Below are 71,799 nucleotides of genomic sequence, written 5' to 3' on the forward strand. Positions count from 1 at the left end.
AATGGATAATTTTGTAGACTTGAAATTTGTGGTTAAGTGCCCTCAAGCTATAATCTAAATACTAAAGGTTAAAACATACAAGGGTTGCACCTATCAACATTTAAGGTTGTAATCATACAAAACTGGTCAGAAGAATGATGTTTGTATCAGGCATTACTGTGGCAAAATCCAGGGCTTGAAAGAAATGTATAGACCCAATTTAAATTACAGGAAGTTTATTATAAAAATCCACTTACAAAATACTGCATTTTTGCAACCCAATACTTTGTGATTCTACATTGTTGGGCGAGTGATTCTTAATGATAGAGATATGTGACAACACCATTCTTGTTAATTCATTTGCATTTCAGTGCCATTTTTAGGTCAACTGTTGAAGTCCATTTGCTCCTTACTCCTGTTTCATAGTTTCAGTATTTCCACTTCTCTGCTTTCAGAGTCTATGCTCTTTGGACTTTTTCTAGTATTGGTTTGTGTTCATGTATGGCTTGTGATGTTTTCACATTAGGCTACAAGAGTTTGGTGAGACAGGAATGTTACCGATGAGGTCATCCCTACAGGCTGCCTTTACTTGCCCAGGAGCTGTTTACCTACACACAACGTAACCCATGACATTAGAGGTCTTGTTCTCCGCCAGTAGACCCTTAATGCACTTAAAAAATTCCTCACCCGAGGCTATGTATGCTGATCAGAAAGGGAGAGAAAGAAACCAACTGGGAGGCAACCGGGATCAAATACAAAATCCTTTGGTGTACAGGAGGATGCTCCAACTGAGCCATCTGGCCAGAGCCTAATGCACTCTTGACACCATGGTTTACAGCTTGGCCATTTTCTAGTTTATTCCATACAGTACTAAGTCCAAGTGTGGGTTCTCTTTACCAGTTTAATAGACTACCCTGACTACAATTTTGATTGAGTCTTAACATGCTGCTGTATTTGCTAGATACCTCTGTTCCTGAATGTGGGTACTTAGGATGAAAAATATCCAAGGTTAATTTTTAAAAAATAAATTCAAATTCAAGTATAAAACATTTCCACAGAGAAAAAGTTATAATTTAAGTATTTTAAGACTTCAAATAGCTTTCGAAAAGCTCACTGTATATATACTTCAGTGCTTATGAACTAAGTGAGAATGTTAAGGCTACTTTGCATTTCAAGGCAAAAACAAATACATTTAAAAATAATTACATCCAGTGTTTGCTGATTTTGAAGTGACCATCTTGCTAAAAAATGGGTACCAAAGTCATAGGAAGTTTTCATGTCACCTTACTCTTCGTATATATTTATGAATTGTGCATATAATGCAGGAGGACTTCATGGACAGGTGTGGCTTTTCCCAAATATCCCACAACTTGATTCTGACATCCTTAAACTTGTCCATATAATCTTCAAAATACAGCATTAACTGTTTCAAGTAGCAGTACTTAAAAGATACATAACGAGGTAAAACCTTTAAGATTTGTAATCCATGTCATCTGAACATTACTACTTTATACATATTAATGGAATCCATTTTTAATTTCTTCTTTCACTTTTTCTCTTTCCCTTCTGAGTTTCCTTTTTGTGGCTTGAGGTCACCAGTTCCTTGGGTATAATCCAAACACTTCCGTCATGGCTGCACTGAAGAGCATATTCATTTGGATTGACTGGCCTACCTTCTTCATCTCTTAACCTACTAAAAATATCATGATAAAGGTCATGCAGTTTCTGTTTCATTATGTTAATAGCTTTGTTGCACTGGGCTCGCTCTCTCTTGAGGGTTTCCTTCTTTGCTTTTAAGTTACATACATCATCTTCTAGATTCAAAATTATGTCCAGCTTGCGCTTACGACAGTTCTGAGCAGCAACTTTATTTTTTCCTCTTCGTCTAATGTCACGGATGAGTGATACTTGTAAATCTGTCAGGTAGTGACTGCTTAGCATGCTGTTGAAAGAATCAACAGGCATGTGGACAATTTCATCTATAGAAAAAGGGATGTGCAGAGCTTTAGCACGGCGTTCATCGCGGCTTAAGTGTGTGTCTGTGTCATTCAGGTACCTACTCATTTTGTGTGACTTCTCTGGCCATGAAAAAGATTCAGAAGTGGATTCGGGTACACTTGGTTGTAAGTGATAAGTGTGGTTATGGAGTATGTGTTGAAACGCAAGGTCCTGATCAAAACCAGAATCACCTCTTAAATCCATGGGACAAGTCTTACTGGGCTCTGGGTAGTAGCCACCTACAGCACCTTCTAAATCACAGTGGGAAAGAGATTCAAGGTCACTACTAGAACCTATAGCACCTTCACAGGTAGAATTAGACTTGGTGACAGAGGAACTATTGTGGCTTGAATTTAAGGAAAGCCCAGAATCAGAATCTGGTTCCTTAAAAAGGTGAGAAACTTCCAGTGGATCAAAACCACCTGCAGCCAAAGACACTGAATTTATCTCATCAAACATGTTCATATCAAGGTCATTTAGAAAGTCTTGGCTTGTCAGATTTCTTATCTGATGGTCCACAGGTGGAAGAAATCCTGTCAGATTGGTTCTAGGAAGGGTCTGTTCAGGATTGGCAGTATGAGAATTTAACTGCAGAAATGGCTCTTGAGGCTGTGAAGTCCTTTCTACCAGATCTCTTCTAAATGTATTGTCAGGACACAGCAACATGGCCTCATGGAGATTTACGTCATGACTTATAGCCTGGCTAAAATTTACATTATAATGTGCTGAAGAATTCATGCCATCATTAATACTCCCTGGAAGAGGAGGTATATCGCCCAGTGAGATGTCCTGAAAATGGAAAAAAGCATTTTAATGCACATAATTCAATTTCAGAAGTTCTATTATCTAATACAGCATCTTCTTTCCTCACGTTTGTCAGTTCTCTATACAAATAGGATGTGCTGTTGGCTATGAATAGCTTTCCCCAGTTAAATAATATAGGCAACAATACATGGTATGAGCCCAATCATGGCAATTTAGAAAAGTTAGTAAAAAACTAGCCTTATTATTAAATCATTCTCAAGTTATATGCAACTCTCATCCTAGCTGTTGGCAGTCTAAACCCAGAGTGGAGCAGCATGGATAGTGAACAGCTATAGTGTAGTAGTCAGGGTTGAAGAGAAGGGGGTCTTTTTTTTTTTTTTTTTTTTTTTGGAAGTAAATCAGACCAATAAAGTGTAATGACACAAAAGCTACCAGAAAAAATAAAGCTATGTCTCAGTGTATCACGTTTACTTCCATTTTGATCCAATACGAATTACATAAATTTGGTTAGACCTTTGTGATTATTACTTGGAGGAACAGTATACATACTTGGCTAACTCTCCAAAGTTAAAGTATTTCCATTAAAAGTAATCCTAAGTCTGTGCTTCAAGAATAATGCGCTGGATATTTACTGTATTTAAACAACTACACCCTTCAGGTATAAAAGTTATATTTATGCACAGAGGTGAATGCAGGTATTTTCCTGCTAGGATAAAAGCCAAGGTTCCAGTTACCTCTAGCGAACTTTCAGGCTGTGATGAAAGTAACTGGAGTAAGTCTTCCAGAGAGAAGGATGTGTTGGTGCCATATAGATGTCTCTGTAGAAAAACACAAAAGGTGCATCATTCATTAAAAGACAGTGTGTAAGTACCATGTGCTAACCGACTGCGCCACTGGAGTGCCGTGTTACTGGGTCATTCTAATGTTACTCTTGCTTATTTTACTACTTTGTAAGATGCAACTCTCATCCTTGCTGTTGGCAGTCTAAACCCATATTGTGGAAGATCGCAGACAATAACAGCTATAGTGAAGTACAGTGTTGGTTGAGGGTAGGGTTTGCCTCTTTTTAAAGTAAATCAGACCAATAAAGCATAATGAAGACACAAATGCTACCAGAAAAAAAGCTGCCTCCGTTTGTCACGTGTTTACTGCCATTTTGATTCAGTGTGAATTATATAAATTTGGTTAGACCTTTGCAATTATTACTTAGAGGAATAATGACTAATTCTCTAAAGTTGAAGTGTTTCTATTAAAAGTAGTCCTAAGTCTGTGTGCTTCAAGAGTAATGTGTTGGATATTTATTATTATGTAAGTAAACAACTATGTTCTCCAGATATAAAAGTTATATTTATGCACAGAGGTGAATGCAGGTATTTTCCTGCAAGGATAAAAGCCAAGGTTCCAGTTACCTCCAGAGAATTTTCAGGCTGTGATGAAAGCAAGTGAAGTAAGTCTTCCAGAGAGAAAGATGTGTCATTCCCATTTAGATGTCTCTGTAGGAAAACACAAAAGGTGTACCATTCATTAAAAGACAGTGTGGAAGTACCATGTGCTAACTGACTGCCACTGGAGCTCCTTGTTACTAGGCCATTCCAATGTTGTTACAATCTTATTTTACTATGTGTTTTTTAAAAAGACTTTATTTTTAGAGAAGAAGGTAGGGAGGAAGGAAGAGAAACATCAAATGTGTGGTTGCCTCTCGCATGCCCTCTCCTGGGGACCTGGCCCACAAAGTAGATATGCCCAGACTGGGAATCAAACTGGTGATTCTTTGGTTCCCAGGCTGGCGATTAATCCAGTAAGCCACACCAGTTGGGGCTTATTTTTACTACATTATAAGATGCAACTCACCCTTGCTGTTGGCAATCTAAATCCACATTGTGGAAGATCATGGACAATTAACAGCTATAGTGAAGTGTATGCTGGTTGAGCGTACGGTTTGCTTCTTTTTAAAGTAAATCAGACCAATAAAGTATAATGAAGACACAAGCGCTACCAGAAAAACAAAGCCTCCTCAGTTTGTGATATGTTTACTGCCATTTTGATTCAGTATGAATTACATAAATTTGAATGATGATTACTTGGAGGAATAATACACATATTTGGCCTATTATCTAAAGTTGAAGTGTTTCTACTAAAAGCACTCCTAAGTTGCCCTGGCTGGTATGGCTCAGTGATTGCCAGACAGCCTGTGCTGTGAACCAAAAGGTCATCGGTTTGATTCCAGGTCAGGGTGCATGCCTCAGTCAGGCCAGGTCCCCAGTTGGGGGTGTGTAAGAGGCAACTGATTGATGTTTCTCTCCCTCTCTTCCTCCCTTCCCCTCTCTAAAAAGTAATCCTAAGCCTGTCTGCTTCAAGAATGATGCGCTGGATATTTATTATTACGTAAGTACTTAAACAACTATGTCCTCCAGGTATAAAAGTTCTATTTATTCACAGAGGTGAATGCAGGTATTTTCCTGCAAGGATATAAGCCAAGGTTCCAGTTACCTCTAGTGAACTTTCAGGCTGTGATGAAAGCCAGTGAAGTAAGTCTTCCAGAGAGAAAGATGTGTGGCTGCCATATAGATGTCTCTGTAGAAAAACACAAAAGGTGCATCATTCATTAAATTAAAAGACAGTGTGTAAGTACCATGTGCTAACCGACTGCGCCACTGGAGCTCCATGTTACTGGATCATTCTAATGTTACTCTTATCTTGCTTATTTTACTACTTTGTAAGATGCAACTCTCATCCTTGTTGTTGGCAGTCTAAACCCATATTGTGGAAGATTACAGACAATAACAGCTATAGTGAAGTACAGTGTTGGTTGAGGGCAGGGTTTGCTTCTTTTTAAAGTAAATCAGACCAATAAAGCATAACGAAGACACAAATGCTACCAGAAAAACAAAGCTACCTCCATTTGTCACGTGTTTAGTGCCATTTTGATTCAGTATGAATTATGTAAATTTGGTTAGACCTTTGCAATTATTAGAGGAATAATGACTAATTCTCTAAAGTTGAAGTGTTTCTATTAAAAGTAATCCTAAGTCTGTGTGCTTAAATAATAATGCACTGGATATTTATTATTACATAAGTATTCAAACTATGTCCTCCAGGTATAAAAGCCAAGGTTCCAGTTACCTCCAGAGAATTTTCAGGCTGTGATGAAAGCAAGCAAAGTAAGTCTTCCAGAGAGAAAGATGTGTCATTCCCATTTAGATGTCTCTGTAGGAAAACACAAAAGGTGCACTATTCATTAAATTAAAGGGCTGTAGTGGTTGCCTGGAACTTTAGGTTTTATCTTCATGCTGTATTTTTATCCCTATCTTGGGGGGTTTTTACACCCTTCTTTTAGGTACTCAATATTCTCACATCCTTCCTTAAATAAGAGCCTTCAGCTTGAAACTCCTCCCCTATTCCTGCCATATCTTCAGATAATTTTTACCTAGAATTTTTAGTTTCATCTTATTTTGCCCCTCCACAGCCAACCCTCCAAATTTGCTGCAAAATTATCTAACTTCACAGTCAAATATGTATTTAGATGTACCCAAAAACTCCTTTCTTGCTGAAATTCCTCCTTTAATAGCTCTCTTTAGAGAGGTTGCTCAAGTAGTAAACTCTTAGTTTTCATAACCTGGAATCATTTTGCTTTCATGTTTAAGTGGTAATTTATTTGGCAAGATTATCAGGTTTCATATTTTCCCTCAGTACTTTGTCCTAAGGCACTTATTACTATTGATTTGTTTGAAATCTGTCATTTTATAGGCAATCTTTCTTTTCCTCCAGTAATTTTAAAGATGTTTTTCTCATTCTTTGTTGTCCTGCCATTTCACATCGATACACTTGGAACTTTGTATTTGGTCTGCTTGGGACTCTGCATTCCTTTCATCTGAGTCATAACATTTTAGTTTTGGAAATACTTTGCCATAAACTTAGAAATTGCTTCTCCTTCATGCTTTGTAATCTCTCCTGGGACTAGTAGAGAGCTCATCTTTGTTGACAGCTATTTCTGTAGGAATCCTACATATCAAGGGTCACCACTAATTACAAGGCAGTTTTGTGTTTTTTCTCTGCAGGGGTCAGTATTTCTTTTTGTTAAGACTGTATTTATTTTTTAGAGAAGGGAAGGGAGGGGAAGGGAGAGAGTGGGAGAAGCATTGATTCATTGCCTCTCACACACCCCAAGCTGGGGACCTGGCCCACAACCCAGGTTCGCACCCTGACCGGGCATCAAACCTGCAACCTTCTGGTTCGCAGGCTGGCACTCAATCCACTGAACCATACCAGCCTAGCCTGCAAAGAACAGTTTTTATATCGCTTTCTCAACTTTGCCTTCTTGGCTCAGGATTCCTGATGGTAATGGTAGGACGGACCAGACTCTCTATCTGGCTTTGGGGTCCTGTTTTCTAAAGGGTAGACAGAGAGCATCCTCGCTCTGTCTTCTACCCAGCTGCAAGAATTATCCTAGTCCCCATTTCCTCAACCAGAGACCCCCAAACAGGGAGCTCAGGTGGCCCACATGTGGGCTTGAGATCTCATTTCCCATGCTCTCAGCCCATCTCTATCATGGCCTCCTGGGTCCAATTACTCAAGATTCTTCAGTTTGGTGCCTGACTGTTTTGCATTGTGGATTTGAGTCCCTTCTTTGTTTTTTGTATCTGTAAACTTTCCCTTTCTTGCTTTTCAGTTGAATTATGCACTAAAAATATTACCCCCATTATATTTAATTCAGGATTACTGTTTTTGATGTGTCGTGGGGATTATCATTACAGGTTAGTAAATTCACATTCCCAACTTGTGCTGTGTGTCACTCCCTAACTTTTTACTTTAAGGTTTCCTTTTTTGAAGATTCAGACCAGTAGGACTGAAGCGTATATGTATATAAATACTGGGTGTCCTTTTCCACCAACACTTTGGTTCTATGAAGCCATGTTTTCAAGGTATTTCATTGTAATACAAGGCATTATGTGTCCTTTTCTATACAGGCTGTAGGACTATTTAAGCTAAGTTGGTGGATAAGATTTCTTGCTCTTAACTGGCAAGTTATGCATTCTTAGTGGATAGCAGACTTCTTTGCCAATTGAATTGTTATTTGAAATGATTCCTGTTTCTGAAGAGATGTCAGAAGTGATCTATTACTTCTATTAATGACCCCAAACTTGATTAGTCCCGGCCAACCACTGACCCAAATTTGCTGATAGTTATAAGTGTATGAGAATGGATAACACCAGCACAATCTTGTAAAAACAGTCCATAATGGTGGGTAACATTTGAAGAAAAGAAGGCCTTAATATTTAGAATACATAAGTAAGGGTATGAGGATCATCCTGCTTAAATAGAATCAGTATGGACTGATCCCTTCAGGCTAAGTCAGACATGTTTCATTAAATCTTTTCCCTGTTCCTCTTCAGTGCCCCAGGAGATGGTGGGCTAGGGGGCTAAGCCACATTGATCTAGCCCTCTGAATGGGTCCACAGGAGACAGAGGCAAGAGATGGGAGAGCAACAGAATGCCTTAGAGACAACAGCTCCTGCGGATCAATTCCAGCTCTCATTGAGCTCTCTATCTCCCCAGGTTCCCTTCTGTCCTGATAGGGGTAATGGCTTCACGTTGTTGCTAGCCTCTGGGAGCCTCCCTGTTCCTTAGTATTTCCCTTAAACCTGCCCTCACCTGTTTAAAAACAAAAAGTCTTCTCATTCACTTCTCCTCAGAATCTCATCGGCACGTGCCTTCCTTTAGAAAGCCTAACAGTGGACATCATTCTATTTGAAGTCATTAAACAACAGAGTTCTCTCTACCACACTTAAGAAATTACACAGAACAATTTGTGAGACATTTGTTTTTATAGAACCTGGTAAAACCATTTCAAAATCTAATTGCTTAATTCTTTCTGTTCAGCTGGGTCTAGATCTTGCACAAAAATGGACAACCCACCTATTCGTACAATTAATCCAAAAGACATATCCCATACTTTCAGTTTGATTTCGTTTGCCAGGAAGGGGTCAGTCTTCTCCTTTTTCCTTAAGTCAGACTCTTGTAAATCTTACCATAACATACACAGTTCTATTTTGGGTCAAGAACTCACTTCATTTTGAACAGAGATAACTAGGAGTATTCAAAGAATACGATGCACATACATTTAACTTCGTAAAACATATCTTTTAAAAGTGAAACATCAATATAAACTCAACTTGTCTTTAGTGAGAAGAAATTCTCTTCAGACCAGTTAGTCTACACACAGTGTATTTAGTCTTCATTAATAGCCAGCAGTCTAAGTATGGGCCTGCAGTGGGGCTAGGGACAAGTCACTGTTAAGTAGCAAATTACATCATTTGCCCTAGCTATCCCCAAGGTTATCACCTGAAAGAATGGAAATAAGTACTATTGCAACAAACTGTAAGAGCGCCACATCAGAAGAGTCAGCTGATGTTAACGAGACACATACCAGGAACGTGGAGGTGCAAGATGAGGACCTGACCGTGGATTCAAGGGCTGGGACACAGAGCCTTGCTTGGGCTGATTAATGTATTTCTGGAAAGTTTTGTCCAAATTGATATTTGTCCTAATTCAGATTGTATTTTAGATTCTCTAAGGAAGCTCCCCACTTCGTCTATCCCTTCATTACTGGCATTTAATGAGTGCCTACCACGTATCTAGCTGTAGGTGAGTTCAGGTAAATCTGAGAAAACAGTTCGCACTTTTCTGGGAAGCCCAGTGAGGGAGTAAAGGCTAAGGCATGCTCAGGAGAAAACTGCACCAACAGCATAAATCTACAAAACAATGAAGTGGTAAGACTGACAAAAACATCTCCTTCCAAAAAGATGACTGTGAGGCTCTCAGGAAAGTGGGCTGAAATGCCTCCTCCCAAATGTTTTTTGGGGGGCGGGGGGGTTGGGGTTTTGTTTTGTTTTTATTTTGGATGGTCTAGAAGTCACGAGGGCTGCCTTGGATTCCACTCCAGGCACAGGGAAGGATTCGCTCTCCTAGAACCAGAGGGAACAGGCTGCAGGGGTAAGAATGGTGAGTAGGCAAAGAGAGCAAATCTGTTTTCTGATTTCACCCCATCAATGCTGTGATGTTTGGTGTAATGTCACACGGTCAAGGAGACAGTGATAGACTGACTGGAGAGGGCCACAGCACAGGACCCTCCATCCTCCAAGGGTGTTCAAGGCGCAGCCCCAAGCCCTACCTGGGGCAATCATGGCTGAGAAAACCATTAGGACAAGACCCTCACGGGTACCCCTTTAGGGTGAACGGGTAAGTGGTTTAAAGTCTGTGGAACCTCTGTGCCCATCTCCGGAGCATTTGCCAGGCTTGTGGGCTGCGGCCTCAGCAGGGCTGAGAAGAAATCGGAGTGCGGCCAAAGTGAAGAAGGGGGAAGCACAGGCCGCAGGGGAATCATCCCACCAGCCTGGCTCTTGGAGCTCATCCTTCTCTACCACTTCTCACTGCCCAAGTGTGGTTATTCATAGACACAAGAGCCCAGGAGTCTGTCCCTACTGGCACTGGCCTTAGTCTAAGCCAGAGCTATAAATGGGCTCCTGGGTGCCCATGGAACATGGCCCATCTGGTACTGAGGGTGATTTGCCTGCAGGTGGCTGGATAAGGACTCCTGGATACAGGATGCCAGCCCTGTCTTTATCGCCTGCCATGGCAAATACAACTAACACAACCTGCTAGCAAGTTCCAGGAGGGGTATAGGTGTGTACACAGACACAAACTATCTCAAGTTTAACCGGAGACACCTAATCCTATGGGCTGATTCCTTTTTAAATCAAATAAAAACAAAAACGTGTCCTTTTCATATAACTGATTTACTTACAGTAGGTCATACTTACATACAAAATTCTTTCAACACACATTGACAAAGCCTTACAAAATCTACCCTTAAAGCCAAAATGGTAAGGCTGGGAGATTCTGACATGCTTACCTCATTTCTAGGTTCAGTGGTCTTTTCTGCCTCCCACTCGGGTTTCTCTGCTCTTTTATTTTCATCTTCATTCTTCTGATGTAGTGATTTTTCCTTCTGGGCTGAAGACACTCTTTGCTCATTTTCCTCCTGCTGGGAACTGTGACCCACAGCTCTTAATACCTCATTCTCCTATAAAAGCACCCCAAAAATGTGCTAAGTAGAAATCCATTATTTCATCAAGTAAGTAAACAATCTTTAAAGCTGCATTGTACTTACTGCTCAGGGACCATGAACACACACAAGGCAAAAGCTGAGACTGACATTTCATGATCAAAGAAATGTTTAATTCTGAAACAAAGCTCAGTTTTGAGTCTTGTCTTTTTTAAGAACTCACTGTGAGACAGGCTGTTCTAATCTGTAGACTTTAATTATATGCAATTCTAAAGCCCCTGAACTTTTGTAAATTTGATTAGATTTGGAAAGCAATGTTGCCTGCAGTTTTTATTTAGTTTTCTGTTAAAAATAGATCAAACAGCCAATTTTGAAGCAAACACTAATCAAATACACACAGAAAAATCTGGAAAGTATTACAAAGTATTCACTGTGGCTGTCTGAAGCTGGAATCAGTTCGGGGCAGGGTGCTTAAAAAGAGTTGACTTCACTTTATACATTAATGTACTGTTGGAATATTTTGCACAAACGTATTTCTTTTATACACAGGAAAAGGGTAAATATGTTTTTTAGTTCAAGAAAGTAAACAATAAAGCTTAAACTAACATCTCCACAGGTATTTTCAACTATGCTTATTTACCTAGGTGAGTCCTTCCACCTTTTAATTCACTTTAATTGAGGAGCCTTAAATAATTGAAAGGCTAGAGAATCTATCTAAACATTCAAATAGTTACTATTTCACATATACTGTGAATCCCAATACTTTCCATTGTGATAGTAAAATCTCTATAATTTTTTTCCCCCTTTGACTTAACCAAGGCTTCTGAAAATCTTTCAAAGGACCTGTTTTTCATTTCTTTCTTCCAAAGACATAACATACTGGACTAACTCTACATTAGGACAGCACCACCACCACCACCACCACCACCCACTCGGAAGCACAGAAATGTTAATCTTACCAAACAAACACGTGAAGGTCAAAGAAATGAAAACCTACAGATGCCAGAGCAATGGGAAAAATCAAAGCAGAGCAGAAAAAGGAAGCTGATGTGCTGCTGGCCCATTTGCTCTTTCCTCGTCTCCCTGTTTACTGTACTCTGTGACAGAGACTCAGCCTTCCTCTTGACGCTAAGGATGTCGGTCTCCACCGGTCCCTGTACGCACCTGAGGACAAGGAGCTCCCTTGCTCACAAACGCCTCCTTTACCCTCCTTTCTGCACCAACGATTGTTTCCCCGTCTCATCAGCCTATTAACATACACTACCACCACCCATCTTTACAATCCTCTCCCTGGATCTTACATTACTCTTCAGAGTTTGTCCCATTTCTTAGAAAACCCTCCAGACATCTGGAGTGAATGCATTCTCTGCAGAATCTGTTCCAGCGAGGATTAAGGCCGCACCGTGGGTCCACAGAAAAGCTCATCAGGGCCTCCCCTCGTTGGCCAGCCCTTCACCCTCACCTTACTTGACCCCGCAGCAACATTCACATAGTTACCCTCTCCTCCTGGAAGCTGGAGGTAGTTCACCTGGCATCCAAATACCTTCTCTCTTCAATCTCCTGAGTCACCAACTACTCCTTTGTTGATCTTTGACCTTTACTATCTCTGAACGAGATACTGGCCCAAAGCTCAGCCTCAGGCCCGCGAAGCTTTCTCCCACAGGTTAAGCCCTCTCCCTCTGACGGCTTCTCTCCCCCTCCCCTGCCCTCACCCCTGTGGCTTCCTGTAGGTCCCCATTCAAATATTACCATCTCACTTTTCTTTTAAAGCAACCCCTCCCCAAACCCCTGTTCCTATCAGTATCTATCTCCCTTATCTTTCTTTATTTTTCCCCACAGCATTTAGCACCAGCTGCTATATTACCACACTTATTTCTTTGAGGTCTATCTGTCCCACTAGAAGGCTAGCCTTGCGGGCAGGGACTCCGGCTGATTCCTGCTGTATGACACACAGTAGACCCTTAATAGGTATTTGCTGAATAGATAAACTAGAGACAACATCCTAAGAGGGTTCTGACTTCTAGTGGGTGAGGCACTACGGTCTTGCTTTTTCCTAAAATTACAATGCTGACTCCTGTCTAAATTTGAGGAAGGAAGAAAACAGTCCTCACTCTTTGTCTTTGCCAAGGCAAAGTTTCTTTTGTTAGGCCTGAAGATAATCAAATCCAAACTTCTGGATTCCTGAGGCAGCTGACTTTGTTTACAAAATTTGCTGTTGGTAGGCACAGGACTTCTAATCCCTTAATGACATGATCTATTTTAGAACCATTAGCCAAGGTACCCTCAGTTAATTTGTAAATTTGAGTTAATACAACACATGTGGATCCACACATGAACTTGCAAACACAAGACTATGTAATCTATAATGTTATATTAACAATTACAGGTAAGCAAGGACTAGATCAAGCCCATAAGGAAACAAATCAAGTAAACTTTAGTCTGGGAAGATCTTTTTGTGGGAAAATTTTTTAGAGATTGGTAAAGAAGGTATGTAAGATGGCTTAACATACTTTTAACATGCTTTTAAGTTTACATATGTAAAACTTAGGAAGAAAAGAAGTGCATTTCTCTATATGACCACCCTCACATTGCAAGAATCAATTAGGTTAAAAAGCCTATCATATACTAAGGGGTCATTACTCATTAAATGTGTTAAAGAGACTCAATGACTCCATTTGAATGTACACAAGCAAAGGAAAAAAAGGAAATCTTACAGTAGAATGCAACTTATAAATATAGAAGAATGATGGAGTTAGAAAATCATCAATGGACGCTAAAACTACAGAGTAAAAACTTGATGAGAAACAAGATATTTAGTCTGGAAGCATCACTCCACAGGTTATTTTTTAATTACAAAGAGAAAAATAACACTACATGAGAAACCTGGCAAGTACCATCTAAACCAACTGGTCAAATCTATCAGCACAATATGGAGATAAACCAACATCATGTGCCTCCTGCTATGGTATGATACATTACTGCCTCTGTAGTATTCCTTCCCTATATTTATAATCTCAATATAATCATGAGGAAACATCGGACAAATAAAAATTGGGTCCATTTTACAAAGTAACTGATCGATACTCTTCCAAAATCTAAAGGCCAAGAAATCTCAAGACTGAGAAAATTCTTTCTAGATTAAATGTGACTGAGACTTGACAGCTAACTTCAATGGGCAGTCTTGGGTTAGATGCTGACCCAGGAGAAAAAGTAGTTATATAAGACATTACTGGGATGGTAGATAAAATTGGAACATGACAGATTCGTCTTCTCTAGATTCATGGTAAATATCCTAATTTTGATATTGGTTATGTTGGTAGCAAGAAATGGCAGCAGGTGCTGGTCGAGTGAAATCAGGCCAGACTTCAGTTCAGCAACCGGAGTATTTCAGTTCTGGCTAAGAAAGAATTCAGAGCCAAGTCTCAATCTATAAGAGAAAGTTTATTTCGAAAGTCACAGATGTAGAAGTGAGCTGTAGAAGGAATGGGCTCAGGAAACAAGAGGCAAAAGAAAGAGCCCTTGAAGCTTAGGAGAGAAAAGGGTAAAGGTAGCTTGCCCATGGCGGGTGGGGAAGGGGAAGACTAAGGATGGGAGGGAAAAGGCCAGGAGTGCTTCAGGGAGGGAGGGGCCTCTGAGTCCTCCATCTTGAGGGTATTTATCTGGAGGTCTCAGGGGAGGATCCCAATAGAATATTCATCAGCTTTCCAGGTGTGTCCTTTGAGGGTTGAGGTGTCCAATGATTGCACCAGGGCAGGGGGTCATTAGTCAATGCAGCTGGTCCTGATGTCAGCCACAGTATCACCTGTCTGGTTGTGCTGCTTTTCTGGGCCTGGAGCTGAAGCACAACTGAGGCCTAGATGTGGGTCAGAACCTCATTATCCTGGGGGCTTAATGCTTAAGGGCTAATGCTCTGGCTTCCCCCTTTACAGGAGTCTAACCCACACGACCAGAGTTATGCATAGCAGAGAACATGTTTTCCTGAGGACAAGGTCCTTGTTTTCCCAGTTTTGCCTGTTGCCAGGCACCTGCGGCTTTCCCCCCTGGTGACCCTCCGGTACAAGACCTATGCTTATGTCTAACTGCCTACCACAGGTATGGAGAAATCATTGTTTTCAGACAATACACACTTAGGTATTCAGGTACCAAGGGGCACAATGGCTTCAGTTCACTCCTAAATATTTCAGAACGAAAAGGACTATATACTGTATGTGTATACAGAGATAAATATAATTAGAAAACTAGATAAATCAAATGTGGCAAAATGTTAACAATAGTACATTTGAGTAAAGGACATAAACTAGTCTTGCAAGTTAAAAAAAAAAAAAAAAAAAGCCCTGGCTGGTGTGACTCAGTGGATTGAGTGCCGGCCTGCAAACCAAAGGGTCGCTTGTTCGATTCCCAGTCAGGGCACATGCCTGGGTTGCAGGCCAGGTCCCCAGGAGGGGATGCACAAGAGGCAACCACACATTGATGTTTCCCTCTCTCTAAAAGTAAATAAAATCTTTAAAAAAAAAAAAAAGTTATCCTAAAAATTCCTACACAGCTAATGTGTGCATAATATTCATCTGTGTCTAACACTGCGTTTTGCATTCAGATCTTAACCACACAAACACCATGCAGCCAAAGAATAAGTTGGGATCATAGTACTGGTCTAATGCTGTCTCACTGCACATAATTTACTATTGACCAGCTTCTAAATTCCCACACAGGAAAAAAAAATTCCTATACAGCAAAATCACTTCAGCCACAGTCAACAGCAAAGGGTTCTTCCAAAATTATTCTTCTGTTAATTTGTATTTCCCCCTCAAAGTGAATAGCATATCAACTGCTTGAATAATTATTTTCACCTCTTCCTTTTCATCATTTAAATTTCATATTTAATTTTCTTGTCTAATTGCTTTGGTTATGCTTCTAGAATAAGGCTCAATAATAATGGTATAAATGATAGAATGGTATAAAGGAAAATACTTATCTGTAGTCTTAAAACTCTACTACAACACTACCCCACTTCTGGCAGCAAATGTGTGGGTCTCCACACACCAAGCAATTCTATGATACCAGCAGAGTGTCCTAGGGGAGCAGAATTTGCCACCTCAAAATATGTCTCTTTGGTGTAGGATTATTTTAGTCTGGTTATTTTTAAGGAACAGCAGGCTAGCACTGACTGGTGTAGCTCAGTTGGTTGGGCACCACCCTGCAAAGTAAAAGGTCGCTGATTCGATTCTCAGGCAGGGCACATGCCCAGGTTGTGGGTTCACTCCCCAGTAGGGGTGTGTGCAAGAAGCAACCAATCCATGTTTCTACCTCACATCGATGTTTTCCCCCTCTCTTTCTGCCTCTCTTCCCGTCTGTATGGAATCAATAAAAGAACATTTTTTTTAGAAAGAAGGAAAAAGAAACAGCAGGCTTAAGCTCTGGCCAGGTCGCTCTGTTGGTTAGTGTGGTCCCAATATGCCAAGGTTATGAGTTCATTCAATTCTTGGTCAGGGTACATACAACAATCAACCAATGAATGCATAAATAAGCATAACAACAAGTTGATGTCTCTCTCTCTCTCTCTCTCTCAAAAATAAAAGAAAGAAACAGCATGCTTCAGAGAAGCTGTGAAAACCAAGTAGAAGTTACCCTCTGTAAGAGACATCTGCAGAAGTGAGATTTCCATTTGTAAGGGTAGCTCCCTCACTGCACTAGGAATCACAAAACTCTTTAATAAAGAGAGGGCAATGACTTAAATCTGCATAGCCCTACCCTTGTTCAGTGTTGTTTTCCTGGAATCCTCCCAAAATAGACTCCTCCCTCCCCCAATAACTTCTTTTATCTTCAGCTGAGTATGGTATTTAAGGTGGTGGCTTAGGCCATTTCCAAGGGAGTTGTATCTCCGTTTTTCTGGGTCTCACCCACGTATACAGAAGGTATACATATTATTAAACTTTTGTTTACCTCCTGTTAATCTATCTTATATGAATTTATCATATACAGAAGAACCTAGAACAGAAGAAAAAATTTTCCTTCCCAACAGTGTCTTTAATTTAGCTCAATTCTGACATTATCTACCTGGATACAGCATCAGATCCCACAGGTTAAGGGCTCCGCCTCACAAGACTGCCCTGCTCCCCTTTAGATGCCAAATGCCAAGTCTAGGCTGTCCTCTGCGTTTGCAACCAACTGGCAGTAAAAATCAGAAGTTCCCATAACCCCCACCCCTTGGATTCCAGTAATTTGCTAGAGCAGCTCACAGATCTAAGGAAAACATTTTACCTACTAGATTACAGTTTTATTATAAAAGGACACAACTCAGGAACAACCAGGTGCACAGAGCACGGAATGTGGGAAGGGGCAAGAAGCTTCCATGCCCTCTCTGGGTTCGCCAGTCTTCTAGCCCCTCCACCAACCCGGAAGCTCTCCGAACCCCATCCTTTTGGATAGGTAACCATGCCTATCATCACACAGGAATGATTGATCAAATCATTGGCCTGTGGGGGGCCCTGGCAGGTGTGGCTCCGTGGACGGAGCTCCAGCCTGTGAACCCAGGGCGAGGGTCACCTCCTCCATTCCCTGTGAGGACACAGGCCTGGGTTGGGAGAGGCAGCTGGTGGATGTTTCTCTTGCACGACATCAATGTTTCGCTCCCTCTCTTTCTTCCTCCCTTTCCCTCTCTCTAAAAGTAAGTAAGTAAATAAATAAAATCTCAAGAAGAAAAATCATTGGCCCTGGTGCTTGATCTCAATCTCTAGTTACTCTCTTAACTTTCCTAGAGGTCTGGGGCTGAAGTTCCAAACTTCCAATCACTTGGCTGGTTCCCGAAATCGAGCTCCCGTCCTTAGGGGCTTTCCAAGCCACCTTCCAAGTCACCTGATTAACGTAAGTCAGGTGTGGTTAAAAGAGGCTTGATATAAATCACAAGACATTCCTTTTCCATTTTGGTCCCGGAGCTATTTCAGAAACTATGAACAAAAGACTAATTATTATAACCAAAGATGCTCCCATTCCTCCTAACATTTAGGAAACTCCAAGGGCCTGGGGAGCTCTGGGCCTGCAAGAGGGATAAAGACCAGACACATATTTAAATCACATCATCACACCTGACTTTCTTTCCTGCTTGTGAATTTAATGGGATACTTTTTTCAGTTTGTGCCGTTATAATGCTTTCAATTTTTTTCATTTACAGCTGCAGTACACTATTAAATTAGCTTCAGGTATACAGCAGTGATCTGACATTTATGTAACTTATGAAGCAATCAACTTGATAAGTGTAGTATCCATCTGACACCATACACAGTTACTACAGTATTATTGACTATATTCCCTATGCTGTACTTTACATTTTTTAAAGGGATGCTTTCAATACTTCACCAGCAAGGGTGACGGGGACTTTTATTTGAGATTCAACAGGTCATCACTTTTTTAGTCATTCGTTCAATCAATGCAAGTGCCACGTACTGCACTAAATGCTGGGGATATAAGAGTGAAAAAATACACACAAGACTGCCCTTTTGGAGCTTACATTCTAAAGGGAGGGGGAGCCAAAAATACAGGCAAACTAACAAAGTAAGTGCAAGTTTTATGGCAAGTGAAAGAAAAAGAGGGGACCTACTTTAGAAAGAGCGGTCAGTCAAGGGAGGCCTCGCTGAGGGGAGGTGATACCGTAGCTGAGATCTAAACAAACAGCTGTGTGACAAGAGAGGAATGTATTCAAGACACAGATAATATCCATCCTGTCCTCATTTGCCTGCTACCATAACGTGTGCAATGAAGCTTCTTATGATGGGTATTTAGTTGTTTCCAACATTTTCTCACAACGAACAGTAGTAAAATGTGCTCATAAATACTTCTTTGCACACATGTGCAAGCAGCATGAATCCTTAGAATTTATGCTGGGTCAAGAGGTATGTGCACTTTTTATCTGGTGGATTCTACCCAATAGCCCTTCAAAGATATTTATGGTAATTTAAATTCCTACCAACAATGGATAAAAGTGTCAATTTGTAGATGAAAACTGTCATCTCATTGTTGTTTTAACTTGCATTTCTCTTATTAACATGAGGCTGAACATCTTTCACAAATTTAAAAGCTTTTTGTATTTCCTTTTCTGTGAACTGTTTGTGGCCTTATTAGCCATTTCTTGGGGTTAATCCTGTTCTTATTGATCAGTAGTAGGACTGAAGCAGGAGATAGTCAGGAAGCAGGAAACTCCAGAGGTGCCCCAGGGCTAAGATAAAGGACACGGATAAAGGGCCCATGTTCTAAGACTGGTAGTTTCTGCATCTGGAAATAGTGAATCAGGGCCGCACCTGCGCAGACGATGTTACCTGACCCCTGCCTCATAATAATATCATTATAATAAATTAGCATGGTGGGACCGTCTTCCCAGTAGCCAATCAAGGAAATCATGGGAGACCTACCCTAAGGAATAAAAGCCCTCTATAGTCCCTGAGTTCGAGGCTGCTGCTGTTAGGCTCTTCTCTGCTCCGCTCTACTCAAGAGTTCGCATGCTCCCATATTCTGTGTGTCTTAATAAATCTGCTTTCTCTCGCTTTCTGCTATAAACTCTGTGTTGGGTTCAATTTTTTGTCCACGAAAACCAAGAACCTGGTTACCTGTGCCCACCTGTGACAGGACCCTGTCATCTTTACCACCTCCCATCTAGTCTCTGCAGCAATGCAAGAGTACAAGGAGGGAGACCAGGTAGGCTACTGCAATCATTGAAGTGAGAGTGGATGATAGTCCGGAAAAACTGGTAACTGATAGAGAAGTGGAAGAATCCACAACATATTGTGGAGAAAGAATAGCTCGGGACTGCTGGGAGATGGGAAAGGAAAGGAAAGCACTAAGAATGACTCTGAGATTTCTGGCTTAAATAACTTGGTGGATATGTTAAATTTGAACTGTGAAAAGTCAAGTAGAAATATCCCTTACACTGGAGACATGAGGGTCTGGAATTTGGAGCAAAGGCTTGAACTGGAGGTATAAATGGGGAACACATCAACATAAACAAACAAACAAAAACAGGGACTAGTAATAAGATTTCAGCCCGAGAGTACAAAGAAGGCCTGAACGCTGGCCCTGCGCCATTAATTCAGAGAAGCCAGCAAAGAGGCTGAGGAGAAAGAACAGGAAGTGCGGTGAGGGGCGTGGGGACCGCAGGAGGAGGTTGCGGGGGAGCAGCAGTGTCTAGGAATCCAAGTGTTTCGGAAGAATGGAGCGGTTGATTGTGTTGAATGTTGCTTGGAGGTGGCACAAGGGAAGAAACAAGTGAAGATGTTTCCTTTTGCCATCCCTTGGATATGGCAAAAGGAAAGCTGTTGGCATCCTTTGAAAAATCAGTTTAGGGTCAACGCCAAATGACAGTGCGTGAGAAGTAAATGGGGAGGTGACAAACTGTAAACAGTGTACAGTAAAATCTTTCAAGAACTTTGGCGACGAAGAGGGGAAATCGGTCAGAGTAGTGTTTTTTTGAAGAAGAAGAAGAGAGACACTAGAATATGTTCGTAAGGGAATGATTTAGGAGAAAGGGTAACTGCCAAGCAAGGTGCACCAGAAGACAATAGAGGAGGAACTCCAGAGTACCTGTGGCAGGACTGATTTTGACAGAAAGAAAATAGAGCATTTATTTCAAGTGGATGCAAGATATTTGAGGATTTGGGTAGTAGAAGATCTCTCTTCTCTTATTTTTGAATGGTGTTGTTAAAAAAAGTAGAATTTAAGTGTTTTAAAATACACCCACAAATTATTTCAAACTCTTTTCTTCAAGAGGTAAAGCTTTGTTCCTTTCCCACTCAGTTGGGGACTTAGTGAAATTGCATCTAATAAAATAAAGTGGAAGTGAGTATAGCACAGCAATTTTCAACCGGTGTGCCACAAGAATGTTTAAAACATGCGGCACCTGTCTATTTAGTCAGGGGCACTGACCTCTTTTCCCTTAGATTGTCAAGTAAAAAAATGACAACAGCCAACACAACAATAGCCATCTGGTATATATGAACCAAAATTACCCTACTATATGGATTTTTTTTTTTTTGGACGGACTTGGCAAAAAAATTTTTTTCCTGTGTGTGCTGCAGAATTTTAGTGATTAGTTTATGTGTACCACGAGAGGAAAAGGGTTGAGAATCACTGATGTAGCACTGTGGCCTCGTCCATGCTCCTCCGATCCCTAGTTCTGGTGAAAGCCAGTGCTCACGGTGTAAGGACAACCTTGAAGCTCTCTACAGAGGTCTACTTGGCAAAGAACTGAGGCCTCCTGCCAGCAGCCACATGAATGGTCCACTTTGGAAGTGGATCCTACAGATCCAATCAAGCCTTGACAACCCTAACCCAACCAACATCTTGCCTAGAACTTCATGAGACCCTCAGTGAAGACCACCCAGCTAAGCTGCGGCAGAATTCCTGACTAACAGATACCCTGGGGCAGTAAATGTTGGTTATATTTAGCTATTAAGTTTTGGGACAATTTGTTATGCAATGGATAACTAACATAAACATGAAAAAAAAAGTGGTTTTTTGCAGCTGCATTTTGCATGAAGATGCATTAATAATGCTTCCTGATTTCTTTGATGTGTGTTTTTTTTTTAAGGTTTTTGGTATTACTGTCAAGCTGGTTTTGAAAAAAGAATAGGGAAGCTTTGTGTAACAATTCCTTACTGGAAAGTTTGAAAAGAATTCTTGAAATCTACGGGCACCAGGAGATTTTTGTTTATTTATTTTTGTTTTTTTAAATGATGCTGGCAATGATTTCAACTTCTGTGGAGGGGTTTGCCAAACAGCCTTCCAAGAAGGCTGTTCCTACGGACATCATCATCGGTGGCATCTCCATTTCCTCACACCCCGCCCACTCTGGGTTTGTTTCTTAATATCTTGCTTATTAGAAGGCTACAACTGCAGCTCATTAGTGGCGACTGTGAAGACAGTAAGGGCAGGGCTCCAGGCTGGAGTGGGAGACAGATTCTAAACAAAACAGAATGACCGACTACTCTTAAAGATGGAGGAGGAGCTGAAGGAGCCCAGGAGCGAAGTCCTGGTCACAGTCAAAATTGGAGCTTTGCTGCCTGTAGTCCTTTATCTCTTTGGCCCCACAGAGAGAAGCAGGGGAGACAGAAGGTGGGACCCAGGTCCCCGGCTGGGGGCACGCGAGAGGCAATGCATGCAATCGATGTGCCTCTTGCACATTGATGTTTCCCTCCCTTCCTCTCTCTCTCTAGGTAAATAAATAACATCTTAAAAAGAATTAAGCTGGACAACAGTCATTCGCCAACGCGGTCCCAAATGGTCACCCCATCTCTGAGGCCACCGGGGAAAGAGGAGACAATCAAGAACAATGAAAAGTGTTAGCTGAATTCCTTAGACCTAGGGAAGAAAGATACTTTAACTTGCACAGCCTTATGTATTCAATATATATCTTCTTGGCCAGTCCTCCACTCAGTCATTCAACTATCATTTATTGAAAGCCTATGACAAAACTAACAGATACACGTGCTCCAAGGTGTGATGGGAGAGAAGTTCCCCCGGGTTGGCGTGATGCGCCAGCAGCTGCACAACCTGGATCCCCCTCAAGGAGGGGCTTGTGGCAGCTGCCGGCGACCTGTGGGCAGAGCACATCCAGCTGTGCTGAGGCCACACCCTTCCCAGGGCACCCACATCCCTCCCACAACTGGGCAGGGAAGGGTGTAAAGGCCTGGCCCAGTGTGGGACAATTGTGGTATGTGCCACGTTAGCCCTCAAACTCCTGGTTTCCTGAGCCTGCATCACAGCTTGACTTCTGCTCCTGGTGAATCCTGCTTTCATGTCTTCCCCTCCAGGGGGCCGCCAAGGGCACTCACTGCCTTACAAGCCTTGTGCACACTCAACTCAGCCTCCGGGTCCCCGGCCAGAGAACCCGATTTGTGACAGCTGGGAGAGCGGAGAGACCAGCATCTCAAGGCAGGGAGGGGTGGGGGATTCAATTTTGTAACATTTCCACAAAAGCACTCTTGCTAGGAGGCCTACAGTTCAAAAGCTGCTGTGTAAAAAGACCTGTCCTACTCCCGTGTGATCCTGGGCCACTTTGACCCTCAGTGCCCTCAATTGTGAAGATCTTTTCTAACTCACATTCTAAGAAATTAGTTGAGAAAAAGCACTTTATACATTTTCAGATGCTATATAGCCATTAATTACTATTCCTTTCTATTGCTTTTTGGATTCTGAAGAGCTGCCATTAATGACTAACTGCTGGCAACTCAATCAGACTGTGAGGAGAAAGCAATGCCAGCCCCCAGGAGCCAGTAATTACTTGTTCGCTCTCTTTTCCTGTTTTTCTCAACTGAACAACATGAAGCCGATACAGAGTATATGTGTTTTACAAGTACACTGGAGATTTATGGTCCATGCTCTTAATTTAAAGAATGGGTAAGTTAAACCCATCATTAAGTTACTTTTTATTTGTATGTAGGTGATATTTACTCGTGAGGCTGGGACTCGATTAAAAAAAAAAAGTCGTCATGCTTACGATAGGAAGCCATCGTAAAGCTGTGAGCTGGGGTGTATGAGCACAACTCAAAATCCGGTGACTTATTCTGAGCTGGCCCCTCCCTGCCGGGGCTCGCTCTGCTGGGAGAAGACCCATCTCATGCTCTGCATGTGTCCAGAACCTTTTCAGTGCGGGCTCCTCAGCTAAAACTGGGTTCCTCCTGTCTCTAAAATCCCATGGCCGCTAGGCTTTCTCTCATGACACTTATCCTATTCTATCTAAAGTTACAACTGTTTGGATCCTTCCTGCTGGGCTGCGAACTTATGACACCTGTCCTCCGGCTGTTGATTTACCTTTGCTGCCCATGTAAGCCTTGCACCGAGGCTTTCTGAGTCCATGAAGGCAGTGGGCAGGGGAAGAAAGGAGCAAAGCTCTTCTTACTAAAATCTCTGAAGTTCTGAAAACGGGCAGCATGATTTCTGAGTCTGTCCTTCTCATACTGTGTTGGGACCTCAATAGTGGGATCGAGGGTTTGACCTTTGAAAAAACACTCTTTGTGAACAGTCCCAGCTGGTTTAGCCGGGCCTTTCATTTATTCATCTAGGGAAGGAAGGACTGAGAGCTGCTTTGACCTTTAGGGTTGGATGAACCTTCAAAGACAAAGAGCAGTGTGGGGCCTCCGAGAAGAATGACATCAGAGGGACAGGGATGAAGGCCACAGAAGTAGGGGGCCCGTCTCTAGGCAGGAGGCAGGCTGGAGCCATTGGGTCCAGAGAGAACAAGGAGCCAGAGAAAGAGACTGTGTCCTGTTTGGCCTGGGTGGCTTTTAATAGCAGTTTCTGATCATTATAGCGCACATTTACGGAGTGCTCGTTGTGGGCCAGGCACCACAGGCATGATCTCATTTGGGCGCCCAGCCTTGGTTCACAGGAGGAAGCTGAGGTGCCGGGAGGCGAAGCAACTTGCCTTAAAGCCACAGAGCTAGGGCGTGACAGACCCAGGATTTGGTTGCAGGCATTTGTATTTCCGGTCCAGATCTCAGGCACTGCCATGCTATTTGTTGCCCCTCCTAGAACCATAGGTGTCCCCTAAAAGCTGTCCCCTCCCAACTTGGGCTCCTGAGCTGGCTGGCTTCCAGCGGGGTGAACACCGTGGGAGGAGGGAGCAGGAAGCTGGAGGGTGAGCAAAGGTGAGGCCAAGGCCTTTCTCTTTCCTTCTCTGTGACAATAGCCCCTGCTTTACCACACTTGGCTCTCATAACACTCTTTCCACCCCCCACCCCCCTCCCTGACTGCTCCAGCAAGGAGTCATTCCTAAGTCCCTTTATGGGAGCCATCTAGGGCGAAGGCTGCTTCCTGCCGGAACCCCGGATGCACCACCACAACCCACACTGGCTCCCACTTGATTCTACTGTGTCCCACGGAGAATGGCAGCGGTGGGACAGGGTGACTCCACACAAATAAATGACGTTCCTGTCTGCACATTGCTTTACCGTGCAAGGTAAAGAATCTTGTGTGGATCTCGAGTCCAACAAACCATCCTGGAAAACTGTTCATGAAATCATCCGGGCATCTGAACACTGGTTGGATATTTGATGATAGCAAAGAATTACTGATTTGGGGGGGGGGGCGGGTATGCTAATGGCATTGTGGTTATAGTTAAGAGTCCTTGTATTTCAGGAATGTATACTGAAATATTTATAGGAGGGACCTACCTCCTCAAAAGTCCAAGGCCTCCTGCACGTCACAGCTCTTCAAATGTTTGAGCTAGCCATCTTGTCCCCTTGCCACTCTGGTCAACCAGTTCCCAAATGATTTCCCTCCTTGGGGACAGGAGTTTCCTGGAGATTTGACCCCCAGCTCTGGGGCAATGAGGGCAAATCATCTGTTGAGTATTAACACACCAGGAACTGTACCAGCCCTTTAACACAGTGCTATTTCCTTCTCACCAGACTCTTCCAGAAGGAGGTTAACCTTCTCCTCTCACAAAGGTCGCCCTGGTAGCAGTGAGGCCAGGACAATGTGACGATTAGTTTTATGTGCTCACATGGCATGTGACTAGGCCGCTGTACACAGTTGCTCCCACACTAACCTAGGTGCTGTTGCAGAGATATTTTGTAGATGTGGTTGACAGCTACAACCAAACCAGGCGGCTTTAAAGAGATCACCTTCAATAACCTGAGTGCGCTCATCCAATCAGTTGAAAAGCCTTACAAGTAAAACTGAGGCTTCCCTGAGGAAGAAATTCTGCCTCGAGCCTGCTGAGGGTTTCCAACTCACCTGGAGTTTGGACTTGCCAACCTCCACAGCCATGGCAGCCTTGAAATAATCAGACACTCTCTCTCTCTCTCTCATACTGTATTGGTATAATATATATTCCTATTATACTGGTTCTGTTCTCCAGAGAACCCTGGCTGCTACTGAGTTGTACCAATCTTCAAAGGTTGCACCACTGCGACCAAGGGTCAGGCCTCTAGCCACTTCCCACGCTCTGCTCACCACCACCTGCAGCGGAACCCCAGACAACCCAGTTGTGCAGCAGGGCCTCACCGGCCTCAGCTGGTGTTTGTATTTGAATAATAACATAATTCCTTCACTGGATAACAAACATAATTCCCACAAGTGTATTTAAATAATAACATAACTCCTTAACTGGATTTTGAGAATAAACTATTCGTATTGAAAGGCTGCCCAGAATGGGAGAAGCTTGTTTTCACAACGCGTGTTTTGCAGCGGGTGGGAGGTATGGTTTACTCAGTGCTTAAGAACAGTGACCAGGTCTATTCCAGGCAAGGTTGCTAATTTGCTGTGTAACTTTGGGCAATCCTGTTTTGCCACCTGAGTAATTACAACGCCAACCTGAAAGTCTGCTTTCTGCTGCCCCCATCCACTCAAATTGGCATTAAATGGTCAGAGGGCCCATCAGGAGTCGGATCTGACCTACTTTCGAATTGGACTCTGGCCATGAAGGACTCACGACACATTCCAGTGTATGGTATCAAACCAACGTAGAGGGACGGATGAGGAGTGCTCAACAGGTGCTCGCTGAACCGGCCTGCGTTCCTCACCCCATCTGGGTGCTAGTTGGGGGTTAAAGTGAAGACCCAGTCTTCACACTCAAGACAACTGCAGTTCAACGTAAGGTGCCACTTGCCCTGGCCTACGCTCTCTCTGCTCCCCTGCTCTCTGGGGAGTCTGGCAGGACACACAGCAATCTCCCTCTCAGTTTAAGAGGGCTGCCCTGAGTACAGTATAGAGTTGGCTCTTAAAGGCACAAGAGGACAATTTAAGATTAAAAAAGGGGAGAATGCCAAGTCCCATAAAAGAAATATTATTGAGTGTAACAGGGTTGGAAGGAAAGAGCAGAAAATGGTTGTAGATGAGGTGACAATTGAGATGTGCAAGAATTTAACAGTAAAAGACTTGGGAGGAATGAAAAGAGGCATTTTGGCCAAAGATAACAGAATAAGAGGCAGGAAAGAAGGGGGCTGTCTGGGGAAAAGGAAGGGAGTGTTAGCTGGAAAGTAGGCTCCAAGCAGAGGATCATGGGAGATAAGCTCAGCTAGGGCAGTTAGGGAGCTGGGTCACACTGGCCACATAAAGAGCCGTGAATGACAAAATATCAAATTGCTGGCTAATGAGGAGCTAGCGGAGGCTCCCCAAATAAAAGCGGAGAGAACCAAGGCATGTTATGGAAACCTGCATCTAGCACCAGCACGGACAGAAATCAATTGGGGAAGGGGCGTAACAGCCCCGAGAGCCGAATCAATAGCAGTAGCTGACATTGCTGCAGGCTGACCATGTACCAGCCCTGCTGAACTTGCTTGATCTCCTTTAATCCTCACAACTCCCGAAGGTACACTTACCACCCCATTTGACAGATAAGGGAACCGAGGCACAGAGAGGTTAAGAAGAGTAACCCAGATCACACAACCAGTCAGAGATGGAGCCAAGGCCTACAGCTACCCCAGCGGATCAGACTCCAGTCTGGAGCCCTGGACCACCAGGCCAGCCTGCTCCTGAGTCAGGGCTTAGGCCCTGTGGCCTGATGTCTCAGCTGAGCTGAGAAACAGGGGGAATGGAGAAGAGAATGATCCAAGGGACACTGCGGAAACGGTATGGCTATGACCTCCCCATTGAGGTGAAGGACTGGCTGGAGAAAGTTTGAAATAAAGTTCCTTGGGGTTGCTGCACATTAAGGCGGGGGGCGGGGGGTGCAGGGGGGAAGCCCTGGATGCTACGGTTCAGTGGATTGAATGCCAGCCTTCGAACCAAAGGGTTGCGGGTTCAATTCCCAGTCAGGGCACATGCCTGGGTTGTGGGCCAGGTCCCCAGTAGGCGGCACGTGAAATGCAACCACACATTTAGTGTTTCTCTCCCTCTCTTTATCCTTCCCTTCCCTTCTCTCTAAAAATAAATAAAATCTTTAAAAAAAAAAAGAAAGAAAAAGAAAAACCTGGATTTGCTTAGGAGCACATACCAAATCCTGCTGCAAATGATCCTACATACAGGCCAGCCGCTTCCAGAAACAGCGTAGTTTCCAACAGTTGGGGCCCACTTGCTACGTAAGCTGAGTACCCCAGGGGTTGCCAGGAAAAGGGAGAGGGTGACTGTGTCATGGGCTGAATTGTTGCCCTCAAGATCCACATGTTGAAGTCATAACCCTCAATACCTCGGAACGTGACTTTATTTGGAAACTGAAGTGCTGTGGGTGTCACTGGTTAAGATGAATAGGGTGGGCCCCTAATCCACACCACTGGTGTCCTTATAAAAAAGGAAATTTGGATACTGACAGGCATAATACAAGGAGGTGCCATGTGAAGATGAAGGCAGAGCCTGGGGTGAGGGCTGCCAAAGACTGTCAGCAAACTCCGGCACGTGAGCGCCCGGCGCTGACTGTCCCTCACAGCCCTCAGCAGGGGGCAACCCTGCAGATACTTTCGTGTCTGTGGGGACAACACAGGCCTATTGTTTAAGCCACCAGCTTGTACTACTTTATTCTGGCAGTCCTAGGACACTCATACTGTGACCTATGTCATCCTTTCCCATACGAAGGTCATCTTTACAGTGTCCTTCAGGAAGCAAAACGAAGAGCCTACTGTGAAACTTTGTAGCACTGCAATGTATGTAATCACTGGACTAGTTCCGTATCCTAATTGTGAGTTAAAAACAGGCAAGTGTTTGAACTTTCGTCTATCTGCAGCTGCCTAGGCATCAGGGACTATCTCTGATTTCGAAAGGAAAACTCATTTTTACGTTAACAATCAAGGACCTTTCTCTTCCCCTTTCTCTTAGAAGCAAGTACTGACTGCATCAGATTCTTCCTGTGGCCTGAAGAAACACAGTCTCATGAACAGTAAACTGAGAGGTCCTGCTGGGAACCCCTCACCTGGGCAGAGGGTGCCCATCCCAGGGCATGAAACCACATCAAGATGACCGCAAACCCTCTCAGTTTCAAAGCGGCAACAGCTCCCTTGAAATACTGAAGCTGGCTGTGAGTAGCCATTCCACCTCCAAATAGGCTCACACATTCAACTCTGCAAAAACTGTTCATTTCTTTGTTGCACCCACGCGTTACTTTGCAGGACGCGTGCTTCATCGGTCGGGAATGAATGGCTGTGGTCACCGAGAGAAGCGTGTCGGCCCTGGGGAATTCCGGATTCTGTTTTCAGACAGTGAAGAGTCGCACAAAGAAGTGAAACCAAAGCAGTACTTCTTTTGATACTTAGAAAATCCCCTACTCCAGAATATTTGTGCACATGCACAAAAATTATGGAAAATTGTACTGTAAAACCAGAGTTCCCTACAACTCAAACATCAGCCACCAGAATGATCCATTTAAAGACATAACAAACCTAGGACAGCCCCTGGGGCAAAGCGCTGCCCTTCTTTGAAGCTGGCAGTAATGAACAAGTTATCAAGCAAGTAAGACACAAGGGGCACAGTTCTTAGCCTGTTGTGTGGAACGAACTGCTTCTCACAATAGCCCTATGTGGTAGGCACCTTTATTATTCTCCACGTGCAGATGAGGAGAATGCAGCCCAGACGGGTTGGGAAACTGGCCTCGGGTCACAGAGCTCTGAGTGGTGGAGCTGGGATTCAAAACCAGGCAGTCTGGCTGCAACACACCCTACCCCTTGACAAACAACCAACCAAACCAGACACAGAGACAAATAAGACAAAAGGAGACAAAGTGAGTGGGGACAGGTGAAGGATGGTGGGTTGAGGAGACAGAGAATACATCCGATGCACGCACGGGGCTGGCACTTCTCACAGCTCTTTCCAGTTAATTGGCACAGCACCCGGAGGTAAGCTTTACTCTCCCGCTGATGAAACACTGAGGCTTGGAGTGACCTGTATGAGGACACATCAGTAAGTGATGTCCCTAAACTCAGGTTGGCGGATTGCAAAAACCAGTGCCTGTTTCCCGCCCCATTTTCTTCCGGTCATGGCTTTAAATTGTAACCTCGGCATGAAAGACAGTATACTCTGCTTTAAAAAGCCAATCCAGCACAGAAAAACAGCAGGCCTGGGGTCAGGAGCGAGGGGTGTCACCCCGTTCCCGCCGCACACTTGTCCACAGAACCTGAGTACAGTTCAGGTGCTTAATTATCATGCCAGTCTGAGAGTCAGCTCAGCTTCTCGCCCCACTACTGGCACTCAAACTGCGTGGCTTTAGCCAACTTCCCAAACCTCGCTGGGCCTCCATTTGCCATAAGTACAAACTGTATAGAAGGCTGCCAGGCGTGTGTATCTCATAAGGTTAACATCAAAAAGGCACTACCAGCAAAGATGAACTGGCTGGGAAAACTCTAAGGTGCTTCACAGCTGATCTTCGCTGAAATCAGTACGACCAGGTCATCCCCACAGCTACCAAGGTCTAGCAAGGTCCACACCTGGCAGCGGGGGAGGCATCACCAGAATGGCCCCGTGTGAACTTCACCCTCCCCCCTGGGAAAGCTGTGCTCAAGGACTCCGCGGTCTGGCTGGGCCTAGGCCCCAGGAGCTCCCTGCAATGCAGGCTTGCCTGTTTAAACAGGTACCAACCAGGCGATGCTAAGAGGGGGAGGGAAGTCCTCACGGAGTAAACTAAACTGTCTGGTCTCCCTCCACATCCCTGCAGACTTGGCCAGCAGGTTGGCACTGGGCTCTGAGGGGGCCAGGGTACCATCTGGTACAGCATCCAGCATTGGGTTTCACCCCGTGGGTTACAGAATCAGGGAAGGTAGCCGAGCCGCACGCAACTCCCGTCAGGAGGTAGAAGAGGACTGAGGGGAGGGTCCAGATTGGATGAGTGGGTGGCCAGAGCCTTCCACTGTTCCCAACAGACGGGAGCCCACCGGGACTCACACCAACCCCCACCCCATTCGTTCCGGCCCCAGGAAGAGGAAGGGATCAGATCTGCATAACAGTGAATCACCGAGCACTTGGGCACGATGACCCCTCCAGGAGAGGGTGGAGAAGCCCGTCTGACAACTGCCCACACAGACGGCAGTTCTGACGAGCAGCAAACAAACCCGTCTAGCCCCACCTCCCATTTTGCATAAGCCTGCACTCCAAAAAACAACGTCCCAGGAACACGTTGATCGATACCAATTGTGAACACTTAAGGTTTGTTCCAAGAAAGGATGAAAAAGATCCCTTTGAAGGAACTCTGGATGAGGTGGTTTTGTGGAAATTGATGCTAAATGTCCTTACACACAGACACGTCAATCAACAGATCCTGGTGAACTTTCTTTCAAAAGAAAGTCAAGCCAAAAGGGTTGAACCGATAAACCAAAAGGAACTTGTTAGTCACTAGGTGACTGTCGGGGTTCCTGTTTTATGCTAATAAGCGATTACACAAGTTCTGGGAGGGAGGGAGGGAGCATTGTTAGCGCGGGGGAAGGTTGGTCACCGCAGGACGGTGTGCCACCCGGCCTCCGCCTGGACGCTGACCACTGCTCCTTCATCCAGGGAAGCAACAAAAACGAACTGCAATTGGGTTAAAAATCCGGGCAGGGGCCATCGCGTTAGGCCGGGAGCGTGGCTCGTAAAGAGAAACGTGCGTCCTCCAGGAGGCCAAGGCCGCCTTCGGGTCCTCCGAGTCGGGCACGGGTTCCAGAAAAACAACAACAACAACAACAACAACAACAACAACAACAACAACTCAGTGTCCACGAGGTACTGAAAAACTGCAGTGGGCAACCACATTACCAGCATCCCTTCTCCTCTCCCCTCCCCGGCCCCGAACTACTCTTGATAGCCATCAAACACAAGAAACGTGTCCCTACAATGAAACAGACGATTTCACCCACTTTTCTCAAGAGCCTAAAAGTCTAATAGCCTTCATTCAGATTCACAAAAAGGAGAGGCTGAGTCGTCCGCGAACCCGCAAACCCCTAGGGGCTGGGGATGGAGAGCCAGCGGCGTGCCCCCTCCCCAGGTTCCTCGCACTGTCTCGGGATCCCGGCCAGCTCACTCCGCACCGCGCCCGCGTCCTCGCTCTCCCGTTACCTCGCTCGCGTGTCCGCAGGCGTCCGGCACTTGAGCCGTCGGTTCCGCGGGTGCCTCCTCCTCCTCCAAGGGGCTACTCGGAGCTGCTCGGGGGTCCCCGCCAGCCCCCGGCGCAGCCTGGTTGCCGCCGTCCGCACTGGCGCCGACTCCTCCGGCCGAGGAGGCGGCGGCGGCGCCTAGCAGTCCGTGTGCGCCGTCGGTGTCCCCGGCCGCCACGCTGTGCACCAGCCACGCATCCACACGGGTGCGGGGGATAAAGGGGACCCCAAGCGTGCGCACCTCCCAGAACAGCTGGCCCTCGGGCTCCGCCGCGGGGTCTGGCTCCCGGCCTTTGGGGTGCAGGTGGTCCGTGCGCCCCCGCCCTCCCGATGCTGAGAAGAGGCTGGGCGCGTACGCGGGACTCGTCTGGCAGTCCCCGAGCAGTAGATCATCCCCGAGGAAGGTGGGAGGCGAGAACAGCAGGTAGAGATCTAGGTCCAGATCCAGGTGGAGCCCCGCCAAGCTCAGCAGGATGGTGAGATGCAGGAGGCCGCCGCTTTCGGACCACCACGGCTTCAGGTACTTCATCTCCCGTCGCACGCCTGGGGACGCCCCTGCCGGCGCCCGCAGGTCCCAGCGCTGCAGCCGCCGCTCAGACACGTGCGGGCCCCGCGCACCGCCGACACCTGCCCGGAAGAGGCAGACGCGAAACAATGGACCCGGACGCGCAGCGGCCGTCGCGGGCTCCCTGAGCCCGGCACAAAGGCGATCCTTCCCAGGTCCGCACCGTGCCTGCGGCTCAGGAGAGACGGAGGAGGAGCCACCTGCGCGCGAAGGCCGCCTGCCCTGCCGCCTTGCAGCTCCGCGCCACCGCCAGGCCGGGCCCCAGCCGCGGGCGCAGCCGCGGGGAACACGCCCACTGCCGCCTGGGGCCCGCGCCGATGGGAGGGGCCTGCGCAGGGCGGGTCGTGGCTCCCCTGCTCAAAGGCTCTTTATTCCACGGGAACGCAAAGCTCTCTGGGAAGCAGGAGTTGTGGGCGCTCAGTGGCTCCCCACTTTGCCCCGGTAGGCTGGGCGGTAGATCTGAATGCGGGGGTGGGAGTAAAGAGTCAGGAGTCAGGGAGAAGTACCGGTGGGAAGGGACCGGATGTGCAGACTGCGGAAAAAGCTGAGGCACAGGCATCTTTCAAAGGGACTGTACCCACGTGAGAACACTGGGCCCCCTCAGTGGGTTCAGGAGTCTCATCCCTGGATCCGGATACCTGCCTGTCGTGTGACTTTAAGTTACTTAACTTCCCTGTGCCTCAGTTGTCTTATCAGTAAAATGGGGAGACTAGTCCCTGTCCGACAGAGATGTGGTGGGGTCAGGTGAAATATTACATGTAAAGCCCAGAGTTTGACAGAGATTTTACAGCAGCCATTGGGATCCAAGAGCACTCTCCCTCAGGTCGCATGCTCTAGGCTCCCAAAGCCCCGCACTGTTCCCTGGGCGGCCCGCCCAATGCTAGGCCTTCCCTCAAGGTCTCCTTTGCTCCTTAAGTGAGAGTTACAAGCACCAGCTCTTGAGTTACTCTATATGGGTTCACATACTCTCTCCACCACTTATTTAGTAAGTAGCCTGGACCTCAGACAAATGGCTCACGCTGCCTGCCTCAACTTCCGCACTGTCAAATGGGACTAATAACAGCACCTTCCCCCCACCGAAGGTGCTGTTGTGAGTCCCAAATGAGATGCATATCAACCGCCAACCACAGCACTTGGTAGGTAGGAAGTGCTGAGTGTTACCCATTATTCGTAGTACCCATCCTCTAAGGCTTCACCCAAAGAGAGATCCTCTGAGTTTTCTCCATTTGAAGTTAATCACTTCCCCCATCTGTTCTCCCACAGTGCTTTTTCCATATGTCAACATTCAACACTTGGCACCTTTTACTTTGTATTCTAGTTGAAGATTGGTGGGATTTGCCCACTGTAAATTCTTGAGGGCAAAACACCCTGTTTGGCCCGCCTTTGTGCCTGCACAGTTCCCTGGCACTGGGCTTGCAAATGCAGGCTTTACTAACCCCACTCCCTGGGTGGGGAAGGAGGGGTGCACAGCTGGGGGCTGGCAGTTGTGTAGGAAGTTGAGCAAGACTTGTTTTTAAAGGCCCCTTGCTCCACCTAGGTTGCTCTTTTCTCTCGAGGCTACTGTGATACCTTCACACGAGGTTTCAGTTTGCCCCGTGAGAGCGAGGGGAGCAGAGTCGGCTTCTGCTTTGTCTTAGTGGATGAGTTAGGGGTGGCGAAGAGGCTGGGAGAGGGATTAAGAGGGATGCTGGCCAGATTCGCGAGATTTGGGACAGAAGCCCTGTTCACACCACTTAGTCCCTGGACAGCAGGTTTGGATTCTGGGCTTGGCAAATGTCAGCTGAATCCGTGTTTTCCCTCAGGCCCTGCCCAACTGCCTGTGTTGGAGGCTGTGAAGGATGTGAAATGGATATTTTTGCTTGGTAAATGTATGGTTTCTTTAAGATCAGATGTTTGAAACACCTAGAAATGAGGGAAAGAATGCTCTCAAATGCCAAGATATAAAAGAAGTGCTGGGGACCAGGTGAGAAGAGAGATGGTGCCTTCTTGGAAATGGTATCTTCCAGAATGTTGCAGAGTTGGTGCTCAAAAAAATTTTTTTCTCAATTGAATTGAGGAGTTTACACTTGAGGTATGTTTTGAGAGATCTGAACAGACTAGGAAGGGCATTCAAACTTCCTTTCTAACATGAGTTGTGGAGGGGGCTGACCTTTTAAAATGTGAGTCGATAATCATAGTATATGTCGGGCTGCTCAGTTCAAAAGTGAGGTTTAATTCTAGCTTACAGCCTGGTGAAAAGGAAAAGGAAGCACCTATAGGACTCTGGGGTAGAATATTAAACAGGAGACTCATAAGCCCGCCCACCCTTGACATCAATGGCAACAAAGGTTCCATTTTAAGGAATACGGAGAATAGAGTGAGATTATTATTTTTTTCTAGAATCTCTCCATTCAGGAGTAGCTAATAGTGCAAACCATTGTCATGTTAAAGCCTTGAAAAGTCATCTGCGTTTCTTAAAATCCTTAAATCAGCTCTACTCAAAAGATAGTCCAAAGCTGATGCCAATCCCCAAACCATTCATATGTGGTCCTGATGAGGGCCGTAATAGAATGGAGGCTGGTTAGAAATTTTTATAACAATTTGAAATTGTGGTGACATTCAGCATGTGATCAATGGGCTTGTTTTATGTCTTTGTTGTTATATTTTTCTAGAAAGTTGTATTTATATTACAAAAGTTGTGACAGACAACAGATTTGGAAATGGAAACCAAACAAACAAACAACAAAAAGCTGGTCCTCCTCCAGGTTTAGCACGGCCTTAAACGGAGTTTCTGTGAGGGAGGCAGGGTCTGTGGACTTCCAGTGCTCCCCTTTTCTCAAGCGTGGGCGGGACCCCGCGACCTCCCTCTAACAAAGAGAATACGGCAGAAGTGGTAGAATGTCGTTTCCAAGGTTAGGTTATGAAAAGACTGAGTGACTTCTGTTTTGCTTACTGTCTTAGTCCGCTCGGACTGCTACAACAAAAATACCATAGAACAGTGTGGCTTATAAACAACAGAAATGTATTGCTCACAGTTCTGGAAGCTGGGAGTCCAAGAGCAGGGCGCCAGCATGGTTGGGTTCTAGTGAGGGTCCTCTACCGGGCTGCCGACTACTGACCTCTTGTTGTGTCCTCACATGGCAGAAGTGGCAAGGGAGCGTTCTCCGTGGCTTTCATCAGGGCCCTGGGCCTATTCTTGATGCTCCATCCTCATGACCTAATCGCTCCCCAAAGGCCCTGCCTCCTAGTACCATCATCTTGGGGATTAGGTTTCAACACAGGAATTTGGGTCGGGGGGAGGGCAGACACAAACATTCAGCTCATAGTACTTACCTTCCCTCTCCCTCTCCTGCTCTCTCCTTCTTCGAGAGGATGCCATGCTGTGAGCAAACCTGTGTAGAAGCTTGTGCAGCAAGGCGCTGGTGTCTTCGGCCAATAGCCAGTGAGAACCTGGGGCCTACCAACAGCCGCTGAAGGGAGCTTAGAAGCCGATCCTTCCCTGGTTGGGGTTTGAGATGACTGTAGCCTTAGCTAACTCCCTGATCAAACCAAAGGATGTATCTAAGTCACACATGGATTCCTGACCCAGAAATGACTCCAAGATAAAAAATGTTTCAAGCCACTACATTTTGCGGGGGTGATTTGTTATGCAGCCTAGGTAACTAACACACCTTGTGTGAGAAGTGGACATTAGACTAGTGGAAGGAAACACTAAAAATGCAACTGCAGGTATAGTCAATGAGTAATTTGCAACTATGAAGTACCATTAGCTAGGGCATTCTGGTCCCTAGATGCAATAATCTGGTTTCCCTAAGATGACAATTTGACATGAAACATAGTTACTACTAAAACATAGCCACCAGTCAGCTGGGGTTAGGTGAGCACAAGTGCTTTCTCCCATGGCAGTTTCTTGTAAATATCTATCCGAATTCAGCAAGAAAGAAAACAGATCTGGACCTTGGCATCCTTCTTTTAGAAAGTTTCTGCTAAGATTAGCCACAGGAAATTTAAATTTTTTGTAGAAATTCCAGGATTAAGCAGAATAGCCTATTTAAAAAATCCAAGACACATATATTGAGATAAAAGTCATATTATCTAGGAGTAAGATAATATTAAGATAGATTTATACATGTTTTAGTTTCAAAACAGGCATAGTCATTTACAATTTAAATGACTGCAATTGTTGAGACATTTTGCTAAAGGCTTCTGCAAAATCAATTTATGAACGGCCTAATTGGCCATCTCATACCAGTCTGATGAATCAACTGATAGTTAATGAAGATGAAGAGTTTATCCATTTCCTCTTGTTAGTCTGCAATCTTATGAAAGTTTGACTACGAAGTTGTTTCGGACAGTGTGGTGATAATTTCCACCATCTATCTGCTCACATACAGCATTCACAACGTAGGAGCTTAGATTGCTTGACCGGCTCTGTGCTGGTCCCTTTTCACGCATAATCTCATTTACCCCTTGCAGCAGCTCTGTGAAGCAAGGCTCCCACCATTTTTTATTGTCTAGATGAGGAGAGGGAGGCTCAGGGACAGGACACCCTGTGGCCAAGGACACGCCCTTTCTGCTGCAGCCTTCCCCTCCTCTGCACTGTTGTGCTTGTTGATTCATTCTCCTCCTCGTGAGGGAAGAAAATGCCCTTTTACAATCAATGCATTCTTTCCATGGCTTTTGAAAGTGTAAAATCTGCTCAAACTGTATCTTCTCTGCAAAGTTTCAGGGGAAATGGAGAATGGGTTTTGTCCCTCCATGTGAAGCTCCTTCTTCTTGATCTGTTACACTAAAATGTGTATTTCGGGCACCCTCTCATGTTCAGCTCTTCTTGCACAGTTTTGATTCCTCTTGATCTGTGCCAGCCTCATTTCCATCAGTGACTCATATAAGCACCCTTCATATATGCAGACCTTCAAGACAAGAGTTGCAGTTTTATAGGGAAGTAGGATGTGTGCAGGGTGAAATGCACCACTGATTGGGGAGCCTGAGACTCCCCATGTGAGAAACAGGTTTAGTGAAGGTCAGGGCCTATGCCAGGAAATTCACAAGCTAAGTAGCTTTGCTGCCTCCTACCTCATCTCTGTAGTGTGAATTGAACATTCAGGTTAAGGTTCCAGAAGTTGCAGTTGCTCTGTGTGTGTGTAAGGGAATTGCAGAGGACAGAAAGGGAATTCTACACAAAGCGAGGGAGCGAGGTCTCGGGGACATTGCAATGAGGCTGAGCAGCAGGGGATGACAGGTCCACAAGTTTCGGCATATACGCCTCTGGGAGCAAAGGGGAACTACCATTGTCAACCTTTGTCCTGTCTGTCACACCCAAAGCGTTAGAACCCTAAACTATTCTGGGCCTGGTGCTGCTGAAGCATCTAAACCTAGTCAGGGTGGCTAACTGCTATAGTAAACAACTTCCAAATTTCAGTGGCTTAACCCAAAGGAAGTTTACTTTTTTCTCACTTCACAGTTCCAAAAGGGTTTGGGATCGGGGAAGTCTGCTCTTTGGGGCCATTTGAGGACACAGGCCCTTTCCCTATAGCGGCTCTGCCTTTTTCTAGGTCCTTAGTGTCTTCTCCATTCAGCTGGTGATGGAGAGAGAGAGTGAAGACCAAGCCTGGGCCTGGACATGTTCCTCGCGACTTCCATCCGCATGCCATTGGCCAGAACTCGGCCGCACGGCCACTCCCAGCTGCAGGGGAGGTGGGGTCCAGCCAGGTTCCCAAGAGAAAGAGAATACAGGTAGCCGTCTCACACATCTGGTGAGCCGCTGTTCCTTGGTCTTATTCTGCATTCCATGCATTCAGAAACCACTTATTCAATACCTCCTGGGTATCTAGTTCTTTTGAGTTAAAAAAAATTTTTTTTAGCCCCATATAATGAATTGACACACTAATGCAAACCTAGAGTGGCTTGTTCAAGCTTGGCAAGTCTAGGTGTTTAAGATGCTGCCTGGTCAGAGCAGGTGATGCAGATCATGAAAAGAGCTTGGGGTTCCTGGGTCTAGGTCTAATCCTAGCTCAGCCCAAGCAAGTCATTTGGAAAGGACACATACGTCTCTGGACCTGGGCCCTTGCACCTGCACAGTGAGACTTTGAACCGGACAGATTTCTGCATTCCCATCTTGCTTAGAGTATCTCAGAAAGTCTTGGCAATAATGAGGATTATGTTAGATTACTACCAAACTCCAGTCTTCTCTCTTGACTATGAGACTTTGGTCCTAATATCTCCACCACATAGCTTTGGAAAAGAAAGCAGAAGATAATACCCTCTACTCCTGATTAAATCTCCAACGGGAAGAAGCATCTAAAAAACGTCGCTTCCTGACTTTTGATGCATCTTACTTTTCTGTTAGCACGTGTACCTCCTGAGGACATTTTGAAAGTGTGACACTCGTGTTGATCTTCACTCTTCAACTTCACACTCGTGGATGACTGGGAAGCAGCACATAAGTTGGGTTGTGAAGAAAGTCACTGATTATCCACAAAGTAGAAGAACCAAGCACCCATAATGGGGAATGAGTACAACAAATACAGTTTGCAGAGGCTTGATTTATTGCTCCTGCTCCTTTGCTTATAAGAAACTCATTTTGAGGCCAACAACCTTGGTAATTATTTAATAAATTTGATGGGTTTTTTATTATCTGAACTGATGATTAGTTTAGCACCTGAATTCTCTCATTTGCTTAATCATCTCCCTCAAGCATATTTGTATTTCTGATAGCAGCTCTAATGTTCTCATTATGAAATCACATCATTAACCAATTCCTGCTTAACTCTTTCTCTGTCCTTGCTGGATTTCTCTAATTCCTAGTTTTATCTTCCCGCACTCCAGAATCTCTAACTGATCTTAACTCAGCGGCAGCTTTCTGGTTGCCAGACTACAAGACCAAAGGCAGAGTTTCCTGGGCCGTGCAGGGGGCTTCTGAGCCCCTTGCCATCCCCTACCTGCCTTCTGCCCGCCTTTGAAAAAGGTAGATACTCCTCAGAGTTTTTGTTTGCTAAACAAGCATTGTCTGTCTGGGGTTCCTCCCCAAATTCACATCCACCCCAAAGAAATGTGACCTTAATTAGAAATAAGGTCTTTGCAGATGTAACTAAGGTAAAGATTGAGAAATATTCTGCCAATGGATCTTCAAAAAGGACTGTATATACGTTTTCTTAACAGTATATCCTAATTTTGAATTTCAGTAGTCTCTGATTTTCTGAGTGAAACTAATATAACCTTGCTGTTACTAACATCTAGATTAGAAAGGATCTCAAAAGAAGTTTCATACAGAAATTTAAATTTGTTCAGAGAGGCTTTGTCTTCAGCTGTCTCCTCTTTCCCTCTCTGTCCTGTCTCATTTCTGTTTGAAAGTACTTTGTGATCACAGTGTATTATTTACTACTTTGTGACTTTTACAAGCATCAATTAAATATGAACTTTACTCTCCTTGACATACATCTTTTTAAATTCAGTGACAAGTGCATTTTTCCCTGTTCTCTGGAACTATATCCCTCCAAAACTTCAATATCACCAAGATGAGTTAGGAAGAAACAGAACCTGGATCTGTTTCCTGCAAAAATGTCAATATTTGCTAAAACAAAGAGGTGGGAGTACCCCCACCGGAACGCCATCTGTCCTTGTCTCTGAGAGCCTGCTGGAAAATCTTTTCACAGCCAAGAGATGATTATTTGGCATAACTGACAAAGAAATTCAGCAAGGTGGCTTACGGATCAGAAACTGGCTGATATAAAGAGACACGTCTGCTCTGTGAAAACTGGAAGTATAGAAATGTTTCATTTTTGAAACCATTAAATTAGGGATTGTTTACTTTTCCAAAGTGTTTTCCATAGGAATCTTTTAATCAGCAGAATCAGCCAATTGATTTAAATATTCATATTCTTAACACGTTATTTTGTTGCTCAGCCTTTCAGGAAGTGAGCAGCTAAGACAATGAGATACAGTTCCCCTCTTAGAGTTCCATTATTTCAGTTACATTATGTTATGCTGTGCCTTAAGCAAATAAGCACACTTCTTTCTTCTCTTACGTATGAAAACTCAGTCCTGTTGCAGCTTGAGTGTGGAACTTTAACAGACAAAGCCCAGCTCCTGACATAGGGTCAGTTGCCTAAAGAGTTCCAAAGGAGGGTCTTAGCCCCCTGGATTCCTGTGGAGAAAAACCAGATCACCTTGAGCCGCAACTTGAAGAATAATGCAAGAGGTCATCTTGGGTAGGAGTGAAATTCTTTAAAATGCATTTGTCAGTTTTCAGGGTCCAGTTTCCCTCCTAAAGAACATTGCTCAGTGGGATGTTTGCCACTCAGTTTCTAATCCATCTGTGTACTGTCCACCTCTCCCCTGAAAACACACTCATTTGGGAACCTTGAACCATCTGTAGCAACTGATTCCACATCAATCTTGTGACAGTAAAACACTCCATCCAGCTGTGAGATCTCTTCCAAGTTTATTTCCAGCAGACGCCACCACCCCTCAGTTGGACCTTCATCTAATACCACTCTTCTCAGAAAAGAACAGTCATCCCGGCCTCAGCTGGGCCCTAGGCCACCTCCTCCAGCTGCCTTCTCAGGGGTTGGTATGGGCCAAAGGTGCACATCTCCCCTCACTGCAAGGCCATGGGCTGCTGGGTAGACGTCTTAGCCCAGTTTAACTGCCTCCAGCTAATCCAGGAGCATTTTGCCCACCGTGGAAACACACATTTCAGTCCCCAAAGATACATGAGCACGCTTACCTAAAAGGTTTTGGGTATGGCCTACAGTCATCCATCCATTCAATTCATTCATTGAGTATTTAATGAGCATCTATTATGTGTCAGACATTGTTCTGAGGACATTTTTATGTGAATAAAAGAAAGCCCTAGGTCTAATACAGTTTGCAATCTACTTGGGGGACACAGAAAACAAATAATTTTTTAGGGGGTGAGAAATGCTGAGTGAGGGGGGAGTGCAGGGGAGGAGAGTGATGGTGTGTGTATTGCACATGGGCGCACACGCCTGTGTCACCTAAGGAGAGGGACAGGGAAAGTCTGACCTGAAGGAGGCGAGGGGGAGCACCGCACAGTTCGCTGGAGGAAGGAGTATTTCAGAGACTGAGAAGAGCAAGCTCGATGGCAGGAGAGTACCAGCTGTGCTCAAGGAGCAGTTAGGAGGCCTGTGCAGCGGGGAGAGCTGAATCAGTACCAAGTCATGCTGGACATCACAGACCATGGTGAAGGCTTTGTATTTTGCTTTGAGTGGGATGGGAAGCTCTTAGAGGTTTGTGAACAAGACACAGATACACGCAAAACACTGAAAATACTACACAATAAATATGAAAACCGAACAAACAAACAAAAAAAACCCTAGATTTTATTTTGGTTTTCCTTGACTCTAAAGGTAATCTCCACTCTGTTTTATGAGGATGATATTTTCTTTTCTAAAATATGGCAGAAAATATGGAAAGCAAATACAAAAATCCTAATCTTACAATCCTAACATCCTCCATCTACTTAGAGACTTCATCTAAGTCCAAGACTTTAGTTCCTTCATTTCTTTTCTTTTTGCCAGTTATAGTTCTTTCCCTTCTATTGCATGTCTCTTTTCACTTTAAAATGTTTTTTTCTATAAAAATTTTTAAATGTTAAAAAATGTCAAAGACTTTAGTTCCTTCATTTCGTTTATTTTTCTTTTTTTCCCTTGAGTAAGTCCTTCTTTTCACTCGTTGCTCAGCAATGTATGTTTTTAAAAACTTTTTATGGACGTTTTAAAACTTAATACAAAATTAGAGGGAACTCCCAGCTTCAAGCAATGATCAATTCATAGCTACTCTTCTTTCTTCTATACTACCATCCATTTTTTTCCCCTTCCTAACACTGAATTACTTTACAGCAAATCCCAGACCTCTTGTCATCCATGAATGCTTCTGTATGTTTCTCTAAAAATAAAATCTTCTCTTTTTTTTTTGCATTATCATAATACCATTTTCAATATACCTACAAATGTAACAATATTTCTTTATCATGAAAAATCTAGTCAGTAATCAGCCCTGATTGGTGTGGCTCAGTGGATTGGGTGGGGGTTTGTGAACTGAAAGGTTGCTGGTTTGATTCCCAGTCAGGGCACATGCCTGGGTTGTAGGCCAGGTTCCCATGTGGGGACATGTCAAGGGTGACTGATCAATGTATCTCTTGCACATCGATGTTTCCCTCTCTTCCTCCCTCCCTTCCCCTCTTTCTAAAAATAAATAAATAAACTATTTTTTAAAAAATCTAGTCAGTAATCAAATTTCCCTTGTTGTCTCATTAATGCTTTTTTGTTGTTGTTCGTAAAAGGCAAAAAATTTATATGCTCTGAAGAGAACCTGGAGTATTTTTTAATGCTTTTTAAAAAATGGTTGATTTGTTACATCAGGAAACAGACATAGTTGCTACGTTGCATTTGGTTGATAGGCCTTAATACAGCTTTTAAAATGACTGTTCACCCACCCTCTTTTTTCTTTTTTAAATCCTGACATTTATTTGTTGAGGAAACCTGGCCATCAGTGCCTCAGATGTCCCTCACTTTGGATTTTGCTGACGGCAACCCTGTGGATTGTTGAATATGTTCTCCCCCACCCCCAGTTTTCCCCCTGTAAACTGCAGTTTGCTCCAGAGGCATGCTCAGCGTGGCTCTTTTGGCAGGGTGACCTGGGAGGAGGGGCTGCGGACTTCCTGTTGCACCGCCTCGGGAGGTGCATCCTGCCTTGCTGCCCGCTTGCTCACTCGCTCTCTCTCCGGGAAAGTACGCCAATTTACCAGTTGGCCATATTAAAGCGTGCAGTTCAGTGGCATTTCGTACATTCATATTGCTGTACAACCATCACCACTATCTAATTCCAGAACTTTTCCTTCATCCCCAAAAGAAATCCTATACCTACTTTGTGTGGTGAGCGCACAATACAACATACAGATGGCATATTATAGAATTGTACCCCTGAAAGCTATGTAATTTTATTAGTCAACGTCACCCCGATAAATTCAACTTTAAAAGATCCCATACCTGTTAAGTGCTCACTCCCCATTCCCACCTCCCCTGCCCCTGGCCCCCAGCCTGCCAACTGCTAATCTGCTTTTCATCTCTATGGATTTTCCACTTTGGATTTTTTATATAATTGGAATCATATAATATGTGACCTTTTGTGTCTGTCTTCTTTCACTTAGTATTACTTTTTCAAGGTTCATCCACATTGTAGCATGTATTTGTACTCCATCCCTTTTATGACTGAATAATATTCCATTGTGTGGCTATGCCGCCTTTTATTTTTTCGCTTATTGACTATTGTGAAGAGTGATGCTATGAACATTCATGTACAAGTGTTTTGTTTGAACACCTGTTTTTAATTCCAGGGGTTAGGACCCATCATAGGTTCAGTTTGCTTCAGCCTGACCCGTACATATAACCTTCCCCATGGGCATTTCGTCTGCGGATTTTAGCCACCATTGATGATCACTGCCTATCCCAATAGGGGTCCAACAGTACGCTTTCCGTAGAGGTCAAGGTGGTCAAACCATTTTACTTTCAGTCAACATTAAAGTAGCCCTGTTCTTGGTGACCAAGTTTATGTGTTCTCTGAGGGGACGAAAAGAAGGGGAGGGAGGGATTGGTGACCAAAAATTGTAGGGAAGCTGCCTGCGATGAACCCCTTGCTGCAGATTCCAGGGCCCGCCCACTCACATGGTAAGGTCACCTGGGACGCTCTGCAGCAAAGGAGTTTGTTTAGCTTTGTTTCCCTCTGTGTTTCCCAAGTTTATTTGACAACAAACTGTTTTTCTTTATAATTCTTCTTACTATTCATTGGAAGTTGCAGTTGGTTCCCAAGTATCTCTTATCCTGTTCTCCTTAGAATAGTCACAAGTTTCTAAGTATACTAAGTGTGTGTGTGTGTGTGTGTGTGTGTGTGTGTTATAAATATTAAGTATATATACTGAGTATATGTGTGTATATATGACTCAGCTTGTTTTTTCCTAATAATTTTTAAAGAACTTATGTATTTATTTTTTAGAGAGAAGGGAGGGGAGAAAGAGAGGGAGAGAAACATCCACATGTGAGAGAAATATCCATTGGTTGCCTCTCATGCGCCCCCAACTGGGGACCCAGCCTGCAACCCAGACATGTGCCCTGACCAGGAATCGAACCTTCACTTTGCAGGATGATGACCAGTGCCCTGAGCCACACCAGTCAGGGCTCAGCTTGTTTTTCCTTTTTATGTTATGCATGAGAAAAGATGTGGCTCATCCCAGACAAGAGGAAAGCCTTCCCTAGGATCACTAAGCACATCTCTCCTTTCTCTTGATAATGGCTTGGTGAAGGCAGGTAGGGGGAGCTCCTGGAAACAGGCAAGGAGAGCCGCGTGTCCATGTTTCACAGCACCCAGGGGCCTTCGCGACAGCCAGCTGCCGGGCCTGCCTGCACCGGGGGCTCTGGTGTTCACTGTTCCAGCTGCAGTCCCAGCCCCTCACCAGCCTGCCCAGCAGGGAGCTACACCTCCTGCCCCATGTGATCTGGGGATCGGTTTCATCTCTTTCTAAGATTGGCTAATACCAGACCAAGATTGCTCTCAACAGCCCTTTGACCCTCTGTTGTACCCACTCCCACTTTTGCTTTGGAAGAACCTAGTCTTTTCCAATTTGGGCTCCAGAGTATACTTTTGTGTTTGTTTAAAACAATTTTTTTAAAAGAATGTCAATGCAACCGCCTTCCTCTCTACCTCTGCCTCTTTCTCACCTTCGCGATGTCCTCTCTAGGTCATGACCTCGGCCCTGTGCTTCTGTATGAAAGCAGCCTGGATATTGGGAGTCTCGCTCTTTCTGCCTCTCACTTCTGATTATGTCCCTCTGCCTTCTCTCAGCACCCCCTCAACCAGCCCTGGGTTCAGGCAGTTCGGTGACGAGGTCACAGAGTACCCTAGAATGTAAAGGGCAAACCCCGCGAGCTTCTCCTGAACCTTGATCGTTTCTGATAGCCTGCTTTGATATTCCTTGATCAGCAGCAGCCTCAGTCCCCGTGTGACTCTGAGAGCCAGCCCCTTACTCAGAGTCACCATTAACCTTAGAAGTAGGTGCATATTTGGTAGTGCCCACTTAGAAAACATGAAATGCTGAAGTTTGCACTATTCATTGCTAAGTTCTCTGTGAGTCTGGCTCAGCTGCTTATTCCCCTGGCTGCTTCTCTATCCTTCACGCTCTGGGTGAGGAGAAAGGCGATGAGATGCTCCCAAGGCCAAACACACGACTGCCCCCCTTTCTGACAGCTCCAGACACGGGGTCAGGGCCATGTCTAGGCAGTGCCCCTGACCATGTCTGCTGAGGGGGGGAAGCAGCTCCACAACAGAAAGAAGTTGCCTCGTGGGAATGAAAGGACAACTTCAAACGCGCTGTCTGTAATTCATCAAATGACAGTGATGAAGCAACATGTTCGGGTCATGCTGGGCAGCCAACCCATCCGGGGCTGGAAAAGTCAAGGGCAGATGACAGGAGGAAGCACACCTGAGCCAACTTGCTCAGGCGCTGAAATATTCAAATGTGTGCACAAAGCGGTTACCTAACTCCTGCACCTGTTCTGACTCAGCCTGATGCCAGGGCCAGCAGCAGCAGCAGGAAATTTCGCAGGGACACCGCCCAAACGGTGGCAGGGACGGGACAAGGAGGGCCCGCTGGGCTCTGCCATCAGCTGTGAAGGACTTTTGAAGCCTTTCTCCTTCCACCAGGCAGGCTCCGGCTGATGCCTGGCTTCCCTAGCGTAGCGTGCAAAATAAATTAACGTGGACCCGGCATTTTAAAAATTGCCAATTGTAGATTTTTAAAATGTATCAATGGGGTTTTGCTTTCATGCATTTGAATCATCACAGAGTGGGAAAGGACTTTGGCTGTCATCTTCTCTCGCTTCTCCGGCCTCCAGCTCTGGAATGACACTCTAGAGGGTCAGACATGCGGAGGGTGTCACAGGCAGCTGCTCTGGTGGGTGCTTGCCCAGATCTAGGATTATAGATCAGTATTACTCAGAACCTTTCAGCAGCCTTAAGTCTTCATTCAGTGGTTTTAAAGTGGCATGCAATTGGTTGACTTATTTGTGGTCCCTTCTTCATCACTCTGTTGGACAGTATCAGGACACTGCCCGCAGCTACTTATATAAATAGTTTTAAAAAAATATTTTATTTTCAGGGAAGGAGGAAGAAAGAGAGGGAAAGAAACATCAATGTGAGAGAGAAACATCCGTTGCTTGTCTCTCATACATGCCCTGACCAGGGACTGAGCCTGCAACCCAGGCATGTGCCCTGACCAGGAATGAACCAGAGCCCTTTTGCTTTGTGGGGTCACGCCAAACCAATTGAGCCACACCAGTCAGTCCTGCTTATATAAAGCTTTAAGTTCAGTAACTTGTGGGCTTCCATAAGAGGGGAAAGGGGGATGAACTGTGATGGAAGGAGACTTGGCTTCAGGTGGTGAACACAGAATGCAATATACAGATGATGTGTTATACGATTGTATACCTGAAGCCTCTATTTTATTAAGCAATGTCACCCCCATGAAATTCAATAAAAAATTATTTTAAATGTAATTGAAGAATTTTTGTTTGCAGAATATGGAAGTGCTTTAAAGTACTTATGGGAGGAAATCTTGAAAAGATGGTAGACATGTTTATAGGAGAGGGAGCCAGCTACAATGTATCTGGAACATAGAGGGGGGAATGTAGGCATCTGCTTTAAGTAGCTTTTTATTAGTGGAATGCATAGCTTACTTTATGAATAGTCGAAACTAAGCCTTGGCAGCTGTTTTAATTCTCCAGGGAACGCAGCTTTTGTTAAAAGGGCCAACATGGGTCATGGTAAGATCAGACTGGGTTACGGACTAATTAGAAACCCCAACTCAAATGTTGACGGGGCACTTTTGCTGGAGGGTGGGGTGTCTCCCGCCTGGATGCATTTGAATCATCACAGAGTGGGAAAGGACTTTGGCTGTCATCTTCTCTCGATTCTCCGGCCTCCAGCTCTGGAATGACACTCTAGATGGTCAGACATGCTGAGGGTGTCACAGGCAGCTGCTCTGGTGGGTGCTTGCCCAGATCTAGGATTCTAAAGTTCCCCTCTGGCCTCTCACCCTTTGGCTTGCTCTCTGGAACTTCCCAGAGTAAATCCACTTCTCTAAGACAGGTTTTCTAATAGTCGAAGTTAGGTCACGTGTGTTTCCTAACTTGCCATTTTCCTCTTCCAGGCTGCTTTTGTAAATGTGGATCCTTCTGAGATTCTCACTTAATCAAAGAGAACAAACTTTCAGAGAGAAGAAAACAATCTTTTAGCCGAGCAGAGAGCAGTCGCTGTGCTTCGGGACTAGACGCTCCAAGAAGCCCGTGCGCGCATCTCCCCATCTCATCCAGCGCCTCATCTCATTCAGCCTCCCCTCCCCTTCGAGGTTCCAGCCTTTCACCCTCCTGGAGGCCCACCACCTGCTGGCATCAGTTTGCCAATATTCTTAAAAGGGATGCCCAGCAAAGGAATGAAACGTAGCAGCTATTACCTGGGTGCGCTCCCTTTTCTGGGGAGTATACGTCTAGATGGCTGGGTAAATTGAGAAGTTCACCTATCTCCTTTGGGCTATAATTTAACAGTTCCCGAACATCTTTTATACATTGTTATTTGATGATATGATTTATATAAAATAGTACAACCACTTTGGAAAACAATTTGGCATAGTAAAGGCGACCCAGCAATTCCATTTTTGGGGTACAGGAGTGTATCAGGAGATGTGTAATAGGAACAAAACAAACAAATGAACAAACAAAACTGGAAGTATCCCAAATGTTCATTGGCAGGACAATGAGTAACTACATTGCTCATTGATTTTTCAAAATTGTGGTTAAATATACATAACATGAAGTTTGCCATTGTAACCATTTTTAAGTGTGCAGTTTTGAGGCATTAAGAGCATCCACGTTGTTGTGCAACCGCCACCCCATCCTGTTTCCTAACTTTTCTGTCTTCTCCAATGGAAACTCTGTACCCATTAAACACTAACCCCTCAGCTCTTTTTCCTTTCAGCTTCTGGCAACCTCTATTCTACTTTCTGTCTCCATGCATTTGACTATTCTGGGTGCCTCGGATAAGTGGAACCATATAATATTTGCCCTTCTGCGACTAGCTTACTTTACTTAGCATAACGTTTTCAAAGGTCACCCCATGTTTCAGCATGTAGAATTTTCTTCCTTGTTAAAGCTGAATAATATTGAGCATAGCCTACATAATGTATATATTATGTATAACATACACATATATATATATATCGCATTTTGTTTATCCGTTCATCTATTGATGGGTGCTTGGGTGGCTTTCATTTTTGGCTCTTTTGAATAATGATGCTGTGAACATGGGTGTACAAACATTCATTCAAGTTCCTGCTTTCACTGCTTTTGGGTATATACCCAGAGGTGGAATTGCTGGATCGTAGGCCAATTTCATGTTTTGAAGAATTGGGCTGTGTTCCACAGTGGCTGTACCGGTTCATTTACTTTTTTAACTAAATGTAATATGCCACAGCATAACATGATTTATTAGATAGTGCCAAGCTTTTCTGTGAAATGGTTTGCATACACACACACACACACACACACACACACACACTCACCAGAGTTTCTAGAGATCCGTATCTTTGCCAACACTGAATATAATCAGATTTCTTAATTTTTGCCAATTTAGTGATATAAAAATGATTATCTTATCTTAATTTTTATGTCCCTTATTAGCATTGCAATTACTCATCAGTTTATGTGTTGGAAAAGTTTTGTTGTTAGCATGGAACTCTTCAGTCCATGAATAATTAATTTTTGTGTATGGTGGATGATATGGGTCTAACTTCTTCCGAGCTAAATGACCGTGTATACTGGCTCCATCCTTTCCCCATTGCCCTCTATCTCATACGTTATTTCCACATACGGTTCGTCTGCCTCGGAGCTCTCTGCTCACTTGATTAATTAGTTCACCTACATTAATGGCATCTGTTTTTTGTTGGGTTTTTTTTTTGTTTTTTGTTTTTTTTTTACCACAAGGGGACAGTGATGGAGAGAAACTGAGGAGAGATTAATTGGGCACTTATTGTCCAGCATTGCAATGCACCCGGGTGTGGGCTAGGTGGTTAGACTTAGCCAGCATGGCGCTCATAGGCACATATTTACATCTCATAATGCAATGTGATAAGTGTGGTGATAGAGGACTAGCTGAAATGCTGTGAGAAAAAGTGATGGAGGAAGCAACAAATTCCAGTAAGAGGGAGGTTGACTATTTCAGATAGGAAGCGTATGGGACTGTGACTGAGAGCGGAGCTCTAGAGGTGGACAAACTCAAATGTGAACCCACTTTTAGCCGTGTGACCTTGACAAACCCTTGAAACCTCATTAAGCCTCAACTTTCTTATCTACTCAATAGAGGTAACAATAGTATCTACCCCAGGAGGTTCTTGGGAAGATTAAAACTGACATGGATCAGGAGCACTTAGCCCAGGGCCTGACACCCTGGAGGTACTCAATAAATGTGTGTTAATCATTCACTTCATAATATTAATTGAGTACTTACTATGTGCCAGGCATGGTCATAGGCTGTAAATACAAGTGTGAGCAAAACAGACGGTCTCTATGCTCACATGGCTTTCAGTCAAGTGGCATATAGATGGTCATAAAATAATGACATAAATATATCATTACAGGCTTTGATGAGTGTTATAAAGGGAAATTATAACAAGCTAGGACAGAAGAGAAGAGAGAAATCTGTTTTATGATTATTACTTTTATTGCTACTTCTGCACTGGGACTTGAGGGATGCATAGGAGTTTGTATGTGTGGCAGGCAGGGACGGCTGCTCCAGGCATCCTGAACTTCAAAGGAAAAGGCATGGAGATGTGAAAGTTTTTCCCAAGGTCATGGGCAAGACCCTGGGCACCCCTCACTTCACAGAGGTGAAGGGATTTCTCCTGCCCACCTTTCCAGGGGACAGGCGGGAGACAGAGGCTGAAGGACTGCCTAGAGCCCCCAAACATGTCTTGTGGCTCAATGAACCCCAATCTTTGGTTAGTGTGAAAAATTATTCTCAATGCCACTGATCAGTTCCTTGGTAATAACAGACTGATCATGAATGGCAAAAATGGCTCAGAGAAGCTGGATTACAATGACATTCTTTTGACGTTAGTGCTGGTCAAGAAGTGTTTAGAACTGATCACTTTGGTGATCCAAAGCTGAAAAATAAGAAGCGCTTGGAGAAAAGAAAATTAAGTAATTAAATGTTTTTCTAAGACATAAGTGAAGTATTGTTACAGGATGATGGTTATATTGTTTTTCACTTAGAGTAGATGTGCCATTATATTTGCAAGAAGGGAAAACTAGATAAATAGTGCTCAAATTTTAGTATAGATCACAACCTCCCTGGGAGCCTGTTAAAAATTTAGACTCCCTGGCCACCCCCGGGACTCAGTGGGTGTCCCCTGCCCAGGACTCTATTTTTAATAAGCTCCCTACAAGATTCGGATGCTGGAGGACACCCTTTCAAAAACCTTGAAGAGTTAGCATCTTTAACTCTTTCTTTTGTCTTTGCTTGCAAAATCTTCTCTTACAAGAGTCTCAAAAAGAGTGCCTTCTGTTCCATTCTCCCTTCCCCTGCCTCAGTGTCAGCTAGGGGACCCGGGCCCCATTGCCTGGGCGGGTTGCATGAATTTGGGAATCAGGGAGGGTAGGAGAACAGGAAGTAAGCTGGTCCCACAGCCAGCCTGTCCGTCTAGTCACTCGGCTTTTCTAAACACTGTGCAGGCCAAGAATATGTCTGAGAGCTTTATACAGCTCAATGCTGACTCTTGGCCACCCACCACTGACTTACACAGTTGTGTAGAAGTTAATATTGAATTGGCCAAGAAGTCTGTTTAGTTTTTCTGTAAAATAAAAGGCACGTTTTTCATTTTCACCAATAAGTTTATTGATTCAGATATTTGGAGTATGTTGGCTATTTCCTACATGGTATAATGTTGATTGTTCTCAATTAAGGTTTCAGTTTGATCTCTACCGACTTCAACTGATCTACCCAAAACTTCGCAAACCACTTTTCACATTTTCAATCAGTCACAGCACCTTCTCCATAAACTGTACAAATCCTTTTTTTGCATTTCAGTTGTGTTCTTGCCTTTCTTGAAATAACATAGCATAATATGCTGAAAACGCATGTTTTCTTCCATCTTCAGTATTAAAATGGCTACACAAAAATCCACAAATTTTGATAAAGTTCTTTTTAATGTATGCTGATATGACAACTGTCACAAAGCAACCTAACAAAACTGTTTTGAATGAAGTTAAAAACAACTAAGCACTGCTAGAGCCAACACAACAGTAGAGGCTCTGGACTCCACCGGCTTTGGGTGGAGTCTAGCTTGCCACTTACCATCACTTAACCTTGAACAGGTTTCTGATCTCTTTCGGCTTTTATCTTGTTTGTAAAACTGGACTTGGCCAATCAGGCTTTTGGGAGGATGTAACAGGATTGTATGAAAATGTGTTAGCAATTCTGGGGATTACGATTAAGTAAATGAGATTAAATTAAATGATGAAGCAGAGTGAGCAGATAACGTGGGGGACATTCCTGTGCACTGTCACTGATAGTGGAGAGTGACAAGCAGACATCTACCTTGTCCTGCACCCAGCCCTCTTATTCCGCCCATTGTCCTTTTGTGGTTACCTCTCAGGTAAACCTTCATTTTCTCCACTGCCATATATTTAACCAAATTCTTTTCAGAGCTCAATTAGAGTTCCACTTCTATGAAACCTTTCACTGTGGTAGTAACTTCAGCTCCTACTGATATCTTTGTTTAGCTTACTGTTATGATTTTCATCTGTATCTGTACCATTTAGTTCTGATTACATTCTGCCTTATACAGAGCTTTAATTCTTACATGGGTGTGCCTTATCATTTCACCTAAAATAAATATCTTGGAGGTCAGGGAAATATTTTGCTTCCCGTAACTGTGGGAAAAAACTGTGTATGTGAAAGGGAGATTGAAGTTTGCATTAACCAACTTGCAGTCATTTGTCTAGCTTAGTAAAGAGTCAAGGCTCTGATTTTGTGAATAATTTCCATATAATTCTTACCTATGAATTCTCATCTGATTCTCAAAGAATCATGCATTCTTAGTATCCAATTTATTCATTCATCTATTCCTGTGTATTTTAAGTGTAGAAATACGAGAATTTCAGTATATACCCCTTTTACCTCAAAATGCACACACAAAAACACACTCAAAGGGGGGACACCTGAGGGCCAAGATTATACTAAAGGTGTTGGTACTGCGACACTGGCCTCAGCAGTTCCCAGTGGTGGCTGGTTTCCTGTCTCCTCCTACGTGCCAACGTGCTGATCACCGGGTTATAACCCTCCTCCCTGGTTGATGGGTTGGGAGGACACTCCTGGCCATCTGTGCCACTGCCCCACTGTGGCTTCGCTCCCAGACGCAGGCTTCTTACCCTCTTCTTCTTTTTTTTTTAATTTAATTTTAATTTATTTTTTCAAATACATTTGTCTCTGCCTCCCCCTCCGCCCCCCACTTTCCCTTGCCCCCTCCCTCCTTCCCTCCCTCAGCTCTTCCCCTTTGGTTTTGTCTATGAGTCCTTGCTATATGTTCCTTGACTTTCCCCTTCTTTAAACGTTTTGCCTACGGAGCCTTCCTTTCCCGTCCCAAAATGAATGGACACTCATCAAGTGACAGTGCTCTCAGCCAGCCCTGCCCAGTCTGCACTGAATGGGTTGGGGGCATTGGCAAAGGGGGCGGACACACTCTGTGCACTTGCCATTACTTTCCTCTTTTGTCCTGAAATTTTCTGTACCTCAGTTTTCTCTCTTCTGGAGACACTGTGTCCAAAAGGGCGGTTTCAGAGGCTTAATCTTGGGGCCTGGGGGCTTGATCTTGGATTCCCAACCTCTTCCTTTTCCTCCAGCGCAGCCCCAGGTCTTCATGCCATGCGACCTCTAGTGGCTGGTGATGGCATCCCAGTTAAATTCCCTGGAGGGTCTCACTACATCTTGACACCAAAAACAAACAAACAAACAAACAAACAAACAAACAACTCATTGTGAGCAGGGAAATGGGCCAGGGAAATGGGTGAAACGTCCTCTTAAGATTCCTGTTTCTTTTGGAAGAAAAATCTCGGCTTCACCTCTGACAACCAGTTTCTCTGGGTGACTCCAGTTTCTTTATTACATTTTGATGTGAAATTAATTGGACTGCCTTGTCCTCCAACTTTCTGAGACCTGAAGACACCTAATTTTCACAGTCCAGATATCTCATTTGTTTGGAGATAATCTCTCCATAAATTTGTCAAATCCTAAAGGCCTTCTGAGCTGGCTCCATTTTCTCCTTTACAAAACATCTTCCTCAATTTAGGATGGGGAAGGACACCCAGGAGACACGTTCACCCTATGCGCATGTGTGGACTCATACACAGCTCACTTACTGTCAGCAGAGTTTTGTTGCGGTCCTGAAAGCTGACGAATGAAAAGAACCTGAGGTTTTGTGAGGTTCTCTGCAGGAGGAAGTTAAGGAGGCCAGGCCTGGGTGCTGCCGGCACCAGACCTCTATAGACTTGGACTTTTCTGAGGAACAGGGAGGCTTCACAGAACCGTCACTCTGCACAAGATGGGTCACAGAACTGTAGCGCAGAGCCAGAGCCAAAAGACCATATGGAGTGGCCCACTTTGAAGAAAGAGAACAACCTGCTGTTTTTCAGTTATGAGGTTGGCAGTACTTACCTTGGAAGAGAGAGTCGCATAGTAACTAACCCTTTATCCTCCTAATTCAATTCAAACACCTGATGCTACAAAATAGGAATGTAGGCCCTTGCTCATTTCTCAAGTAGAATGAAATAAAATTGATTGTCTCTTAAATATTTATCACATCTAGGCTAGTGTTTGAATTATAATATCTCCTACATGCTTTAAAATGCCCTCTCTCTGCTCATTTCATTATTGATTAGGCAGACAATTTTACTTACTGCAGTGACTATCATGTGTTTACTAGGAGTCATTTACTCACTCTTGAGGATTAATTTAATTTTTTTATGATAGCAATTTTTCCTGGGACTTTTTTTTTTCTTCCTCAAAGGGTCACATCTAAATTTATTAGACTGTTATTTGGTTCACAATAATTTGGGTGTAACTGAATAATTTATACCTATGTTTGCCGAGCCTGGCTGTGCATCAGACTTACCTGGGGAGTGTCTTACAGATATAGATTCCCAGGTCTCATCCCAGCCTTAGTGAAGCAGAATCTCAGGGGGTGCAGCCTGGGAATTCTTCCACTTAAAGGTGCCCCCAGTGATTTGGGTGCAGCAGAATCTGGTCCCTCTTGGACTAGGATTGTGGAGCTGATCAATATAGTTTAGTCTTGGGTAATTTTAAGGTAAAATGTTGTTATTAAACGTAGAATTTTCTGTTGCTTATGCCACATGTCCTTATTTATTTGCATCCCACTAGACCCTGCAGACCCTGCACCCACTAGAATTACTCAAGCACCCTCCACATATTAGAAGTGAGCTTCAGATGGAGACACTCGAAGTGAAGGAGGCTGGGAGTGGAACTGTGTTGTCACTGGTGGTAGTCGCTGTGACGGGAGGAGCCAGCTAGAGCAAGCAGAACAGCCACCTGGTGAGGGGCCCTTTCTCCCTTCCGCTGGCCTTGGATCGGTGTTACTCCTTTTGACTGGGTCCCTGAAGACCCTCAGGGAAACTAGGTCATCCTGGCGTACACGTCAGCAGGACTCATCACGTTAATGATATGAATTGGTACCTGGCCACAGAACTTAAAGAGTATGGACCAGTAAAGTCACTTGATGAGTAGAGACACAGTCATCCCATGTCAAAGCTATCAAGACTGAAACACAATAAGCGTAACCACAGCGATGACAACAAAAACACCAAAACACTAAGGTGTTGTTTCCCTCCCCTTCCTGTAAATGAATAGGCTTTTGTTTACTGAACAAAGGCAATCCCTCTGAACTAAGTATCAGTTTCTGGGTTTGATCAAGGATTTTATGAAAATAAATTGATCTATTAGAAAATCCTTGCATGTGGTACAAAAAATAAATCACATTTAAAGGCAGGTGTTTTCGGGCATGTGGCAAATTTGAACTGTACAGAAGGGATATGATGAGACACAAAGCTCCCTCTCATCGTTTCCGGGCTTCGTTCCTTAGAGACACATACTAAGACCCACTTCTTGACTATTCTTTGAAAAAGTATTTTAGGCTCATATCATGTAATACCACCTCATACATGTATAGGCGGCCTTTTAAAAGAACAAGTTGTCTCCAGCCTTTTTGCTATTATAGCACATGCTTTAATGGACATATCTCTATCTATTCCGTATTTCTGTCTATGCACACATATGGGAGGCAAAATTAGGTTTACAGTTATAAGTATGTGAAACACAGAGTTTATTCCTGTATTATTATTACTTATTGTATTACTTTCCACAAAAGTTACCGTAAATCTCCTTACCTCGGCCCATGAGTCTCTGAGCCCAGAGTTAGTGTGTTGAAAGATTCCTTCCTGGAAATAGAATTTACAGGACCAGTGGGCACGTGCACACTTAGTTTTGATAGATAATCCACATTGCATCTCATGTCCCCAAGGGGTTGTGCTGCTCACCAGCCATCAAGGGCATATGAGTCACCTCCCTGAATGCTCTTGCCGTTTCTAACAGCTCTTCTGTTGATTTTCTGCTCATGTGTTTTTCCAGTTAATAACACATCATTGCAGAAAAGGATAATTTTGCCTCCTTATTTCAAATTTTAATACATGTTTATTTCGTTTACATGTAATTTTAGAGCAATGCAAAACAATGGCAAGGAGCGTGGGCATCTTTGACTTTTTCCTGACTCTAATGGGAAGCTTCTATTATTTCCTATGAAGGAGGAAAATCGATACACTCTTTATTGTTTGCAAATAATTTAAAAATATCAGAAATGAAGTGTTAAGTTTTCTAAAATGCCTTTCTGGAATCTATACAAATTATTTCATTGAAATTAATTAATTAATTAAGTACATTGAATTAAGATTTTTCAGGAAATCTAAAACTTCTGGTTGCCCCAAATTTATCAAAAAAGTTATGGTTATAACATTATTTGCAATTTAAAACCAAAACCAAGACCTAGAAGCTGTAAAGATGTCTCTCAATAGGGAAATGGTTTAAATAAATGAAAGCACTTTCATATAATGGGAAGCGATTCAGCTCTTTAAAAAATAATGAAGTAGGTTATATATGCCAAGATGGATCAATCTGAGATCTGAGGTCAAGCAAAAACAGCAAGTGCAATATAGTGTGTGTTCTCATTTGTGCAAACAATAAAAAGGGACACACACATATAAACGTGCATGTATATGAAAAGAAAAATTCTGAAAGAACACAGAAGAAATGATTAGCAATGTTTGCTTCTCAACAAAGGATAGAAGTCTGGGAACCGAGGTAATCTACTTGGTTCGGATTTTTTAAAAACCACATGCATACATGTATTCCTTTTTCAATGAAAAGAGAATGACATAAAATGTGTTATTTTAAAAGAAAAAAATTTGTTCATGTTAAAGATTTAAATGCTAGTAACGAAAATGTGAAAGACAAACACTATTAAACTTAATTAATTATGGTTTGATTTGTCATATAGAGGTTTATTGATTTGTTTTTGCACCTAAGGGACCTCACTCTTCTCACCCTAGTCTCAGTTCTATGATGAAGCTCCAGCTTTTGGAATTTTCCACAAGCCCCTACAACATCTGCAGTGGGAGCTTATCCCACCTGAACTGGCCCCACACTTGCAGCTGGGTGAGTCATGTAGATGTGCTATAGCAAATGCCCCCCAAGCCGAGTTCCCAACTCCAATCTCAATAACAAATGGAGGCCTCTATGGGCTTGTGCTGGTTGGGACTCTTCCAACTCTGATGAACAACAGGGAAGTGATTTACTCAATCAGGCCCAACAGTATGATGACATATGCTTTTCTTAGAAATTATGATTATGAACAAAGTGATCACATGTACATTATGACTTTAACTTTGCAAAAATAAAAGGGAGGGGGTAAATTGATGAAGTAGCTTTGGTAGCGCAATGTGGTAGAGCTATGGGTTTCCCCAAACATGTGCTTAATTTTGGCATTACCTCAGTGTATTTTAATTTAAAAATCAAAAAGTTATTTCTGAGATTCTGATATGAAAGGAGGAAATGTACTTTCTTGTGCCCCTTCAATACGCAGTATGGAGAAGGGACATGCCCAGGCTCAAGGTCACACAGCTAAGAAATCCCAGACAACACCACCCCTCAGGGAGGATTTCTTATTGTCACCTCTGAGCACATGAATTGAGCTTCCGCCAGGGCAAGGCTGGGCACAACTGTGAGTAGACAGTCCCCTTAGGGAGAGATTCCACTTTGGAGCTTCCTAATAAAGGGCTGCCACCGTGGTTACAGTTTATAGTTTTTATCAGCATGACCAGTCCTGATGCTCATTTATCATTTCAAGTCTTGATGCAAGGCCCTGCTGTTCTCTTGTTGATGAAAATTAGTTGTTGTGGGGAGACGATTGTTTAGCAACTTAGGGGAAGCTTTAGAAATTCTCCCTGAATGTCCGGAGAGCTTTGGCTCTCCCAGATCTGATTGGGCAGCATTGTCAGGCACATGATTTTCCTCCTTTCATTCCTCTGCACATTTTCTCTCTTAGCTAATACGGTAAACAGCACTGTTATCTGCTCATTAATTACCAGGCCTATCAGGCAAGACCCAACCATCCTGAACTCCTTTCTTCCTATTCTAAAAGAGGAAGAATGCCCAAGGGTTCATATATTTCTGCCTTGTTCCTGGAGACAACTTTATCTACACAGGCAGATAAAGCACCTGCCTCCTTTGGTTAGTGATAAACGGCCTTGCTGCTCTGCTGACTGCTGCCGGGAGCTGGCCTCACTTAGAAAAAATCCTCTTCCCCTTCCTACACTGGGTCCTTTGGTCTCACCGCTGGGAAAGGCGGTCTTCATAAGATGACACTTGAGACCTTCCTACTTTGGTCAGTTCCAGGAATGACCAAATGGCAAGCCAAGTCTCCACCACTGAGGCTTTATGAGTTTACAGCTGGGAGATCACTTATATTGTAGGGAAAAGTAAAAGCGTGAAGTTTGAACTGGGAAAAGTGCAGAGCTTTGGGAAAATGTGATAATCAGGGACAAGTTTTTGCACCCAACTCTTAGTCACATAATCAACCTTCCATGGGAAGCAGAGAATAACAATGGAAAGTGATCAATGGAGAAACCTCAGGGAATGATGGGAAAATCTTAGTAAAAGCAGCAAAGAGTGCCTGGCTGGGGTTTTAAAAATCCTTTTCCTTTTTGTCTTGGGAGCAAGGGATTATAAAATAAACCAGTTAGGGATTTACCTGAGATAAGAATATGAGAGAGAGAGAGGGAGAGAGAGAGGGGGGAGAAGGGGGGGTGGAACAGAGAGAGAAAGAGCGGCTTTTATTTTTTAAGTCTGGAAAAAAAAAATCTTTAAACATACTTAAAAATGTTAAATAAGAAGTGTTGGAACCACTCAAGTGCACCATAAAACATATCGCTGAAATGAACTTGCAAAATCTCTGGGAAATGGAAAAATCTATCCGGTGCCCATAGATACATGCTGGCTTGGGCATTTGGGGGTCAGGCTTCTCATTGGTCAAACAGGCTGTTTCAGGGCACCTCTAAGCCTTTTCAGTTCTAGCACAGGGACATTTTCTAGCAATTTACCGTGACAGTGTGTGCCAAACCATCATCGAGCTCTGCAGGGGCTTCAGCCTGAACCTCCCAGAAGCCCTCCCTGCAGTGGGTGGGGCTGCAAAGTGGGTGACCTCTGCACCCAGTCACCGCACTCCTCAGTGCCACCTCTCTGCCATATTTCCTTCCCACTGTTTGGCTTCCTCCCAGGGCAGCTTTGAGGCAGTACCTGCACTGTGTTACAAGAGGCTTCACATTTTATGAGCGGCCTTCAAGGTCCATAGGGGACTATTTATTTTTATTTTTCTTGGTTGTCAGATGATCTTTAACTGAAATATTTTCCTTCGTGGTTCTTCGCTAGCTGGGCATTCGCTGTGTCACCGCTGACATCCTCTCCGACGTCATGAAGGTGATGGCCATCAACACGGCAGCGCACGCCGGGCTGTCCCCAGGATCTCTTTAATGGTTCCACGGAGTTCTCTCACTAAAGATCGGTGCCTCATCTGTCGGGCAATGTTGATGATCTCATCAAAAGTGATATTTCCATTGCCTTTTATGAGTCTTTGCTTCTTTCTGTCTCTTGGTGGTTCCTTGAGGGCTTTGGTGATTAGGGCAGAGGCAGACGGTACTACTTCAATCTGGGTCTGTCTGTTCCGATGGTCAGTTTCCCTGTGGTCCTCAGACCCTTCCAAGTGGCTGGTTGTTTTGGGGATGTCATCACCAACCTTTTTTGGAGAAAGGCCCAGGGGGCTGATCATGGGGGCCAGGGCAGGTGTGGCACTGACTTCCCCACCAGTGCGCCTCAGGTATACGACTTTGATCTCATTGGGGTGGAACTTTGACGGCTGGTGGCAGCTGAACCCAGATTCGGGTTGCACCTAAGCCTCCTCTGAGCTGCAGGGCCATGTGGGACTAGTGAAAGAACAAAGGCCAAGTTTCCATGTAATATCTGGGCACATTTCATTTGTCTGTTTTTTTTCCATGATGCTTTTGAACAATGATCAGATTTGGATCAGTTTTGGTACCTGCACTGGACATCTATTGTTTTGGTCTGATCAGCATCCCTTACCCTGCCCTTGGGAAACAGTAGCCAGGCACTCCTTTGGGGAACTGCCCTACTCCACTGTAGTCTTGATGAAGCTGTCAATCAAGGGGGAAGTGTGGGATCTGAGACCAAGGCTGGGCCAATCAGACTCTTCTGGGAATTTTAATCACAAGTGGGATAACATCAGATCAGAAAAATAATTCAAGTCCAGGGAGGCCCCATTAATTCCTACTATTTCAGATAGCATACTGGGGAGGTGGTGTAGCCTTGGGAGTAAGAGCTGTAGAGGTAGATTGTTTGTGTTAGAAACCAGCTTCGCTACTATCTAAATAGGACCTTGGGCAAGCTAATTAACCTCCTATGCCTCAGTTTCCTCAGATTATAAATAAGGGATAATAGTACTTCTTTGTAGGAGTGTTAGTGTAACATGAATCAGGCAGAGCTCTTTTCTGGACACAAGAACCACTCTGAGTATTGGAAGCAGAAGGGGAATTTGATGCATGGAATTAACAATATAAAAGTCAGTGCAAGGCTGGGGATGCGGGCTCCACGCTGCAGCAATGGCTTCTGGAACCTGCTTCCAAGCCGGCCTGCTGGGGAAGCTGCCTCTTCTGCTCCCACTGGGGAGACGGGCTGTTTGTAGATCATCGCGGGGATGGCTGGCTTTAAGAACACAATGCCACAGCTGTGACTCAGGGACCAGAAAGGAGCAGAAAGGCACTTGACTGCTACTGTGATCACCTTTCATCGTTCCAGAAGCTGGGGACTGCGCTGAGGACAGGATTCCATCCAAGAGCATCAAGATCACTGAGGGTCAATTTTTAAGGCTGAAATGATGGCTGCTAGTAGAAGCATTTGTATTTGTCAGCAGATGATGCAACTTCTGACTAAATGTTCTGAGGGCAATTTCAACTCTACATTTTCTTCATTCCCAAGTCACATGCAAAATTCAGTTTCATTAACTTGTAATTATGTTCCATTTCTGTGATTGCAAAGAGGAAGATGGCAATTCATGGGCCCTGCAGTGAAACAGTAGCATGTATTACTTGCATCTTCCTGACTCCCTTGAAATGCAGTTTTAACAGCATAACTCACTTTTGTAATCCTGGCCTGGCGAACTGGAGACTCGGGCGGTGCAGGGGCAGGTACGGTCTTCCACGGAATCAAAGGAGATGCGTTCAGGGGTTGCCACACAGCAGGACCTCCCCAGTGAGGAGGGGGCTGGCGTGTGAGGGGAAGGGGTGAGGGAGATGTGAGGAGCGGAGGGCTTGCTCAGCTCAGCCGGGCGTCGGAGCCACTCCTTCCTGCAAGTCACCCCTGGGGTTCAGGCTGGGTGCCTGTTAGCTGGAGCAGAAGCCACTAAAGGAGCATTTCTCTCACTTAAGGAGACTGCAGGCCTTTTTTTTTGGTTGTTTAATCAGGAAAGAAATTCTATGGTAACTAGGCTTTTTGTGGTGGTCGTTTTGCAACATACACATATATTAAATCATCATGCTGTATACCTGAAACCCATATAATATTTCAATTAAATCTCAATGAAGAAGGAAAAGAAGTTCTCACAAGCTGAGTATTGGACTAGATAATTTTTACTGTGAATACTTAAGTAAAAATACAAAGTTATGTAAAATTTTGCACATACAATTTACATAATTCCATGTTTTCATTTATATGTGTGGAGTATTATATACACAGAGTATGCAATTAGGGCAGTATTCAATAATGTTATGCATGTTATATACATAGTATGTGTATATAAAATGATACAATTATAAAACAGTACAGTGCTGTGGTTAAGAACACAGGTTCTGGAGTCAGACCTGCTTGGGTTCAAATCCTAGAGCCACCATTTACTTGGTATGTATCCTTAGGCAACTTAATCTCTGTGCCTCGGTATACTACTAGCAAAGTGCAATAATAGCACCCATCTCATAGAATTGTTGTGAAGATTGAATGATCTAATAATCCATGTAAAGTGCTTAGCACAGTGCCCGGCATAGAGTAAGCTCTCAGTAAGTACAAGCTATTATATTATTACAAAAACAAAGTCAATGTATGAATGAAGCACAGATACATCTGCAAAACCAATATCGTTCCAGTAAGCTGCATTAATTTAGTGTGACAGATGATGCTGTTGTTCTGAAACTGATCAGTCATGTTGTCTTGGGTCCAGCTCTGATTTACTGTGGCTTTCATGTTCAATGCTAACACAGAGAATGCCTGTTAGCTTGGCCTTATTTGCGAGTTCAGAACAATCAGCCCTCATAGTTAATTACAACTCTGCCCTTGAGCATTCCTGAAATGCCGATTTTAATGAAATGCCCTCGATAAATCTGTGGAACTGTCTTGTTCATTCAAAGGTAAAGTTAATATCACCACATCCTGGAAATCTGCATTGAATGAGTGTCTAATTACATTATTGCTAGAACGAGAAACAGGAAAGTTCTTTCTTGTTCATTTACTGCTACATTTGCAATAAATAAACTTTTATAAGCTGGTAGTTACAAAATAGAGTCTATGAACAGGGTGAGAATGTGGTTAGTACAAGCTTCCTTTGAGTTTGGATCCCAAAACACTTGGCATCCTAACTACTTAATTATTCAATTTATTTTGGACCCTTCATTGTTCATCATAACGTGATATTGCTTGGCTGTCACTTGATAAGAACGTATTTACAACTATAAATATAAACTCTGAATTATATGGCAGAATACAGCTTTTAAAAAAAAATCATCAAATGAAAACAGAAGATTAAAGCAGTAACAGCAACCAATATTCCTGGAGAATGGAACCCTTGGGAATCTAAGGACTTGCTCACTTTGGTTACTCAGTACCTGATACACAGTTGGGTGCTCAGTAAATGCGTCTGAATGAAGAAAAGAAACTAGTAAGGGACAGGAAGGCAACAGCCATTCCTGTGGTCTGGGTCAGCATGGCAAAGGCAGGTAAGAGGCTGGGACTTAGAGACTTGCAGACCCACTGGCCTCACCACGGGCGCTCTGGCTCTGGGCGCCTTCGGGGACTAATTAGGAGCAGGGTTGAGGCCAGCACAATGGGCAGAGGGTGGGGCTGAGATCCTGCCATTGGAATTGCAGCAGAAACTGGACTGCCCGGCCCTGCAGCTGGGCCCTGTGAGTAAAACAGAGCCTGGGAAAACCGGTCAAGTGTGCAGGCAGGGAGGGAGACAACCTCCACCCATGGACCACGTCTCACCGGACAGTGGGCCAAATCGCACCTGGCAACCTCCAAAATAAAATGGCTGGTCAAATAAACTCATTTACTAGCAAAATGAGTTCATTCAGGAATAGCAGAGAACTGCACTTTGGGACAAGCAAACTATGGCAACCCATAGGCAAGTCCAAAGACACAAAGGGAAGGTTTTATATGGTGTTAGGAGGAAATTGGGGAGGGTTGTTTTGAACAAAAGTTAATTGGAAGAGAGCAAGAGTTCGAGGCTGCAGTGCTTTCTCATTGGCTGCAAGCGGTGGTTAGCGTGCCAGTTGCTGGGCAGGGAGGGAACTTCCTTTTCTTAAGAGCAGGAGATGAAATTCCTATGGGAAAAATGTCCTCCCTTGTCAAAATAATTCTTATTTTCCTTCTTCCTGTTGTTTTTGTAGGCTGTCAGGAGCGGTTAAATGCATCAGAGCTCCCCCTTCAGGCCTTCCTAACTCCATGTTAAGTGTGGTTTCCTCTATTTTCACACACCAGATGTGTTTGTGTGAATACAGGCAGTGCCTCCATTTTGTTTCACTGGGGAAAAATTCACCTTAACTTGACGTTCAGGGCGAACGGTCCAATGTGCCACAGTCTCTAAGTCGAACAAGATAGTCTACGTCCACGGCATGAGCAGACAGTGTGGTGCTGACTCCCGGGCCCAACTCCTAGAGCCCCGGGTTCCTCGTGGCTCTTTGGGAGCCTGGCATCTGCATTTTGAACAAGCTCCCGCGCGATTCCGATGCAGGAGGGCTGCAGCCCTCGCTGACTCACCGATCCACGTTTTCCTCGGAGGGGAGGCAGGCATGGTTTAGCTAAAGAAGCTGCTGAGTTAATTAATTAAACAGCCAGACGATCTTTATTGATTTCCTACCCCGTGCAGGGCTCTGGGCTGGTCTCTTTAAGAGAGGCGATTGTTCAACCGTGTCTCCAGCCCTCCCTTCACCGAGCGCCCCAATTTCGGTGACTGCTATCTTTTTCCTGTAATTAAGCCTCCCTCTTGTGCCCCAGTTTTACTCACTGGGTACCTGTGTTGTTCCCCTGTGTCAGAATCCGTACTGGTATTTTTCTCTTTGTCCCTCCAGGACTTCCTGGAGCTGCAGGGGTCACCTGAGTTTGGGGAACTGGCCTGCCCTGAGCCCTGCTGTCTAAGGAGCTGTGCTGGTCCCCTGGGGCTCTAGTCCCCTGTCCAGCCACAGTGGACCGGATCGGCAACCCAAAGATGTCCTGCCCTGGTCAGGCTGGAGGCGGCTGCTGTTGGGAGACACGAGCTGGCTGCCTCCTTGGGAATTTGGAGTCCAGCGATGAGTGCCGAAGTGCCGCAAAGAACTTGGGTGCCTGGTATTGGAGATCCGGATTAATTCTGAAGTTGTGTAATTTATACCTAATTTTAAGGAACATGAAACGTGCAGACTGCAGAAAAGAGAGTGGCCGGCTCTCAGCTTCTGCCCGACCACCCTTCCTGAGATCTGGCTGCCCAGCTCCCCCTGCGGTTCCAGGCACCTTGCTGTCCCCAGGCAAAGAGGTCCATCTGCCTGCTTCCCTGAAGCTGTGCTGCTCAGCTTGGTCTACACCCCATGTCCCCTCCCTGCCCCCGACCCCAGCCAGCCTGGCCACCCCTAACCCCTGTCAGCACACTGTGCTCCACTCTTTCTCTTACTTGGATAGACTTCCCTCACCTGTGTGGGAGGTGGCCCCAGAGTCTCATACGCCTCCACTGGGGCATGAGCGTGTCCCATGCCCCGGCTGCCTGGCCTCCTGATGTAGCCTAATGTTTAGGCTTCAGGGTAAAATGTTACTTGTTTTTATTTCTGATCTGTTCTTATACTTTGGAAAAGAAATATCACTTCCTAATTTTCTAAAGTCTGGGCTTTCTCTAATTCCATCTTTTTAAACTAACACCAGAATTACCTGAGCAAAGACATGTGATTTAAAAGGAAATGACATTTTTCTTTCAGGATGCTGACGTTTTTACTTGAGGACCTGATTATATGGAAATTCCTACACAAGTTTTTTTTTGGGGGGGGGAGTGGGTATAGAAAACAAAAGGGTTCCCTAAGTGTGATTCTTGATGTAAAAATTGCTAACCTTTCTATATCTTGCTATTGGAAAGTGACAGTCCATAAAAAGTATTCTTGCTTTTTTCCTTAGCAATTTGCAGGCAGTACCTGTCACGTTGCATGCTCCTAGGAGTCATTGCCGCTAAGCAGTTAGTGTGTACCTGTTCTTATTTCTAGAATGTATCTGTTTTCTTTTCCCTCCTGCTTTTCCCTTGCTACAGTGCTTTTCTTTCCAGCAGCTGGACCAAATTGCTCCTGAAACTAGCATCTCACGTCAGTATCACATTTTGCATCTGGATCGCTGCATCGATGGAGCATTTACTGGGCTCTTGGGGTTTCTTCAAGCTGCAGAGCAATGATATTCAAGAGGTCAACTTTCCACTGGCTGAGACAACCACCCACAATGGCATTTGTTTATCTAGACCAGCGATTTTCAACATGGCACACATAAATTAGTTACTAAAATTCTGCAGCGCGCCAAAAGATGTAGTTTTTGCCGATCTGGCCAAAAAAACAGATATAAGTTTGATTCATTCACACTGTATGGCTATTGTTGTGCTGGCTGTTATCACTTTTTTATTTGACAATCTAAGGGAAAAGAAGTCAGTGCCCCTGCGTAAATAGTCAGGTATTGGGTGTTTTTAAACATTCTTGCAGCACAGCAGTTAAAATCACTGATCTATACATATCTAAACATAGAAAAGCCACTGTAAAAATACGGTATAAAAATTAACGATGGTGCTTCTGTATAGGGAGTGTACCGTGGGTGGAGCCCGCAGGACTGGAAGGTGCTGGGAGAGTCGGCCAGTGAGTGGTAAGAATGTGAAAGCCTGGGACACTGCTATACACGACTGGAGACTTTATAAAGACCGCACGCTTAGGCTACACTAAATTTATAAAACAACATGAGATTAAATAAAACACAAGAAAAACCATATAATTAAGAGTCACAGTAGCCCTGGCTGGTGTGGCTCAGTGGATCGAGTGCCAGTTTCTGAAAGGTCACCCGTTCAATTCCCAGCCAGAGCACAGGCCTGGGTTCCGGGTCAGGTCCCTGGCTGGGGGATGTGCGAGGGGTAACCGATCATTGTTTCTCTCCCTCTCTGTCTCCCGCACTTCCCCTCTCTCTAAAAATAAATAAAATCTCAAAAGAGTAGTAGTCAATACGAGACGTAGGAGGTTGATGCTGGCTTAACACAGCATACTTTTTACAGCAAACTTTTTTTTAATAAGTAGAAAGAGTACACTCTAAAATAACATTAAAAAGTACAGGTTAGTAATCCGTGAACCAGCAACATAGTTGTGTGTTATCACGAGCAAGCACTGTGCACTGTGCATCCTGGTGAGGGCTCTGCTTCCCACGGCTGGCCGCGCAGGAGGTTGGCTTACGCCCGCACCACCACGACCTTGCGAGTGAGTTGCTTTGCACTAGAACTTCAAATGGCTGCGACATCCCCAGGCGACAGGGAACTTTCAGCTTCCTAATAATCTTACGAGACCACTTTTGCATATGCGGTTCGTGGTTGACTGAAACATCATCGTGACTGTGCTCTGTGTCTTCCTGCGCACACACATAAACTTTTCAGTTCTAAGAAATACTTTTCGGCTTCTCTTGGCCTTCCGGAATTGCCAGCGTCCCCGCTCTTGCTGTTTGGGTCATTACTAAGTAAAAGAAGGGTTACTTGAACACAAGCACTTTGATATCGCATATCCACCTCAGCCCGTCTGACAACCTGACGACCGAGAGGGCCACTAAGTGACTGACGGGGGACCATCTCCCCGGGGGGAGACGGGGGCGGGAGGGATAACTCACGCAGGTCCCAGTCCGGAAGGTGCAGGATATCGCGAGATTTCATCATGCGTCTCAGAATGGCAGGAGATTTAAAACAATAACTGTGGATTTCTGGAATTTTTCCATTAAATATTTTCAGACCGCTGTTGACCACAAGTAATTGAAACCCGGAAAGCGAAACTGTGGAAAAGCAGGGACCACCGTATGCTGATGCAATGGTTGTTTCTGGAAGGAAACGTTGGAGGTAAGAAACGTTAAGGACTGATGACTCTAAGGATAATAACAAAGATACTAGAATTAGGATTTTACATGTCTCGTGGTCCTTGACTTCCTGTTTTCTCCTTGTGTTCTGTTGGTTTAGCCTTTTTATAGGATGAGGAAGTTTCACTCACATCAGTATCACCTTGCTGGGGATTCACTTCCTTGTTCCTGATACTGAGTCGACACCTTCACCTCTAAATCCTATACTTTATCTCGAGGCCCTTGTGGATTTGGGGAGACTTCCTTAACCGCTAGGGAGACTTACTAAACTTGAGGACTTTTGGTACATTTCCAAAATTGAATATTTAAAAATATTTTTTATTAATTGTAGAACACTACAAAAAAATGGTCTCAATATTGTATTTGGTAGCTGCTTTTCAAGGCTGTACAGTATTATCATGGGCCCGCACTCAGACCCAGGACAGGGGCAGTTGTGAAGGGCAAAGGAGGATCTGTTAGGCTGAAGCCGATGGTAAATGATAAACCCTAACACGCAGGTGTTCAGTACAATGACGCTTGTGATGTGCTCTTCAGGCTGGTTTTGTTCCTTTTCGGGGAGTGAGTAGAGTTACCAAATCAACCCTCCAAAATCACTTCTGGAACTGTTTCTTTGGATTTGCTTTTAGAGCCAGTTTGTCGGCTATATAAGAAAACTAATTCTCATTACATCATCATCATATTCTCTTTTTGGTTTGCAACCTAGAATACTTAATTACCCATCTGTTCCTAATGTGTTTTTAGCTGTTGAAATGAATCAAATTTACCCTCCAAATATGAAGATGTGCCACTGTAACAGAGAGTAAAAAGAATAGGCCTCGGGCCCTGTATAACGTTTCTAAAGAGGAGTTTTTAAACGCTTTGAAAGATGGTGTCATTGTTGGAATGTGAGGGTAGCCTCCTCGGGTTTGCACTCATGAGAATGGGAAAGTTTTGATGTAATTGTTTAAAAATCTGTCAGATTTCTTTAGAGTCTCTCTCTTTCGGCTCAAATAATACAAGTGATTTGAACCACATACCATTTTGCTGTTTTCTGCATGCTCAGCCTTCAGCCCAAGGGTTTATGTGTGTGGCTCTCTAAATTATTCTCAATGGAGCATGAATATTTTCTACAACTCAGAATGATCATGTAATTTCATAGAATTCCTCATCTTTTTGTGATTTCAAATTGTCATGCCAACCTAGTTCTTGGGACCTGTTTCATGGACATTAGGACAGATCTGAGCAAATAAAGTAATTTATTGGGCCATGTAGTAAATACCTCACTTACTGAGTACTTACCCTGTGCGTGGCTATGTGGAAGGGATGCTTTGAATGCCCTGTGGCTCTAATGAGTTGGATTTCCCCTGTGCTTGAGAACCTCCTCAAACCTCAGAACTGAAGTGAAATTCAAGGACTGTGAGAACAAAAAATCCCCACGAGTCCTCTGTAGAGTGAAACCTTGCTTTTCCCTGCAGGCAGGATAATGCTCAGATGACATGGGTTATATGAGTCTTCCTTGGGCTCCGCTCATCAAAGTGTTAACTCATCTTGGACAAGCTTGACCCAGCTCTGACGCCTTTCATCTAAGATGCTGAGGCTCTCAATAAACAGCAATTAGGTCTCCTGACACCCTTGTTAGCCCCATTTGATGGAGGAGAACAGTGAGGCGGAGCAAGATTTCATTGCTTACAGAGGTGCCGGCTGTGCCGGGTGATGCCGGCCTGCTGAGTCTGGCTCTGTCTGGGCCCGAAAAGCACCAAGTAACTCATTCCACTCCATGGTCACCGCTCAGTAAATTAAACACTCTGGTTTCTGGGTTTGATTTCCTGACTGGCTGTGCTCACAGAGTGGGCCTTTAAACTGCCACGGCAGGGAACGGAGTGGGGAGGTGGGTGTGGATGGGATGACGTTCTGGAAATCTATCCCTACATGTTTGCTTCTCTTTCTACGCGGGATATGGGAAAATTGCTCTGACCTCTCAGGGAACGATCATGGAAAACAAGACGGACTATACTTTCAGAACCAAACACTGAGGTTCAATTGTGTGAAAAAATATGAGTGAATTTACAGAAATGATGGAGGAGAGACTCAAAACTGGGGTTGTACTGAAAATCCTGAGCATATGGCAACCGTGGGCACAGGAAGTTTAAGTGTCTTTAAGAGCATTATAAGCAACAGAGAAAATTTTGGATCTGCTAAGGTAAACAGTATTGCATCCTGGCAAAAGTTGGGGGTGAGGTAGGGTGGGGAGTAAAAATTTGGTGACCTCCAGAGTTCAGGCAAAAGAGAAGGAGTTTGATTACAAATTCATGATGCTCATTGACAGAAGGAGGAAGGAAGTTCTGATAATTCACATTGTGTTTGCAATGATTTATTAAGCAAATATGTATTAAGCTCAATTTAACCATCAATCATTATTTTCTTTTGGTTTTTTCTATTATTAATGCTCATAAGTAGCCATCATTTTGTCTTTTCTGCTGATGTTTGGGAAGCCTTGGTAATCACACACGCACATGTACACACCCCTCTATCTAGTCCCCCTTTCTCAGAGGCCCTCTGGTTTCTTTCTTTAACTGAGTGAAGACTCAGTTAAAGGGGCTACCACGTTTCCTAGGGAAAAAAGGTAGCCCAGGTGCTTTAGGTTGAGGAGTTAGACAAAAGTGTGGAAGAAAGAAGAGGAAGATGGAGGGGTCGTGGGTGAAGATGGGGCCAGGAAGAGACTGTAGGATTAGCACGTCTGTCACTAATTGTTTCTTGAAGGGGAGCAAAGGCAGACTCTCAAAAAATATGTTGGGAGGTACTTTCCTAATACGTCCAAGAGAAAAGGATTTCTTTGCACAATGTGAATTATTATAGCGGTAACAGTGATGAGGCTGGTGGAATAATAGTACTAATAGTGATATCTACTTTTTATTGACTACCTATGTGTCAGGCATTTTCAACACTTTAATTCCTAAAACATCTTTTATATCAGGGTTGCAAATCCACTCACACCACACACTCACATATACGAGGAAATGTAGTATCTTTACTTTTTTATAACTGATCTGATCTTCTTTATCCTCATTCTACTACGTATACAAAAACTTCTATATTTAAGTCCAAACTTAATCCGATTCAATAAATGAAACTGTCTTTTCTTTTTTTTTTTTGATAGATGTCATATCTGTTGGATAAAATAGTCAAGACTTTCCGAGTTCCACTTCACCCCAAGACGTCTCCAAACTGCCATCTCTGTCAGGGACACATGGCCTATGAAACCTCATGGCCCCATCCTGGTGTTGACCCTTGGATGTGAGCTGGTTGATGTCCAGTGAGCAGTGGTTGGTCCAGTTCTATTCCCTGTTCCACCAGTTCCCACTGTTTAAATCTCACTTCATTCAGGGCATGGTGGCTCTCTCTGCCGAGCAAGACTTACCTGTCTTTGGGGGTGCTATGGATCCTCCTGAAATTTTGGCTGTGACTCCCATTTGGGACAGTTCTAGAGTCTGTCCACTGACCTGCAGCTAGAGGGCCTCCTTTCCCCTGCTGTGGTGACACATATGCCAGCTCCTTAGCCAGACCCTTCTATGTCAACCCCTTGGGGACATCTGAGAACTTCTGGGTACTGTCTAAGCTACAGGGTAACAGGCAGCTGGGAAAGCAAGTACGAGGCTAACCATGCCGCACCATACATTTATTCTGACGTGCACACGTACACTAGGAAGGTGGCCTGAGGAGACTGCCTATTAATAGGGAGAGGGGAGGATGCTGCACTTCCTGTACCTTCCCCTCAATGCCCCTTTCACAAAGTCACCTCTCCCCTTTGCAACCTGAGCCCAGAGAAGGGGCATTTTGGGACACAGAAATGACTGCTTGTCTTCCCTCCCCTGTCACTACTTTTTCCCTTTCATCTTTCTTCATAAATTAAATGGGAGCTAAAGGAGTTTAGAAATTTTCATCTCTTAACCATATCTGACTTTCATGAACATTGTCTTATTCATGAACATAAAAATAAGACAAATTTTAAATTCAAAGTTGCTTACTGGCTTCTGTGTTCTAGGCAGTTCCTGCCATGTTTTCCACAGTATAAACCAATAGTGAAATGTCCAGAAAAGGCAAGTCTATAGAGAGAAGGTACGTTGGCAGTTGCCAAGGGCTAAGGGTGGGTGGTGAGGGGTGGGGGACGGGGGCAGTGACAGCTACAGGGTATGTATTTTTTAGGGGGTGTTGAAAATGTCCTAAGATTATGGTAAGTGTTGTACAACTCTGTGAATATACTCAGAGCTGTTGAATTGTACTTATTAGATGGATGAGTTGTACGGTATGTGAATTACACCTTCATAAAGCTGTTATTAAAAAAAAGAAAAAAACCATCTGGCTTGGTCTTAGAA

The 71,799-nt window shown here is 44.2% G+C and overlaps 2 protein-coding genes and 2 non-coding genes across 4 annotated transcripts; 2 read left to right on the forward strand and 2 right to left on the reverse strand.

Annotated features, from left to right (window-relative positions):
* Window positions 1-1,512: 1,512 nt before the first annotated feature.
* On the reverse strand, window positions 1,513-32,311 carry NFE2L3 (NFE2 like bZIP transcription factor 3). Its single transcript, XM_054563924.1, has 7 exons — window positions 31,745-32,311; window positions 10,655-10,825; window positions 5,866-5,949; window positions 5,233-5,316; window positions 4,152-4,235; window positions 3,477-3,560; window positions 1,513-2,766 (listed from the first exon to the last, which is right to left on the reverse strand). Exons 1-7 carry the CDS (start codon window positions 32,309-32,311, stop codon window positions 1,513-1,515), a joined length of 2,328 nt encoding a protein of 775 aa, XP_054419899.1.
* Window positions 15,348-15,518, forward strand: LOC129063571 (small nucleolar RNA SNORA23). Its single transcript, XR_008528359.1, has one exon. It is a non-coding gene; the product is annotated as a small nucleolar RNA SNORA23 (small nucleolar RNA).
* Window positions 26,399-26,534, forward strand: LOC129063581 (small Cajal body-specific RNA 11). The gene has a single exon (XR_008528367.1). It is a non-coding gene; the product is annotated as a small Cajal body-specific RNA 11 (non-coding RNA).
* A 27,093-nt stretch (window positions 32,312-59,404) lies between the features above and the next one.
* LOC129062977 (60S ribosomal protein L12-like) lies at window positions 59,405-67,250 on the reverse strand. The gene is given in 4 exon segments (XM_054563980.1): window positions 59,405-59,516; window positions 59,518-59,934; window positions 63,111-63,250; window positions 67,077-67,250. Coding segments are annotated over 4 exon segments (843 nt in total).
* Between the last annotated feature and the right edge of the window lie 4,549 nt (window positions 67,251-71,799).

The sequence above is a fragment of the Pteronotus mesoamericanus genome, unplaced genomic scaffold, assembly GCF_021234165.1.
Source record: "Pteronotus mesoamericanus isolate MK-2021 breed Mesoamerican mustached bat unplaced genomic scaffold, CSHL_Meso_final scaffold_85, whole genome shotgun sequence".
Classification (NCBI taxonomy): Eukaryota; Metazoa; Chordata; class Mammalia; order Chiroptera; family Mormoopidae; genus Pteronotus; species Pteronotus mesoamericanus.

Excerpts from the sequence above, each read along its gene's own strand:
- NFE2L3 (XM_054563924.1), bottom strand. The coding sequence starts at position 32,311 with ATGAAGTACCTGAAGCCGTGGTGGTCCGAAAGCGGCGGCCTCCTGCAT. Across the intron at positions 3,561-4,151 it reads AGCCTGAAAATTCTCTGGAG|AGACATCTATATGGCACCAA; the intron begins GTAACTGGAACC and ends GTTTTTCTACAG. Across the intron at positions 2,767-3,476 it reads AGCCTGAAAGTTCGCTAGAG|GACATCTCACTGGGCGATAT; the intron begins GTAACTGGAACC and ends TTCCATTTTCAG.